Below are 72089 nucleotides of genomic sequence, written 5' to 3'. Positions count from 1 at the left end.
CCACACTCTCCTGCTAATGTCCCTCAGCCTTCATTCTTTGTGATGAACCCTATACCATCAAATAGAGAGGATACCATTCCTTAGACTATTTAATTTATTTAACAAAATTCAGTAGAGTATTGTGTGGGCTACAATATTTCAAAAGCTGAATTACAATATTAATGCAAAGAATATAATTCTATAATGGTTTCTTTAAGCTGTTTAAAGAAATTTCCATACAACCCTATTGGTTTTATTTCACTTAAGATCTATAGGAGTTTTCACAAAGCCATTCCTGTAATGGAAATGAATTGGTAAAGTTTTGAAATCACTCAAGCTTAAAACATGAAAATTAAATTCTCATAAATTTTTCAGACATCCCTGTTATACCATCCTACAACATTAGCACTTAATAATCATAAAAGACCTAATTTCGGCAATTTTGTATTCAGTGTTGGTGTTTAAGGACCAAAACGTTACGAACTGTATCACATATGAAGGAAGGTATGGGCTAGGACAGAGAGGTCAAATATAGGGCCCGCAGGTAATCTCTATAAGTAGTTCAGTTTTCTGTAAGTACATTTTAGACAAGTTGTCTATCACAACATCTACACAAGATAATCAGCCATGTTCTTCTAAGGCAAGAGGCTGTATAAGTATTCAGTCCTTTTTCCAACACTTGTCCTAGTTGACTGGGAACAAGAACCTTTGCCGTACTCTAGCACTTAAAGACAATAGCTTGGCTTCCACCCTCTGTCCAGTTACTAACTGGTAAGACTTGATCCCTGTAGAGACAATTTATGTTTTCTAGTTAAAGGGGAGATCTTGTTATCTGCAACTTGGGAGCCTAACAAAACCCTAGCAAAATCTTTGCTTTTGTTATTAAAGTAAGCAATCCAAGCTTGGGTTCATCTGTGCTTATATAGCTTACTTGGGCGAATATTATCGTTACGTTCGTATCATAAGTTACTACATGCTAGACCTCTAGAATTGCCAATCCTCCAGCTATCTTTACATGGTCAATTAAATCAGACTTTTATTCAAAGTTGAACTGATTTAGGGTGGATTTTGGGGTCTCTTAGAAAACAGCTTCCCTGGATGCACAAGCAAGAGCACACCTTGGAGTTAACAACATCCCAAATCATGGTCAGTTTCTCTTCAGGTGTCCCAAATGCTAAGGAAAGGGCATTCTTGTCTACAATTCTTAGTAATCTATTTAGCACAAATGCATTTCCCCACCCACAATACTTTTGAGTATTGTCTCTCTTTCCTTAAGGCAGACCTTTCACCTTAGTCCTGCTCAGGGTAGAACCCTGCAAAGCACTTCTCTGGCCTCTGATTGGCAAGAGGGTCTTTTTCCATCTTCTCTTTGTCTTCATTCACCTGTATATTCATAGAAGAGCAGTGCACTTTGCTTCTAGAAGATTACCACCTCCTTAGCCATCCTTTCTCCTCTTTGCACTTGTTCCTTTTGAAAGAAGGCATTTAAGCCTTTCTATAGCTTTTTATCCTACTCAGCATCAGGACCTTAGTTTCTGCTTGCTTGTAGGTAGACTCTGGAGTTTGATCAGCTCTACCTAACTATTTATGATAATTTATGGTTCAGCTGAGCAGCACACAGGATTTTAAAGGTCCTGGGGCATGGGGGATTCTGGAATTGGGCTGCTGCAGCAAGGTTCTCATGTGCCAGGACCTCTAAATATCCCAGCTGGGGTTCTGACAATTATCTGATTGTCAGCTGGTGCCTGGGAATTGACCCGGCTGGTTTCAGGTCCAGGTTTGGTCCCCCAGCTCTAATTGACAATCAACTGATTGTCAGCACCTGGGTTTCAACTTGCTGGTGCAGGGGGAGCTTTGGATTGTGATTCTGGGCTCCCCTTGCACTGACAAGTAAACCATGATTGGGATCTAATCCCTGACCCCAACATTTTGTCTTTCCATACACAAGTGGTATGGCAGGAGGTGCGTTGTTGGGATCATGGCTTAGATTCATCGCACCTTAAACTGAATGTCAGAGACCTTAAGCTTCTTCAAGGCAAAAGTGCAAGTAACTGCAAGTCATCTACAGGTAGCAGAACAATGAGCAGGTTCCCTGACTGCTACTACTTGACTTACTACAAGTAAAGATATTTTTTCCTTCACTCTGCTTTTCAAAAACAAGGTGCATATCTTATTCTGGGGCATGTGGTATGTGAGAAAATATGGTATTTATCTAACTGAGACACTTTCAGTTACTGGTCAGATTTAGGATAAGGAAATTTGCTGGTAAATTCTTTAAATGTGGTATATTCATATTATTTAAATTACAGTACACTAATACAGTAATTAAGTATTATTTAAGAGTACAGGTGAATAATAAAAGTAGATGCATAGCAGCTGCACAATTCCCACTGGTGAGATGGCTAACATTTTATTATAACATGAAATTCTTGATGGGAAAATAAAAGGGAATCCAAAAGATGTTGGTAAAATTATGATTTTTGAAAATTAAACAGAGTTTCCTACCAAAAAACCGAAACTATTTTTTAGGTTTAATTATTTTTTGGTTTAAAAAATGATCTTCAAGAAATATAGATATGAACTAAAACAATGTTTTTCCAAGACTTCTGAAAAAGAATTGGTATTCCTCCACCAACTCTGGTCATTATGGTGCATGTTACAGCTTCTTGTCATTTCATGATGGCAGGTAGAGGCATAACAAAGAGTTTCAGTATCCCAGGCAGCAGCTGAACAATAGTGGCAGTGGCAATGGCTACCATTCTTGCATTCTTGAAGACCCACAAAAAACCACCACCGGAAGCAGGCAGTTACATTACTGGCGACAGTAACATAGACACCTAGACACTGAACCAAAGGAGAATCTCCATTGGCTGAAAGCAGTACACAGTACATAATAGAACAGAGGGCAATAGAACATATAGCTAATATTAAATATGCTGACTAGGCTGTATCTTCATAAGGAATGGAAATAGATATGTTACTGCTGTTGCAGAATCAGTTTTTGATGTGCCATATATATTTCATTTCCATTATGTGTCACACTTTACTTCAATGGTGTGTGATGCTTTGTATGCTTACGACATTCAAGTTTATTTACTGCTCAATTCTGGATTCAAGACACTTTTTATTATGGTTTTTTACTATTTGCAGGAAGCTTAACGGTGATGTTGATCTGTCATTTCCTTCTTTGTAAATTGATCTGTTAAGACTCTTCCAAAGCTTCAGACTTTTTTTAGAAGGTAGTGCTATTCCTCATCAAGCTTACACTGCAGAATATCTTGCTTGATTGTAATTTACAACACAAAACACAGATTAATCTTGCTGCCAAAATGGCATTTTATCACTTAAATAGTATTGCTCACCTCTAAACCATTTATTTTTCTGATGAGTTTGCTCAATGATTTTCTAAACTTTATTATTGCAATTCCCCTGACACTGCTTTCTCTCCAACTTTTAATTACAAAACTATAGCACAATCAAAATGCTGCTGGTCAGCTCCTTGCTGGTTACATTTTCAGAAACTGCATTTTCCTTCCTCTTCATCCAAATCTGTATCTTATTGATTATTTGTATCTGACATTTACATGCCTTCAGGGTCCCACTGCTCTGCTTTAAGCTGAACTCTTATTCCCCCTGTTGCTCACCAATTACTTTAGTTTTATCTTGGCTAACTTGATTAGGTTCTTATGCCTTTGGGAGCTTATTTTAGACTAGTGCTTTTAACAGTATGCTTGTTTTTTAACAATATTGACCAGAAAGTATAATGCACAGATGGGGTCAGACTGTTTGATCCTGTGTTTCACACATCATATATTTCCTGGACCTTACTGGGCCATTACACCCATTAAGAATAAATTGAAACAATCAAGTAATTATGCAGATGGCACAAACTAAAAGCTATGATTGGATGAGGTAAGGATACTGTCCTTCTGAATGTCCTTGTCAGGGTAGACCACTACAGGAGATTGGCTAATACACTACAGGACATTAACTGAGGACCAGTATCACTCCAGATAAAGACAGGGGAAAGGAGATTGGCTGTGGGGCAGTCACTGGAGTGGCCCTGGTCTAATCAGATGGCCCTGTAGAAGATGCTGCACCAGCATGGAGGTTGGTTTGTGGGCTGAAAGAAAGCATGGTTAGAGTGACTTGGAAGCCAAAGCAGAAGGGTCTGACCTAGAAAAAACTGGATGAAGCCAAGAGCTTTGCTAGATGGGCTTAATCCAGCCAATACCTGAACAGAACTAGTAGGTCAAAGTTTACGGGGATCCAGACAACAGGAATAGGAGCACAGCCCTCAGTAAGTTTGCAGTGTACAGTCATCAACAAAAGACCATTTCTTACTTTGCAGGTAACAGGGTTCAAGCAAAGGCTGTCTGAACTATTTGTTGGCGCAAAAAACATCAATGTGTATATTTAGGTGCTGAGAATGCTGTATTAATGCTGGTGAGTACACCGGGCTAGCTCCCCTCTCTTCCTGCTGGTGCAGTCCAGCCTGGCTCCATAGAGTCCCTGCCAGCCTGGGTGCCATACTCCTGCTACCCCGCCGGCCCTGACCCCAGAGCCTGCTGCCACTCGCCACCACCATTTCCCTGCTTTCCTGCCCACTGCCGCTGCTTTTTCCCACCCCCTGTCCACCTGCCCGCCGGCTGGCCACTCCAGCACCACATGGTTGCCAGCTACATTGCCAGGCCCGCAGGATGCAGCAGGAGCCAGCCCAGCCCCAAGGACAGGTGATTGCCAAAGGTCCTCCTCTCCCCCCTGTTCTTAGTTGAGTTCCATTCCCGGAGGGAGGGAGAGTGGGGGAGCAGCCCCAGGGGCACCCCCTAGTTGGGGGCTGGGTGGGCCTCATTGCTGTGGTTGCTGGGTCCTGCCACCCCTAGGTTCTGCTGCCAGCTCTCCCTGGGTCCTGCTGCCACTGGCACCTTGTCATCTTTGACAGGCAGGCAGGGGCAGATAGTAATTACTTTTCTGAATTTTTTAGGAGCCTGTGGGCTGAATAGAATGGCCTGGCAGGCCAGATACAGCCCACGAACCGTATTTTGCCTGCCCCTGGCCTGGAGCGTCTCATGTATCAGCATTCCTGCACTTCAAAATGGCAGCAGGGGAGCTTTATCTAAATCTTGTTGAAAGAGATTTAGTTGAAGCATCTCTGCTGCCATTTTGAAGCAGGGGGACACTGATACATGAGATGCTAGAGTGCACTAATTAGCACACACCAGCACACTCAATTAATTGAGTCTGTTCTGATGTGCTGTAATTACAGAGCATCAGAGCAGCCTCCCAGCATTTGTACAGGCACTCTCAAAACTAAGGTTTCTACTACAGGTTGGCGTCATTCAGTATCTGAGATCTAAATGACCAGCCCTGCTTAAAAGGAATATCTGTGTAAGATAACAAGCCATTTAAAAACCTCTGGTCTGAGTTATTCAGAAGGCACTTTTCTGTATATCTTCCTTTCCCAAACACAGCAGGGACAATAATTTTTGTTTTTGTAATGTTAATTAAATAATATGCAATTTCAAATACTTATAATCAATCTATGAACAGAACTATGGTAACTGTCAATGTTCAGTTAATTTGTGAGGTGCCTTGTGCTATCAGGTGGGCATGAGTGTCTTATCTTCAGCAGTGATTCCAACAAGCATAGTCCACATTTCGTCTGAGACTGGATAGTTTTTATTTTGAATTGGACTGAAATGTATAAATCCAGCTCTGGACTGTACTTCACTGCACTTCTGTCAGTGCTGTAGAGAACACATTTGAAACCACCAATTCTCTTCCAGGTTTGGATTCAAACACTTATATAGAGTGTTTGCAAGGTCTTTCTTGGCAATGGTCATAAATGCTTTATGTTTAACTTCAGCAAATACTGCTCTCCCACAAACAAAGACATAGGGCATGGCTCCATGAGCATGGAGGGGCATGTGTTTCCTGTGGGACAAACACCAGGAGCACATATCTGTGCCACTGCAATTTGGCCCTGGGCACACCCCTGCAAATGCACTTCAGTGGGGCAAAGGGACCAGGGTGGGTAGGGGAGGCTGGGGCCAGGAGCCATGAGGGCCTTCCGGGGCAGCAATGGCATCAAGCCAGCTGCTCAGAGCCTGGCTGGCAGCCAGAGTGTGGCTCTGGCTGGCCAGACTTTGGTTTCTGGAGGCATGTGCTGCTGCCATGTGCTCTGCACCGCTTTTTTTAGTGGCAGGGTTTTTTTGACATAGGGGTCTTCTGGTGTAAAAAAAAACCCTTTGTGCAGAAAATTAGCAGTGTGAAGCATGGGTGCACATGTGCCATGTGCGGTTTGCAATGCCTCAAACGACTTTGGGGCAAGACCCTCTAGTCAGGAATCTCCAGGTTTCAGCCCCAGCAGAGCACTGGCACAACCCAGTCAAAATCCTTAATACTACAAGAAAAGAGAACACTTAGAAAACAGCATACATGTTCCCACATTCTAAAGCCTGGCTTCCTAGCTCAGTCTTCAGTAACTTTTCACTCCTTCAGACTGCCATCCTGCAGTCAAACCTATTTAGACTGGTTTGCCTATGCCTCAGCTAGCCCACCATTCTAAATTCAAGATCCAGCTCAAAGCTATCTATTTAGATTTGACACTGGTCCTGTCTGCAGAGATGGCTACATGTTCATTGTATAGCTGCGTGCTAAGAGGTCTTCACGCCTGAGCGATTTTCACAGCATACGAAAAAATGTCATGATGTCAATCCATAAATCACACAAATCAACATTTAAAACGAACTCTTACCAGAAATCTGAATGGATTTTTACATGCATTGGTTTGTATAAAATAAAAAAAAAATCACTATTATTTGATGCAAACTTTAGTAAATCTTCTAAGAGAAATCTTAAAAATTTGGTAGAGTAGAAGATCTCTGCCAAAACTGTCTGGACAGCCTAGGAGATCCTTAAGAGGACAAAGACTATCACAACTTGACTGCTATTTGGTACAGAGCCAAACGGTAAAAAACTTTGCTTTTTTCAATTAACTCAGGTTTATTAAGCTATTGGGTAAAGTAGCTGTCAAAAAGTCAGTGCTTAGGCACCCTGGAGATTTGCCACATCCCATTAAATGAATTTGCCACATCTAATGAATAACTTAGCCATCACCACTATCATTTCAACAGGAGATTAAGGACTTCTGCATGCTGTTCATTCTGTCCCATCACTCACTAAAATTATTCCACAGTGCTTTGCTAGTACCAGGTAGCATCTCTAGTAGCACCAACAAGGGAATAAGATGAATGAAGGGAAAGGTGGTTACTTCACTTCTTCATATTCTTTCTATGTGAGTGGTGCTCACACTAGAATGCCCCTCTAAAATGATTGTCTTCCATGTGCAGACATTAATTTGTTCACCAATATTAAGCTTTATGCAACTGATAATGAGGAAGAAAAATATTTCTGTTACTCTTGGTGGGAACTGAATGGCTAACACAAAAAGTGCCTTCTGAAGAAGAACAGAGCTCCATCTGCTGGAGAACAAGGAGAAAACAGTCTCTGCTATACCTGACATCAAAATCTTCAAAACTTAGATTTATTCATGTGCTGCTTCCTGTAGCAGCACCATCACCATGATCTATGGGTTTTGGTAACTGTCTTTTTATTGTTTATGTGAACCCAGGGGTTCATGTATGTTCAGTTGTCACCAGTTGCACAGCTTTGGCCGCAGAAGAGATAATAACTGATCCTGCAGTTTAATGGATGACATTCATGATTTTATGCTAATTTCAAATAGGAATAAAACATAAACATTGGACATGGGAGGGCATTGTTAGGTCAGGATTCATCGGGTCAGGATTTCTCCTGTTTTTCAGAGGTTGAACTGAGCACACGGGTGAGCAGGTGGGTGCATCTCCACCCTGTTGTGCCATGCATGGGCGGGCAGATGCTTCCCCCTCTGTTGCAAGGTGAACATGGAGGGCTGCCCCCACATGGCATGCTGCAGCACTGCACCACACCTCACCTGTGGCTCTCCATGGTTTCCACCTTGGCACTGCACCACACAAGCACTTCGGGATGCTGGCTCCTCTGGCACCATGGTCTGTGTGATGCCACACCTCCCCACCCCATGTCAGGTGGCAGAAGACAGGGCAGGAAAAGGGAGCGCTAAGACCCTGGCTGTTGCTGCAGCCAGAGTGATAGGGGCAGCAATGGTTAGGTAGCAAAGATAGGAGCAGCAGCGGCCAGCATCTTAACCCCTTGCAGGTCCACATGTGACCCACAAGCTGTCAGATGGACAGCTGAGCAGTCCAGCACCAGACACTATATTGTGGCCCTCCACTGTAGCAAAGGGAGGGAGAGACAACCCCTCCCCTCTCCCCCCACACATCCTTACCTTTGTTCATCACTGTTGTAGTCCCTGTGCTTTCTGAAGTCTTATACAGAATATACTGGCAGGCCACAACTTCAAAGAAACTGGTAACAATGCCTCTTTAACCAGAGAGCGGACAAAAGGCTTCATTTACTTCCACTGTCCTAGAAAGAATCAGATACACCCCAGCTATACCCCAGGAGAGACAAGTGGTGATTGTGCCCATTCTTCCCCTTCAGCCATGCTAGCAGTGGAGGACTTACATTTACAGTCAGAGTTCCTGTACCCTATTTCCATACTTCTCCCCAGGCTCATGGTGCCCACTTCTGAGTTTGTGCTGGCTCTGGGCACCCTGGCAGTAATTCTACAAGTTCCTACTGTATGGATTCAAACTCTCTGAGCAGATTTTCCACTAACAGGGGTTCATAGATCTAAATTAGATGAGTTCAGTTTCTGCCAGTATATCCCAGGGCTCAGGCAAGGCTCCATAGATTTAAAGCTAGCTTGAAACATACTTCTAGCCAGATCTTGAATGGCAGTGTTTGACTAGTAACAAACATGGCTAAAACAACCAAGCCATCCTGGTAGCATGCCTCAGGCCATAGCAAATGCTTGGCTAGGATGCAGCTGAACTCAGCCTTGCAATTTTGTGTTAAGAAAACATGTGATACATTCTTAGAAGTGTGGAAAAACTGCAAAGGACATGTGGATCATAAATATTGGCCTGTCAAGAGAATTTTTTTATTACAAGAAGTCCTGTAATAGTCTAGCTGTTGCTGGTGAAGTGAAAATGTATTTGGTTCCTCTGATTTTTTCCCAGTTAGCTTCAGTACACTGATATAAAGCTCAGGTCACAGTCATGCTGTATGCATTAAACAATGTGCTTTTCCCCTGAGATTAATTACTACATGGTGCATGAGCTTTGTAAGCAGACCAAAAGCCAAACATCTTTAGCTACTTGGGAAGCCAAATCATGTCTTTGGCTGAAATGTGTTGCCTGATGCAATAATTCCCATTTAAAAGAGCTTTACTACAAAGATATAAGCAAGCAATTAATAGGGCTGTGCGAAGCGGCACTGTTCCATTTTGACTTGTGTTTCGACGTTTTGGTGGAACAGCGTTTCATTTTGAATTTCATTTCAACTCGAAACCGCTGGTCCGTTTCGTTTAGTCAAAACAGTTTTGCTGTTTCAACACTGTTTCGATGTTTTGCCCATAGGTTATAATGGGGAAGATTGAAACAGCCTATAAGTTTGTCATTTCTGGCCTGATTTAGATGAAACTTACAGGAATGTAGCCCCTTCTGAGGGCATGAAGCCTGCCAAGTTTTAAGGTGCTAGGTGCAGGGGTTTCAAAGAAAGCAAACTTTCAGTTTGAAAGCAAAACTCATGTCACGTGTAAGTGTTAAGCCACAACAGGGTCAAAACTGCAGGCATGCTAGCCCCTGCTGAGGCCACGAAGCCTGCCAGCTGTCAAGGAGATAGGTGCAGTGGGGTTCTGGGGCCCTGCATCTCTGGCTGCTAACAGGCAAAACTCACTAACTGACACCAAGGCAGAAAGCAGGGCAGTTCAAACAATGCTGCCTTTTATGCAGTTTTTCCATCCCTTCCTAGAGCACTGGGATCGGGAGGGACCTCAGGGAAGGATGACAGTCAATATAAGAGCCAGCTTCACAGTCAATATGAGAGCACTCCTTCCCCCATGTTCCCTGTCCCTCTCCTTACTTCAGTTTCTGTTTCTCTGCAGGCAAGCCCAGCTTAAGCTTCGAAACTTGAAATGTTTCAAAATTTTCAAAATGTTTTGACTTCCCTCATTTCATTTTGAAGCTGTTTCGGAGCTCTCTGTTTTGTTTCAATTTTGCTGTTTCAAACTTGAAATGAGTCGAAACAGCGTCGAAACAAAACTGTCGGTGAAATTTCACACAGCCCTAGCAGTTAACTCCTTTCAGTTCACCCTTTTGTATGGTGAAAGACTGCCTCAGCTTTCTGTATTAGTACTATTAGCTGGGCCATCTCTAAGATGGGATTCAGTACTGACAAGTACAAGGTACTGCACCTAGGGAGGAAGAGCCAGCAGCATACCTACAGGCTGGGGAACTCCCTTCTCATCAGTGCAGAGGCAGAAAAGGATCTTGGAGTCATTATAGACTCCAAGATGAACATGGGCCACCAATGTGGGGATGCGGTCAGGAAGGCTAACTGCACCTTGTCATGCATCCATAGATGCATCACGAGCAGGTCCAAGGAGGTGATCCTCCCCCTCTATGTGACATTGGTCAGGCGGCAGTTGGAGTACTGCGTCCAGTTTTGTGCGCTGCACTTCAGGAGGGATGTGGACAACATTGAGAGGGTCCAGAGGAGGGCCACTCGCATGGTCAGGGGGCAGCAGGGCAGGCCCTACGAGGAGAGGCTACGAGACCTGAACCTGTTCAGCCTTTACAAGAGAAGGCTGAGAGGGGATCTGGTGGCCGTCTACAAACTGGCCAAGGGAGACCAGCAGGCAATGGGAAGAGTCCCTGTTCCCCTGAACACTACCAGGAGTAACAAGGAATAATGGCCATAAGTTGGCAGAGGGTAGATTCAGACTAGACATCAGGAGGCACTACTTCACAGTCAGGGTGGCTAGGATCTGGAACCAACTTCCAAGGGAAGTGGTGCTTGCCCCTACCTTGGGGGTCTTCAAAAGGAGGCTAGATAATCACCTAGCCAGGGTTGTTTGACCCCAGCATTCTTTCCTGCCCAGAGCAGGGGGTCAGACCTGATGATCTACTTAGGTCCCTTCCGACCGTATCTACTATGAAAGTATAAAACTGCAAAGTCACTAAATAAAGGCACACCCTGCTCTGAGGAGATTATAAATTTTGAAGTACTGATGTATACAGTCTACGAGGCTACACTGCAGGCTTCTCCCCTCCTCCCCCCATGTTCTGCACTTAGTCCATTAGATAGATTTCAAGTGCTTAAGGAAGATTAATTCAATTCCAATATCCCTGCCAAATAATCAGAATATCCCACTTACATCTAGAGTACTAGATACCATTTTATAGTGATTTTTTTACCTGAGGAAAGTGATGTGTGATGACTAGAGATTTACAGAAATGTATATGGCAGGTTGCACACTAGGGATAATCTTTAAGTTTGTCAGGAGAAGCAAGTGGCCTTGCTGGAACTCCTATAAAAATAAACCAAGATCTGTAGATTTATGAGCTTTAGGAGCTTTAAAAGTATGGGCAAGATAATAAATCCTAATATTAAACAATACTATGGTGACAGACAGTAGTCATTTATATCCAGCTCACAAAGAGATGTTGGAGTTTGGGGCAGTCTATTCCTAGCTATGGGCACTCAGCATTGTTTATAAAGCATAAAGATGACTTATGGGGCGGGGGGAGGCAGCACATCCAGAGAATATTTCCAGTGCAGGGGTAGCACAATGACGGATATATGCTTATAGGCCAATGTTCATTGCAGGGCACCCTGGAATAGGGGCATGTTGAGGATGGGGCAGGGAGTGGCCAGTGCAGTCCATGCTTTGGCCACATATGCCACAAAGCAGCATGTTGGCAGCTGCCTGGAAGCTGGTGGAAATCAGAGCAGCTCCTATAAGTTGCTCTAATTTATGCTGGGGAACTCATTGCCAGTAACAATTGAGAATCTGGGACACATGAAGGTGGAATAAGTACAGACTGTGGTGCACAGTATTTAACCTGCCTGAGAGACAGTGGAGACATCAAGAGTGAGTTCCTCTTGGCATGAATCAGTACACATGGGTATTCCCTTTTTCTTCCTAAAACATTAGACTACTGCAAAAACTACAAGTCTAATTAACAGTTTTGTTATGGATGAGAAAAATCACTAAGAGAATGTGAATACTATAACTCCTGGGGGCCATTCAGGGAGGACAGTTGCTTTTCAAGGTATTTTTTCAGGCATGGGGTTGGACAAGATGACCACTCAAGGTCCCTTCCAGCCCTATTTCCTATTTATCTATGATCCTATGATTCATGACCTGGATCAGGGCTGTCACTATGACTAGATAGAATTTTGATAGTGACATGATAAAATAAAGGACAGCTTCTCCTTCTACTCCCCTTCCTCCCCCCCCCAAAACCCTCCAACCCACCCACCTCCCAAATAAAAAGAGAAAACTTGGAAATTAATATTAAGCAGCAGCACAAATGATTCTCTGGAAGGTTTAAACAGAGTAGTATCTGGAGCAGTTCACCAAAAACCCCAACCCTGAAACTAAGTTTTTGAAGCCCTGAATGCTGAAGGACAAAGGGTGTTTCATTATCAATAATTGACAATTCAGGCAACATTCAGAACTGTATGAATCTTGCCGAGGGACCTAATGGTGGGAGACTATCAACTCATCTCCGGTGTCTTGCCAAATTAGGTGCCTCCTAAAATCTGATCTACTTTGTGTCCAATTATCATATTGTAAGGAGATGTTACTACTTACTTTTTAAATCTGTTACTCTGATTTTACTTCACTCCTGCAACTGCTAGTGGAAGGGATAATTGGGCATTATGAAATGAAAAATCAAAAAGAGAATTCAGGATAAATTGCACTCTGCCAAGAAAGGAGAACAAACAGAATTGTTTTTACTTTAAGACAGTAGAGCAAATAAATGGGTCCAAATGGCTTAGTAGAATGTCTCTCAGAAGAATGGGCTATAGAGGATGCTAGAATAACATAGGCATTTATATAACATAAATCTTCTCTGTTAAGCCAGAAACCTTTTCATAATTCGCTTATGTAATGTTTTCCTGTATCATTGTTCTCTTTTATATTTTCAGCAAACACGTTCAGTTAAGGTACACAATGACCAACTCTAAACTTCTTATTTCTTTCACAATCAATGGGATTTTACCTGATGCTACAAAGCTCCCTGTGTACAGAAAAGACAAAAAGCCAATTGTTCACTTACTGCCCAGCTATTTAATTTCTGGACAGAATATCTTGCAAGTTTTACAAATCTGACTCCAGGAAAATGTTTGCATTTCTGACAGGACATTGGGGATTTGGCACTAATATTAATGGTATTTCTGGCAGCAGGAACTATGGTATGTTTGTGCTAAATCAAGAAATACTAGTTATTGTTTCCTGTACCAGCAAATCTTTATGCTGCATAGAAATGCTACGTGCTACATTGCTTCCATTGATTCAGTCAATGACTCCAAGCAGCAGGTAGCTCTTTCAGAGCACAGCGATCTTTCTGTATTGCCTGTAGTTCAAGACCTGAAACCTTTCTGAAACCAAGCTACGGTTACCACCTGTTGTTATATGCTTATCTGAACTCAGGAAAGTCAATAGGAAGTTCAGATGTAGTGCAGATATCACATTTGAAGATCTTGTTTCCTGAAGTCAATCCCCCCATGCCCTCCAACCACAGTCTCCCTGCCCAAACCCCCACATAAGCAAACCCTCTTGCCAATCCCAAGCCACCCTCCTGCAAGATTCCCCCTGAGCCCACGCCTGGTCTCCTACAAAGGGGTTGCGTCCGTCACCCTCCCAAACATACCTAACTCCTCTCCCTCCCTTAGGGGATGCTGTGGCATCTTCGCACCTCCGTTTTGACCATGTGGTAGGAGCAGAAGCTGGGAACTTTAAGTCCTCCGTTCCTTTTCCCTTTCCTATTCTTCCATTCCCCCATCCCTTGTCTGCCAGGGTTGCTGTCCTGGGGCAGCAGGAGCTCTTCTTCCACTCCTGTCAAGTTGCTTGGAAGCTCTTGTAGGAGAAGCAGGATAGTTGTAGGAGGAGCAAGAGAGTTGTCTGCCATATTAAGGGCAGGAACCAGTTTCAAGAAGAGGACTGGAGAGTGTTCTGGGTGTTGTCTAGGTCATGGCTATCCAACTGATGGCCTATAGGCTGCATGCAACCTATGAGGGGTTAATGTGCACCATCACCCTCAGGCTCTCACCAGGCTGCTGCACTCCCATTGCTCTGGCTACAATAGCAGCTAGGGTTTTCAAACTCACCCCTCCCTCCTCCAGCTGCTGATTCCTGCCTTCACCCCAGGGGCTGGGGCTGTGCAGCAGCATGGGGAACAGGGAATGAATCTGGGGCAACACTTTGGGGTGGGGGGTAAAAACACAGGGGTAGGGGTGTGCTCATGTGGTGCAGCAGTTGGGGAGGGGAGGGAACACCTGCTGCAGTCCCTATGGCATGCAGCTCCGTAGGTGTGGCTGTTAGAGGCTTTGAAGTTGAACAGGTCCTGGCCTTGGTCATGGTCTGGTGGTTCACACGTTTTGTTGAGAGGAATAGGTCCAAATCTGCTCTCTATTTGAGGGGACATAAAATTTGGATCTCTCACTTCCTGGGCCCTATTTGGCTAGGGGCACCCCACCTCTTCCAGCATCAGTCACTAGTAGTCATAGCTTTTCTGTGACTAGAGTTTAAGAGGCTTACATGGCTTTGTGCACAAACTCAGACTATTTTATTCCACCCCAGAGCCTATGCAGCCAAAGTAGAACCAAGTGTGGACAGGCTGAGCATCACTACACAGGTATAAACAGAATCCAAACTCTGCAGAAGTACCAAAATAGCACTTACGCATATATAGGAATGTTGTTCAGGTGCAACACGATGAAACAGGATTTAGCCCTACTTTTCTTGTTATTTCCTTGGATATATGTTACATGGTACAGATTACCACTGAGCCACTCCAGCTGAATACGCTCAAAATGAATGGAGTTAAAATATACCAGTACACCAAATGGGAAGCAGTACTGAACTCAAATGGGAAGCAGTACTGAACTGGCTACAGCAGGGACCATGGAATTAATAGATTTGAGCGTTTTTTTCTTGGTTCTGCCACGTTATTTGAGATATGAAGCATCTCACCATGAACAAGGACAGTGCCTACTACAATGTGGTCCCAAGGTGCTATTGTGTTTAGAAAAATGCTAAATCAATGAACCAGTTAAGTGCAGCAAGTAATTTAATGGATCCCCGAAAGAGTGAAGGCAAGAGTAGATTAAGGGAAAAGAACTGCAGATACATGTGACACATAATTGATGCATGGATATATAATTAATTATTGATTAAATGATTAATTTTCAATTAAGTCCTTAATATGTATATATGTGTGTGTGTGTATATATATGTATGTATGTATGTATGTATGTATGTATATTTTCATATACAGTATACATAATGGAGGTACCAGCCTGACAATGAAGAAGCTTAAGCCCTCTGCTTTATTTATGCAGAGGGAATTCTGCAAAGCAATTGCCAAGCATATTTATAGGCATACCAGGACCTCTGCCTGTCAACAGTTAATGACTCCTAACACACACATTATCTCTTTGAAAGCCTGTACAACAAATGCTTCTTATATTATTGAATCAGAGTCTTCATCCCATAATCTGCCTTCTCCATAAAGGCTGTCTCAGTCCAATGACCCTAGGGATTGATAAGCAGCTCTGAGAGAATGATGCTGAGTACATAATTAAAAAATATCTTAAATAGAAGACTGTCAGCATTAGCATCAGGAAATCTTTATGACTGCCATTAAATCTTTCATAGCCAGATTGTGTCATGTTGCTGATGTTTCCGATTTCAAGTGAAACTAATGCAAAAATAATAGCAGTACTAATATTTTATTTTACAGTATTTCTTAATCTACACACTGTAGATTTAATTTGTTGAATCTGTGAGCCTCAGGGTTCCCCATATCCATCCAAATATGGAACCATACATTACCTTACCAGAAATTAAGATGAAGGGCAGGTATTCCTTGCTAGTGAGCACATTTTGACATGATAGGGAAAAGGTTTAATACACTTGTACTAGATGATATTGACATTTATGCCTCCCTTGATGCAGCCATTGGCCAAGGCCTTCAAGTTTCCATACTTGAAAAATAATCCCTGTCACCTCCTTCTTTAGTGCCCAGTGTGGATGATTTTTGTTTACTCAAAGGCCTATAAAGAGAGGCAGAACTGGATGGTTTTGTACACTCGGCAGTACCCTATTTTTGTGCCGTCAACCCTCAAGTCAGTGCCCAGGGTTGGGTCCCTGCATCCCAACCCCTTTGCAATGCTATTGCCTGTAAATGTTTTAGCTCCAGTCTGCAAGAGACAGGGATTTCTTAAAGTGATATTTTTTTAATGCATCAACTATGTAGTTGGGATAAAGTTTGACAGCCTACACAACCTAACTCCAGTAGGCAGTCACTCATATGACTAGTGGTAGATTGATGTTTTAATGGATACTGTGACTGTGTTCTGAGGCTTCATTGATATGGGAAGTCTAGCTGCTGCCTCTTCAACAATCTGATAAAAAAGGTCTTTTGCCATATACCTAGAAAATTACCACCCAAGCTATTTCAGATTCAAGAGTGTGGTAAGCCCCAGAGTCCTCACAGATAGCTTCATCAGCTGCTTTCTGTCTTTTATTGCAAGGGGAAGCCTGCACTGCTGACTACAGTTGTAGCAGTGTGATATGGTGAGAGAGGAGATCTATCAGTGGGCTGGTCCTACATTAAAAGAGTTTTACAACTCATAATAAACACCACAAACTCCAGAGACCAATGAATAGCCAGCCAATACAGATCCTGGAGCACTGGTGTCAATGGTCCCAGTGAGATGTCCTACTCAATAAGCAAGCTACCATGTTCTGAATGGTTCAAGATATACAGACATATTAGACAAGTATCTCTCCTTGGACAGTGCCTGGTATATCATACTTTTTTGCTGCTTAGAAAACTATTTCTCTATTCCATTTAACTCCAAACTGAAAAACAGAAAGAGTTTGGCTTTATTTCAACCACTCCCCTTAGCTTAGATATGAGTATCTTCTGTGTAATACTATGATTTTTCTGGCTGGGATGCTGATAGGAAGCTAAAGCTCTCCTGGACTGATGCCCCAAAATGTCCTGTAATATCATGGGTCACTAATGCTTGTTCAGGCAAGATGCAAGCAAACACTTTTCAAGTCAAGAGGATGCTCTTGGTGGCTATTAATGAGCATAGTGCATCTGAATTAAGTGCTGATATGCTTATTTACACTAGCTGATGATCTTGCTAAATGATGGGTTTATCAGCTAGAGAAGGGGTATCATCCATCCTACAGGGCTTCTCATGGATTGGATGACTCACTTCTGCAGGCTGAATTCAGCCTTCAGGGACTATTATTGGAGCTATTAGAGCCACAGTGTCAGCATGGCTCCAAAGCTCAGGGGCTGATGCTACCAGTTTCCCTACCTGACCCACTGCTAAATTCAGTGTTCTTTGTCACCATTAGCAACTTAAAAAAAAACAAACCAAAAAAAAATACTGGCAGAGGACAAGTTGGAAGGGGCTGTAAGTGACAGCTCCATTAAAACTCTGGCTTCTGAAACCAAGCTGATAAAGCAGCTACAGCATCCATGGGGATTAACACCTCCACGCATGGGTCATCTAGCCCAGCCATTCTCAACTGTGGGTCTGTGAGCAGGTTTCAGCAGGTCCACCCTGCCCAGCCCATAGCAGGGAGAAGCCGCCTCAGCCCCCTGTGGATGAGGTGAGTCCCGGGGAAGTGGCAGGCAGGCCTGCCCTGCCCAGCCTCCATCTTGCGGGAGGCACTGCAGGCAGGTAGGTGAGGCTCTATGATGCTGCTGCTTAGGTGAGTGGGGCCCCAGGGCTCTCCACCGCTGAGCCTCACCTGCTGCACTTGGGGCCATATGGATGGGGCTGGAAAGCCAGGCAGTTGCTGTGGCACAGGTGGGCCATGGCATTTTTATAGCATATTAAGGGGCAGCCTCAGGAAGAAAAAGGTTGAGAACCCCTCCTCTAGCTCATGAGAAGCTCTGTGCTCCAGATCCAAACCATGGATCCAAATGTGTTCAACACTGCTGATCTAAAGCAAAATATCTTGGCCTATGCATGCATCTGGCCTATGGTGCCATACTAGTTAAGGTGTATACATACCCACATACCTGGGTCAATTTACAAGCTGAACCAAGCTCACATTTAGTCCAACTGTGTGCAGGTAAGCATGTCTTAAGCCTTCTTTATGCCACTCCTAATCTTGAGGTAGCCAAGATCTTGGATACAAATTAAAGCAGTTCTTTAACTGCTTTTTCTTTGCTGGGTACTGAAAGAGTGTATCAAACTCCAGTCTCTCCTCTGCTGCCAACCAGTTCCAACATGTCCACCAACCTTAGAGTGGGTTTGGATGTACAGTGTAGTCGAACAAGGTAGCTCACGTAGCAAGCATTTCCTGTGTCTTATGGCTTTGTTAGAAATTGTGAATTAAACTGTAGGGAGAAGAATATATGTTTATTATAATAGTAGATATAATAATATCCCTTCTTTCCATGAACTAACTTCTACTCTGTGAATCCAATAATAGCAACTATATGGTTATCAGTGCAGCACCACAGAGAACAATGTAAATCCATAAAATATGCTAACATAAGCACACCTGGAAGATATATGGATATGTATTCCAAGTTTTTCTCTTGTAGTATTAATACATTGTTATTTAATGAATCAGTAAACAACAGCTCATAAAATGGAAAAATATGTTTACTATGTAGTGAAAGGTGATTTCTGAATACAAAGGAGAAAAACCTCACTGCCTGCTGCTAACAAGATGACTTTTTGCAAAAAGACTAGAGGTAAAACTGTTTAGACAAACCAAAATTTCTGCTCTCTACCCCTCACTGAGATGAATTAGGAATTTATTGTACAAATTCAGTGAAAAACAGGTTTTCCTACTCTGTCATTTTTGAAGTCTTCATTTCATTATGTATTATGAAAAACACATTACTGACCTTGGGATCTGTAAGATTAGGTTGCAAAGGATACATGGAATACACCAATACAACTAGATAGGACTTTGTAAGTAATGTAGACAAATACCGATTCAAAACTTTATGCGCCCATGTCTGAACACCAGCAGTACTGAAACTTGAATGGTATGATAATTTTTCTGTTATAAGTTGTAGGTAGGTTCAGGTTTCAGTTATTAGACTATTTTAGCTGATTGTCAATTTTGCTTTCTCCAGCAAAGGTTTGTCATTTTAATTCATACCATTGTTTTAAAGGAAGTGTAGTATGAATCCTCCTTAGAAATAATATAGGAATCCTGTTGCTGATATCAGTTATCGTTATACCACAGCAAGTGATTAACAGATTGTTACACATGCAGACTGAAAAATCCTTGTTCATACCTGACTGAAGACAGTTAGGCACCATGAATTTAATGGGATCAGATCTGGCCCACAAAAATGTCTGTCTGTGTGTAAAGCAGCCTGATGCCCCAAGAAGTTGGCAATGCCTAACCTAGCCAATAAGGGAAATATTGGAAACAGGAGGGGATGAGGGGTCCCAAAATCCTATCCTTCTCTAGAGTTTATGCACCTCACTCAGGAAATGAGGCACATGCTACATGCACTCGGGATCCAGAGCCCCAAATACTGAATCTTTACTGTAGCCTGACAGAAAGTGCCTACATGCACCTTAAGTGCTGGAGGCCACAAGCAAGAGAAACGGCAGACAAAACCCTGGTCGTGCCCTGTTCACTCTTCTTTTTAGCATCCACTCTGCCACTGTGTGACAGGATATTGGGCAAGATGGGCCTACTGTCTGACCCAGTAAGTGACAGTTCTTATGCAGTGGTGTAAGCAGGAGTGGGCAAATAATTTAGAGGGGCTGCTAGCTTCTGCAGAGCCCCAACTGTTACAGTGACAGTCTGCACCACTGGAACAGCTGCAGCACCCTTGTGTGAGGTGGTAAGCACTAAGTAGTATTCCCTCCCTCCCTCCCAAACCATCCAGAGAACCATGTTCTAGCTACAGCTCTGTCTTATGTGGTTTTTTTCCAAAAAGGTTGGGGGAAGGGGTGGAGGGAAGGGGAAAGGGGTGATGCAGGGGCAGAAAACAGGTCAGAGCTAAAATGTTTTCTTTTAAAGTTGTGACCCAAGTAGAAAATGCTTCACACCTAGTATATACATGTAACATCTAGTAGCACAGGGGCTGTCAACCTATGGTCCACATGCCAGAGTATGGGACTCTTTGCCCATGCCACAGTCAGGCCACCAGGGAGATGCAGCAGTTAATAGCGGCAGCAGCAGTGGCTGGGTGCCAGTGCTGACCAATTGCAGCTGAGCTGGGTCATCCTGGTCCACCTCTAGAAGGAGTTGCTGACCTCTGGATTAGAGCATTTGCACAGGGAATAGGACCCAGTTCAGTGCCCTCTTCAGCCCAACTCTGAATTTAAAATTTAGTTAGGAAATTTAAGTGCAAACTATTACAACGGGTGGTACCTGGGTGAGCTACCTCAACTGGATGATATAGAAGGCAAGAGAAGTGTTCAGGAACCAACGGCAGAGCACACCTCTGTCTCCTCCCCACAGCAGAAAGGCTGGGCAGAATCCAGTTTTGACTGCTCAGGTGGAAATGGATTTGGCAATGAAGTATGAATATCTTGCAAGTTATTCAAGTCGCATCCTATTGGCTTCAGTGAGACTGGACTAGTGTGATGTGGGGGGAAAACTGAACCTGGGCTATTTTAAAGTTTAATGTACTAAGTGCTCTTAACTCTTCAGTTAGTTCGGAAGTGGAAAGAGGGGAAAGGGGGAAAGAGGAAGGGGCGGCAGCGGGGGACAGGGTTAGGAAATAATTTGTGCAATTGACATGTAAAGAGATAAATTGTAACATTCGAAGGGAATTAAAATGGAAGTGAAAGGGGAAAAATGCTTAGACAGGAATGTTGGAGGGAATGTGCCAGTCCCCAGTAAAACAATGCCTTGGATTCCCCCTTCCCTCCTTCCCCACAGGACACAATGAGAGGTATTTTTTGCTAAATATTAGGGACTGAGAACCAGTTCCCTTCCTTCCCCCTCTCCCCCCACCCTCAGGAGATAATCTGCATCTATTGTATACATTCTATCTAGTGGAGGGTGCCATGGATTCTTGGTAAATATCAAGAATTAAGTAACATTTATGTCTAAGGAAAATAAAATCCAGTTTGCATTCAGACCTACCAGCTCCTGTGCCAAAGTATTTTATGTACAGGAAACACTTGCTATTTGTGGATTTAGCATTCGTGGCAGGCTCCCGCCACCACCAGCGCAGCCATGCCCCCCCAGACGACATTCATGAGTGCAGTGCAGTATTTGCGGATTTCCCCATTCGCGGGGATCTCTAGAATATATCCCCCCCGAATGGTGAGGGTCTCCTGTATTAGCCATCTGTACTAAACAAGTCTCATCAATGGGCCTCAAGAGCCAAGTGCTTTTGTATTTTTTTTTTAATTCTCACTATAAATCCACTGATGAAATATCATTAAAAAGCTACCTATTTGTGGAATCACTTAGTCCAAGTCAGACTAGTTGCTTAACACTATTACAGCTTATTCACACATGTCTGTATCACTTATCATACATCTTTGGCTGCCCTGAACATGATTAGCTATTTAACATTTGAACTGTTAATATTCTGGTGCAGACATTGGTGTGCCTGGGCATAAGGACTAGGGACAGACATTTAAAAAGCCTGAACCTGAATTGATTCCATTTTTGCAAGTTAGTCTAACCTGGCTAGGCTAAACTGGTTTGTAACTGGACAGACATTCTCTCTTCAATGAGGAAATGCAGGCATATGCCTGCAGTGGCTCAGGCTAGAAGTTTGGGGGTGCTACAGCAGCCCTTTTTTCCCTTCCAGAGTGCTGAGCTGGGGGAGAGGGACAGGGGGAGGAGACTGTGGTCAGGCTCTGGCAGGATGCTCTGATTAGGGAGGGGTGTAAACCCCCACCCTGCCTGTATCATCCCATGATTTTCCCTGGTTTTTGCCCAAGGGGCAGGAGTGTTGCCAGACCTCAGCCAGCACTCTGAGCCAATCTGGGTGAGGGGTGTCCAGTGCATGCATCTGTTGATGATACGGAGCTTATCAATCTCTTTCTCCCTGCTTCTTTATACTGTCTGCAGCAAACTGACAGCTGAGTACACTAGCAGGGAGCTGATAAGTGTTTATCACGTCATCAGAAAAACAACAGCCTCTCTCCATTAGTTCACACTTTTCTTAAACAGCTTACAGCTGACCTGCTGATTAGCTCCAAAAAAGCCCTAAGTAGCCACTGTTTTGTCTGCCTGTCCCAGTGAAATTGGAGAGATACACACACAGACACCTCTCAGCATTAGCTAGCATAGCACATACCTAAGGTCCATGGGGCTGGGGTCCATGCTGTGGCAGATGGGAGGGAGGAAAGGGGCAATTACTGCTTGAGCAGTGAGCAGCAAGGTGGAGGGTAGGGCAGGGGAAAGCCAGGCAGACCCTGCTGTGCCTGCAGTCTCTGCCAGAGCTCTGGCCAGGAAGCAGGGGGGGGGTAGTCCTGTTGTGGAGCAGAGAGCCTTGCCCAGCTCAAGAGCACGTTGCGATGCTGGGGGAGTCTGGTTTAACTTAAACCAGCAAGAGGTCTGGGACAGACATTACATAAATCGGCTTGAGCCAAATCAATTAAGTCTGATACTACATTCCACCAGATTTATCTCCACCTGGTTTCAGCCAGTGTCAAGCTGGCTTATGTACACTAAGCATCTGTTCTATTACAAGTTTAAATCAGTTTCTGATCACTTAAACCAGTTTATGTGTAATGTCTGTCCCTAGCCAAGAGCTTCATACTAAGGTGAGATTTGCCTCTTACAGGAAAATTGCAGAGATTTTCTATACTGCTGTTGGTTTGCTAAGACAGGAAGTCATTCCTGTGCACAAAGCCTATGAAAATGAGTCCTACTTATAGAGGGCATAATGGAGACTTGAAGGATTTGCATGCCTTGTTCTGAATTTCACCCTAATGCCTGAATCCTATGTAAAAACTTTGCACTGGCATAATTCCAGTGTAGGTTCAGTTCTGATTCTCACTACTTAGCACTTTTACTTGATTGGCATTTAGGGGTTTGAGTCACTTGAGTAGGTGCTAGTCAGTGAAACTGTGGGTTGAAAAAAGCTCAGGACTGCTCTCTTCAAGGAAGTTACTGTCAATTTATCCTGCTATCATGGAGAGCTCATAGTGCTGAGCAGCCTCAGTTCTCAGTGACTTAAACAGAACTATGCAGGGCTGGCCCTAGTTATTTAGCCAACAGATGGCATAAATGCTAATAAGTGAAATACTACACTTACCTGTATAGTGTTTGTCTTTGTCTTTATGTAGTACAGTAACTTTTGAATTTAGGAACCGATTAATGGGGCAATTTCAATGAATGTTCTAGACATTGGTGGGCAGAGCCCAGCCCATGCTGGCAAAAGAGAAAAGCCTGATTTAGTGGAAAATTAGGCCTACAGAGGGTTAGTGCAGCAGGCAGAGTTATTGCTCTGCTGCCCCCTGCTGCTGGCTACTCATATCACAGAGGCAGCAGCCTTGTTGCATGGGAAGCTTGTAGTTTGGACTCTTATTAATTTTCACTCTTAACAAGGCTTCATCAGATGTGAAATGCTCTCTTGTATATTACGATTAGGTTAGATGCCTTGATCACAAAAATATGGACATGTACAATATAATTCTGATCCCTGCGTGAAGCTCCTAGATGCTGTTGAAAGATGAAGAATAAAGAAGAATAAAAACTCCTTCCTTGCCTTATAGCCATGCTGAAAAATCTCATATCTCATTCTTTCATAGACAAGCTGTACTTCCCAGATTTCAAACAGCACTTGTTTTATTAGTAATAATCTTTTTTCCTTCTTAAAAAGCTTTATAAAAAATAAATGTAAATCACCACTACTTCTTTAACTATTTGCAAACATTAGATAATTATTAATTAATATTCCTTTAAATGTTATTTCACTGCTCTGTGTCCATTCCTTTAAATATATACAAAAAACTAGAACTCTTGGTTCCAAAATGCTATCTTCTATTAGACAAACTGGGAAATTGCAAGAAAAATGCCCTTTTCTGCAAGCTTTCGGGATCAAAGTCCCTTTGTCAGGCTCTGGGGAGATGGTTCAAGATGGTCAAAAGTCTGCATAGGTAGGAAATAAATTTCATTTTTGCACAGAGGGAGCTGAAAATGGAAGACTGTCCCTCTGGGTCCATGAGAGTGTCTTTGTGAGCTGTGCTGAGTATCTCTTTGATGTGTAGATCAGGTAGAATTCTTTCCCTGGAGGTGTCAGATGGCAAGCAGGGAGGTAAAAAATCTTGCTGTTCTGCAATTAAGTTTAAAATCCAAAATCGGTTAAATTCGTCATCTTCCATTTTGCAGGGGTGTAAATGTTATTTCACTCTGTGTGTGTGTGTGTGTGTGTGTGTGTGTGTGTGTGTGTGTGTGTGAGAGAGAGAGAGAGAGAGAGAGAGAGAGACAGAGAGAAGCAATACACTGCTTAAAAATACATTTCTATTTCAATACATATTTGCTGAGAAAAAAAAAAGCACAGCATTACATACAAGCACAAAGACATCAATAATAAGCAAAATCAGAAGCTCCAGAAAGGAAGGAATTCCCTGTTCCCTTCATTGATGAAGAGAAGGAAGAAGTACCATGGACTGCACTCCCCCGCCCTTCCCCATGACACTGTTAGGGACACTTGGCTTACCATAACTCGAAATTGAATAATGGTGCGTAAATGGGCTCAGGCAACAAACTGCAACATTAAGGCAAACAGTTAATTTCCAAGTAACTAGAACTTTGGTTAAGGGCAAACTACTCTTGCCTCTCTACCCATAAGTATTGTGCCATGAGAAATAACAGAGACAAGAGCACTTTGGGGCAAGAAGTAGAATCTACTGAAGTCCTTGATTACTCAGTACCTTAACAAAAACTAAGCAAAAAACAAAGTTAATTAAAATTAAAACAGTTCCCATTTGGGTGAAGATAGATGTGCAAAGAGATACTTTGATTGCTGTTTCTCATAGATGCAAACAGCAAGTAGATGCCAGAAACAGTCCATATAGCTCTCAGGAAATTCAAAGGGAGCTAGAGACTACTGCTATGCTACTGGAACGGAGTGGAAAGAGGAAGGATATACAGTTGTACATCTGTTTTGTTACAGGGTTTTCTCCAATTTCCCAATGCCCCCTCCCCCAACCACCCTTGTTTGTAGGTAGTTTCAGAGAACTTATAGAGAAGGTCTGTATACTTGTAGTAGCCTTTAAAAAAATGGACCCACCTGAACAGAATGGGAAGGGCTGCCTGGCAGAGAGACAGCGTTTGTCCCAGTGGGGACACTGTAGGCTCTGAGAGCAAGTGAAGCTGTTTTGGAAGCAGCCCTGTTGGAAGTGGGAGTGATGTAACCCCAGCAAAGTTTTGAAATAGAGCCGTTAGCAAAACCCTGGGAAGGGCCCTGAGCTGGGATTGGCTGAGAGGCTTGGATAAAAGGGGGAGCAGTTTTCCCTGGTGGGAGGAACAAGAGAGAGAGGGAGAGGGGCTGAGGGACAGGCTGGAGAGTCAGGCGGATTCAGAGTCTCAGCGCAGTGGTCCCTCGGACAGCCCGAGAGAGGCCTGCGAAAACAGCAGCAGAAGCTGCAAGGGGAGTGACACAGTATCCAGTGTGATACAGTATCCAGTTGTTCTCTCCTGGGAGGCTGCCTTGGCAGGATCAGGCAAGGACTGCTTGTGTGGAGAATCCAAGCCTGGGGAGACCTGACTGCAGCCTGTGCAGCTGGGTGAGCACAGCAGAGTTTGGGGGGGGGGGGGGGGACTGCCAGAGTCTGCCCTAGTTTCCCTGAGGGGTGAGGGGCCCCAGGGGCAGGCAAAGCCCAGAGAGGGGCTGCATTTACTGGGGCTGTGAGGCTGTGTGGGACAGGAGGGTTGCTACAGCCTGCAGCCCAGACACTGTTCACAGCAGAGCTGGGAAAGGGGGTCAAAGGCAGGGGGAGGCTGCCTTGCAGGAACTGCAGAAGAGGAGCCTCCGCCTGCTGCTCAGAGACCCTCGCTGCCTGGAGACTCCAGGAGCACGGAGGCAGACACCAGCTCCAGGGAGCATCCACAGACCACATGCGGGGATACAGACAGTCCCGCTCCCTGAGATACCCTGCCAGGGGCAGTGCACACGGGATCCCCAGAACACCGTGTGCAAGTGAGAGTCTGTGTAAATAAGTTCTTGTGGGTTTATTAGTCGGTATATCCATGTGCTTATTTAATGATTATTTGTTATGTGTAAATAATTAAATCTTGTAAATAGTTTGAGAATTGTCTGTGAGGGTGATTGATTGTAAGGGGAGGCTCTCTGCTCGGGGGCACTGCAGCAGCTTCCCAGGGGACTGGGCAGGGCTACCGGGTACCCCAGGATCCCATTATTCAGGTGAGGGTGCATGTAGTGTCGCGCCCAGGGTTACATACTAAAGGAACCCCTGCAGGGCTCTTCAGGATCCATGCGCTTGCCCCACATTCGGTTCATACACCAGGTACAAATCAAGTAGAAGTAGAACGTGGATGTTTACGTTTCAGGAACTTGCATAAATCTCCAAGTTGCTTGTTTGGGCAGAGCCCCAGGCCCTGCACGGCACATACCACTCTCTAAAGGGACACTCTTCTCTCTCAGTCTTTCCTTTGTTCCATCGCTTGATCTGACCTCTTTCAGCAATTGCCAGGTCTCTTCCAGTTGAACTGCATTTAGCAAGTCCTCAAGCTCTCCAGCTGCTTCCAGTATTTCTGGAGCCCCTCACCGCTTTCTGCTCAGGGCTGCCTAGTCATTACAATATTCCTTCAACCTCCCTCTAGTTCATTCTCATGCTATTTTAAGATTCTCTCAGAAGTCTCTTTGTTCCTTTCTCAGCTATCTGAAATCAAGTGGGGCATATTCTTTGGGCTTGAACTTCTGATATTGTTAATGTTACAGGCTAGCTGGCAGTGACCTAGCCCAGGGGTTTTGAAAGGGCAAAAGATGATTGGAGGACTTGGGATTCCCTTTCCTCACCAATCAGGCCCCAGAGATTCACCCCTCATATCCCCTGATTGGCCCCTGGGGTCACCTGGAGGGGGATAAAAGGGGCAGCACAGATGACTCAGGGGGAGACCAGTGAGAGACTATGAGGAAGGAGCTTTGAAGAGCTGAGCCAGCGGGGTGGAAGCAGTTGCCCCAGAAGAGTCTGAAGGAGCAGGACCTGCAGGCAGCAATTGGACCCTCAGCAGCACGGCGTGTGGCTGGCAGGAGAGGCTCCCTACTGGGCTCCAGGATCCCCTACAAGAGGCTGTGGCCAGCAGGAGGATCTGAGCAGCAACCTGAACGGTTCCCAGCTCAGCTTCCAGCTCCTCCAATTGGAGAACAGGCAGTTTGACATGAGGCTGGGGCTCTAGGAAGGTTAAGACCCCTAGCAGCTTGGAGTAGTACCAGCACTGGTGGCTGTGTGGTAGTGTTCTTGCCTACCATGTGGGAAAGCTGAGTTCAAGTTCTGGCTTTGGTGACTTGGGGTAAGTGAGCTAACAAGGAGACAATTCTCTTGCAGTAGAAAGGAGCCATTGTGTTTTCCACCTTTCTCCCCCTCCAGGTACCTAGGCCCTATATTTCTTTGTCCTTTGACATTTTGTATTTTGTGCCTTTTTATATTTCCCCAACCAGTATTGTTTGCTCTGTTGTTTGTGTTTTATATTTTGTTAACCCTGTCTTTTGCCAATGATTGTAAGTGTCTAACCTTTGTTGAATCCTGCCCCTTGGGGCATTGTGGTGTCCACTATACCCCCTGGTTATGCCTGTTATGTCCCCAGTATTGTTCCCTCATTAAAAAGTATATGGTTAAGTCCCCAGTGGTGGTCTGGCTCTGTTCTATAGGGGGAGGAGAGTCCCTACACCTCTCACAGTGCTTGTGCACCTGCTTGGATTCCTTCAATTGGAGAGAGGGTACCTTTTGGAGTACCACCTGGGTTACATTAACTTGGTTTTTCCACATTTTTTCTGGTTGCTAGATACTTTCTTTCACACCTTCATGCCCCTTTGCCCTCCCAAGCAAGCACTTACACACTCAGTTTAAGAACACTAAGGGCTTGTCCTTACCATGGTGATCTCAGCAGGAGAGCTAGGCAAGGGGAGCTCCAACAGTGCATGGATGGCTGTTGAAGATATTCTACAGCTCCAAAGAGCATTCTTCATCAAATGGGAAACTCTTCCCTCAACAACAAACTTCATGGCATTTGTGTCCCACGCCCCCTGCCTCTCACTCCTCTGCTACCCAGCTGTTCTGTGCTGGGTCATAGCACAAAATCATTAACTCACATTTAGGGCTGTGGCAATTCCTCTGGCATTCATGGACTTGGCACACATAGGAATCAATGCATCCATTGCACAAACTCTTTTCTTTCCAAGCAGGTGAAGATTATTTGTTTTCCATCTCATCAGGTATAAGACACTAGATTCTCTCTGGCTAGTTTAGCCCAGTGTGTAGAATGCATCCTTTCCCCCTGGAACTGATACGGAGCTGTATGGAGCTTGTCTATGTTTTCCACTGGACAGAACACAGTACTACTGGCCTTTAGATTTCTAGGCAAGCTGGTTTCCCCAGCCAGCAGATAAAGACTCATTCACACTGAAAACCAGCTTCACCAATTCCTTATTTCAGATTAAACTGTCTATGGCTCTGGGTATATTAATTCTACAATTAGTGGGATCTGTGTAGGGCTGCAACACTGAGCACTTCATGGGAGGTGCCAAGAACCCAGTTACCACTGGCAGGAATGGAAGGGTGGAGCACTTTCTACAATCAGACCTACAGAGATTTGTATAGATTTGTTTATCAGCTTTTCTGTTTGCACACTGTTGCAGAATAATTCAGAAAGCCATTCAGCGAACAGCAATCACTGTACATGTCCTGCCAAATGGCTTGTAAATAATATAAATAAAATGGTTCTTTTAATTAAACTCTGCTTACAGGCATAGTGGAGTGTCTTTCTGTGGATGACAGAAAGAAAGAAAAATAGAGAAGTGGATGGATGTTCACAAAGATAATTGTCCCTTTTCAAATCCCCAGCATATTCTGTATGTTGCAGGGTTTGAATGCCAAAACCATTCCTCCTCTCAGTGTGGAGATTTCAATGATCTGATGTTTCCTAGAAGAAAAACTATTTCACCTGGGCATCACCCCTGAAGATCTGTGTCATCACATTTTATAGTGGTAGACAGGAGATTGGGGTGAATGAAGCACTGGAATTTGGGAGTCACAAAACATGGCTTCTCTTTGTAGCTCTTATTGATTTATTTGGTTACCTCAGATGTCACTTTTTGGTATTTTTCTCTTCTGTAGGATAGGAACAATAATGTTAGCATGCTTTAAAGATTATCGAAAGCTCTGGATGAAAGTGCTAGACAGTGCTAGGCATTGTTACTAATGATGACTTCTACACAGTGGATTCTATTCCAGAAGAGAAGAAAAAGAAAACCTTGTTTTCCTATCTGAAGTCAAATGCAGTTATGGCCTTGCCCAACTGTCTGTCCTTTGAGTCAATGGTAAAATTCCCCATAGTGAATATACATGGTGACTGGAACATCCTGGCTGCCAGAACAGTCCAAAGAGAAGGGTGTCAAATGGAGATAGACCATGGCAACCTTTGGGCTGCATCACCTCCATTAGGGGCTAGCCTGTGCTGTGGCAGCCTCAGCATTGCTGAGGCATAAAGGTGCACTCAGGGCAGTGAGCAGTTATATCACCAATGCAAGAATGATGCACGTCCTGTATTTCAAATGCCTGGCAAGCACTAAGAGCAACAGCAAATATACTCACTAATGTTCACAGTATCAAACATCAATTTACTGACAACATGAATCTGCAAAGAACTGAGCCTCTACAATTTGATGCTGAGCAGTTGTAAAGAAGTCAAAGATACAAAGCACTATGTCAGACTGGGCAAAAAAAGTTACTACTGTTAAATAAACTGATCTTATTCTATAGCTCAGTGTCATGGCGGGGTCCTTTAGGAGGGCCGTGATCTCCTTGAGGTCCCTTGCTCCGTGTCAAGGCCGGCCCAAGGCACCCTCTTACTCTCGCCCGCCACGTCTTTGATGTTATATGTTGGGAGGCTGCCTATGACTCCCTGGGCACGGCTACTCGGGACCTCTGTCCCAGTGTGTTCTTGGACCCCCTGGGGTCTCCCGGTGTAATGGGTGTTCCCCAGGCACCCTAGCTTTATGGGCTACACGTGGCTCCTACTACCTCTAATACCACGCCCCAAGCCTCACTGATGTGAAAGACGTTGGTGTGTCTGCACGCCTGCTTCCCGGGCTCTCTCTAACACAATACGCTAGTCCCCTCTGGGACGTCCCCTCGAGCCGCCGGTCTTTTAGGCCCACTGCACCACTACCCTCTCTAGTATGGGCTCACTGCGCTGCTACTCCCCGTCCTCTCGGGGGCAACCGCAGCACCTTGCCCTTCTCTGGGTTTTCCGCGGTGCTAGCCTGTTACCGGGCTCCTCAATATTGCCCCTCTCGGGCTCCTCCGTACCGCCCTGCTCTAGGGGTCCTCCGTATGGCCCCTCTCGGGCTCCTCCGTATGGCCCCTCCCTGGGGCTGGGGTCTATGCACCCCTCAAGTGATGCCCTTGCTGGCATCTGCTGCGCCCGTCCTGGGCTTCCTAATATGGCACTCCCCCTCTTTGGGGCTCGCCGTGCCCACCTTGGGCTTCCCAAGGAAATCACCCCTCTCTCTGGGGCTGGGGTCTACATACCCCACACACAACCCGGGGTCTGTGTCCCCCGCCTGCAACCCACTGGTTGCGCTCCTCGCCGCCAGTTGCACCTTCACTGGCGCACAAGCCGCACCTTCTCTGGCGCTGGGGTCCCCATACCACTGGGGTATCTATGAAAATAATGTGCCCTCTTGGCGCTAGGGCACCCCTCCCCTATGGGGTCCCTATGAGGCCTCCCCCAACCCCTACAGCCTCACCCAAGCCTCCAGCTGTAATACAAACACTAACCCAAACAAAACACAAGCCTCCTGGCTGTAACTTAACTTAAGGCCACCTGGCTGCAACAACATAGCTCTTGCGCCGCAGAGCCACCATCCTTCGGCCTGCTCGAGCAGTACTTGTATCTTAGCCCCATGAGCTCCTGCCTCTCTGGGTGCTGGCAGGAAACTGCTAGCCTAGCCTTAGCCCTGGACTCTGTAAGGGCCAGGCCCTGCCCCCTACAGGCAGCTGGCTCCCCTTAGTTGCTCCGGCAACCCGCAGCTGCGCTTGTTACCCTGGCAACCCGCAGCTGTGCTCATTAGGCTCTGCCAGGGCTCTCTCCCTGGCAGTTTCTCCTCTCTAGGAGCAGGCACTGAGGTGCCCTGCGACACTCAGCTTTGAAATGGAATATAGGAGATGCACTTACATTACGCTAAATATTATATATTGTCCATCTGTGGTTGAATATATATGTATTCATACACACATATACATATATGTATTCAACTACAGATGAACAATATGTAATGTTTTGTCCAATGTAAGTGCATAGATATATATTCCACAGAGCCAAATGTCGGTAATAGCAATGTTCAAAGCATTGGTGCATTAAAAATTTTCCATGAATGTTCTGTGTAATTAGCTGCCAGATATAGAGTGCTGGCCTTTTATTGGGGATGGCCAAGAACTAAAAATAGCATAAATGATGCTTCTGACAGTTGACTTTTCTGTTCCAGGTTTTTAAGTGCACTTGAACAAGAAAGAAGGCTGGCCATATCTGTGCTCATGGAGGGCCCATCCCTGTGCCCAGAGAACAAAATGGGAAAACTACCATTAACTTGAATGGGACAGAAAACAGACCTTGAAAATGCAGACAGGTTGAAATGTCTTAATTTTGCCACAGCACTGATTAGCATGGGGATATGCAGGGCTATGTGCCCATTCTTAAAGGGAGAATTTTAAATATGGCTGTTTCTAATTACATAGGGCTAGACAACAGTATTGCCATAAACCTTCTTCTCTTGTGGCTCATTGGTTGTTTTTCTCTTGCTTCATGGAGACAGCAGATAAACTTACACCATAGATGTCCAACTCATGTGGCCCCACAGGCTGGATTGGGACCACAGGGTTCACTGTGGGCTACATCTGGGCTGCAGGGCTTTTGGCCACAGCTGTTGTGTCAATACCACCAGCCAAGGAGATAATGCTACTGCTGCTTAGCCCCCAGAGCTACAGTGTCAGCACAGCCAGCACCCTGCAGGTGAATGCCACCAATTTCAGTTGCCATCAGTGATCAAAATCCACTAAATTCTGCAGAGGCAGTAGATGGTCACCTCTGGTAAGCAGTGGCATTAACTCCTTGGCTGCTGGGAACTACAGTGGAAAGAAAGCTTTGTGGACCAGATGACTTCCCTCTACAGGCTGGGTGGGTTACACCTCTGCTGCATACTGCACCATGTAATGCACTGTAGAAATACCTGAGATAACTTTAATGACCTATCTTAGTTTCTAGAAGCAGTAAAACTGCATGCATGCAGCATTCTACCACAAGCCAATTTCCTACTCAACTGGGGAAATGATCCCACACAGCACACTCATGCTTTTGGTACTCATCTAGCCCACGTGTCTCTGCTGGGCACTGCATTGTTCAGCAGAAACATACACTGTCATTTGCTACTGCTTCATATCAATTGGAAAATGCTTCCTGTCTCACTGTGCACTAGGTCAGCTATCAGTAGCTAAGTACATGCCATCCTCTTCCCCTGGCCACCTGCTCAGGAAGGTAGAAGGAATGGCACACAGCCTAGGCCACAGTCTGCCAAAGTGTAAGACAGACCCTGTATTTAGCAGCTCCAGGAAGGTCAGCAGAGCTTGCTTTCTCCATAGGACAATAGAGAAAGATGGTCCAAAAATTCAAGATATCAGTCTAACCAACTATAACAAGAATCTTGATGTTGGGACAGGAGGGACCCAGGAACACTACAGCATATTCTTGTGTGCGCAAGAACGCAGGACTGGATGGATACTTTGAGTGATACAGCCCCCAGCACAGCAGCCCAACCCTTCTGCACAGCAAACTCCCAGCCTGCTTCCTTTCCCCTTGCAAACTGCTCCCTCATAGTTTGCTACCTAGCTATACTCTCCTCTGGGGTTTTATGCTCCCTCATTCCAAACGTTCCACAGCTGAACCTGGTTCATAGAACTCCAGCAACCACAGGGATCAGGAACAGACAAGCTCTAGACTGAAGTCAGTCAGGGGCTCATGAGCAGGCAGGTCAGGAGGTTGGTGTCTGAAAGACATAAGCAGTTACCCTAGGTAAAGTCATGGGGGTGGTGGTGTATGTGTATAGAAGCACGGAGAGAGGTGTGTGTGTGTGTGTGTGTGTGTGTGTGTGTAGGTGGGTGCATAGAGTCATGGGGTGGGGGCATGGAGGGGCGGTGCATCAGGAACAGGAAGCAGGAATCCAGACCAGAGTAACTAGCTTGGTGGTCCAGAACAGGCTGCTCCAACTGTGAGGGACTAGGATGTGATCAGTCACCAAACTAAAGTCCTAAAGCAGTAGATAGTTATCAGAAGATGGGGGCTGGGACTAGAGTCAGGAAGGGCAGGGGTCTGGAGCCAGCAAGTCTGAAGCAAAGGAAGAAATAGGCAGGAACAAGGATGAAACCAGGATCCAGTAGCCAGAAGTCCAAGGTTAGAAAGACATCTGTTCTGTTGAGCAACCTCATGGGCACCTGAAACAACTGCTGCTTATAAGCAGGCAGTCACCTCCATGCAAGTAACTGTGCCAGCTGGAAGTAGTTAGGTTGCTGGCAGCCAGGCCCTCTCAAGTAACCTACTTGGTTGGCTGGGAATAATTACACCCGTCTGCTGCTCTGGCTCCTGACACACCACTCCGGGTGACACCAAAGAAGTGCTTGGGCTGCTCTGTGGTAGGGTCTTGGAGTCTTGGACAAACAGTATTTGAAGCAGAGTTTTGTTGGATGAGGGCTCTGATCTGGAGATAACTATGGTAATGTGGATACCTGTCTAATGAGGTTGCATAGTGCTTGAGTTCAGGTGTAGTGCACTCTGATATACCCATCAGATACAGGCTACATACTCATCACATCAGTGGACTCATCTGCAACCCTTTACTTGACCTGTGGGAGTGACCATTCTTGACCACAAGGGATCGCTGCTGCTGACACCATGGCTATCTCTTAGTTTAACCTCATGCATTTTTACTTGGAAAAATCTCCTGTCCCTTCATCTTTGGGTGGAGAGGACCAAAATGGCTTAGTCATCTATAACCAAAAAGCTAATGTGCACCTTGTGTCTAAGTAATAAAAGCCTCTACCCTTGACACACAAGGCTTTGGAAAGAATATCAGAAAGTGAATTTGTTCATTTTAGGTAGAATCTCATGGCTACCTTCTTCAGAAAGAGGGGTGAGTCCTTACTGGTACCTTGTTGGTATGGAAAACAGAGTAGGGAGGATCCACCATCTGTGCCAACATTTCCTCACCTGTCTCCCTGAGAAAATAATGAACGGGAATGCCATCAGTTTAAGAGCCATTAGGGAGGCTGATGCTGATGACACTGGCAGAAGAATGGAAGTGGATACCAGCATCAGTTGCAATTCAATTGTAGTTTACGTAAGTTCACAAGTTCTGTGAATCTGAGTGGTATGTTTGGTTGTTTCAGTACTTGTGAGTGGGATGGAGGTAACAACTCTCTCTGAACCTGCCCTGATGTTGTGGGTTGTTGGCTCTGGATTTAGGACCCAGAGACCTTGTTTGGGGGGGCCACCTTCAGACCGACCACAATCTCTCCATTCGATAATGGGCAAATTTACTGATACACAGTGATAACAGAAAAGAAGCAGGACAAAGAAACAATTCTATATATCTACTAAATCCTAGGACTGTCAACAGAGTCAAAGTACACCTGGCCAGGACACAGGCTCCACTGAGGCGTTCTCTTGGGTGTTATCATGTCAGCATTCTGGAGGTGGGCTGCTGAGGGGTGTCTGAGATGGGCTGGTCGTATGTTCTCCTTTCCTCATGATGACTCCTGATGACTCTTTGTCCATCGCTATCTCTGGTTGGTTGTCTCTCTGTGGTCACACTTCCACGTAGCCTTTCAGGACTTCTCCTAATTTGATCAGTTCCCCCAAAACTGGGATCCCTCCCCACCCTGCTCTGGGGCCTTGTCAGCTGGTGTCACTTTATCTTGTGTTATGGGGAGCGTAATGCATACTCCCTCAATTCTCAGGCTGTGTCCTAGTTCTGTTAGACAGCCTGTCTGCCTCCAAGGCTGTGATATTGTGTGATTGCGAGACCCAGGCTTTTTAGAAATCAATTAACCCCTGCAGCCCATCCTGACCCATTATAATGAATATATATCTATACGTATAGGCCAATTCCCAAAACGCAAACCTTTAAATACCATTACTAAGCCAACACGGATGGAACTATGATTGTGTCAGGTGCTGGGAGCTATAGATGTGATGATACTAAGGGTGTCTCAACAGAGGTCAGTGCTGCTCTACTGGGGACTTCTGGGGTCAGACCCAGACTGCTCCTGTGGACTGGTTAAGTTTTTTCCTGAGTCCTTGGTGGCCCTGTGACATACTCAAAGTTAATCAAAAACAGCTGGGGCTGTGAAGTCTTGGTAGGAGACCAGCAAGGGGCTGGAAATCTATTGGGGATCCCTTAATCAAGGGAACTGCCCCTGAAATTCCCTTTGCCTCATCTGACAATTTTCTTGTCCAAATGAAAAGATCTTTTAGGGTTGGAATCTTCAGTGGTGCTCATCATCTCCATGGTGCAGGTGTGGGCAAAATGCGGCCTGTGGGCCAGATGCGGCCCTCCTGGCCATTCTACCCAGCCTGTGGGGCCCCTAAAAAATTTAGAAAATTAATATTTATCTGCCCCTGGCTGCCTGTCATATGACCCTTGATGGCTTACCGAAACTCAGTAAGTGGGCCTCCGCCCCAAATAATTGCCCACCTCTGCCTTGGTGGGATGTACAAGGGGGCCTGAGTTCCCTTGGAGTTTCCCATGGGGTAAGTAAATCTGTAGTCTTACCTTAGAACAATATTTAGAGCCAAGGGATCTTGGGTATGCCATTCTGGATCCAAAGAATGTGCTTTCTATCCTCTGATACAGTATTAATAATTAGTATTCTTTAATTAAGGTAGGGACTCCCTTTGGGCAGAGGAACCGAACAACTAACAGGAGCTAGCTAAACGTTCAGGTAGTTTGCTGCAGTCTGAAGCAGTCAGCAAGATGGCAAAACCTGACATTTTGTTCAATACAGAGTACCAAGGGCAACGACAAGACAACACAAGAGGTTTTTTCTGTGAGAGTAAAACCTTTGGGCATCTATACACATGGTCTAGGGTGGTGGGATGGGTGCTTTAATTAGAGTGGCTCCAAGAGCCGCTCTAATTAAAAAGTGCCTGCAGCATCACATGTATTCCATGTCCCACGCTTCAGGATGGTGGTGGGGGCATTGAACTAAAACTTGTTTGACGAGCTTTAGTTCAAGCGACCCTGCTGCTGTTCTGAAGCATGGGGATGCTGCATAGATGTGATACGGAGGCTGCTGGAGCATATTAATTAACATGCTCCAGTAGACTCGATTAATTGAGTCTGCCCTGATGCATGCTCATTAGCACGTCAGAGCAGATGTCCAGAATGTCCCATAGCTTCTAACACATGGCATCAGGAAAAACAGTCCCTGTGCTGATTAAACAGCTGCAACTCCAGCTGCACAAAGGAGTTTTTTCTTAAACTGATTGTGAATTAGGCCAATGGCATTTCCTGACTTTTGTGGTCAATCACAGGTTTCTGATCTTTTTAGACAATTTTAAACAGTGTAGGAACTCCCCACTGGAATTTAAGACCACAGTACTTCGGCTGTAAATATATTCAGTGTAACCTGTTAGTTTCTGCCTGCTGTAGTGCATGCAGTCAGCAGAATGTGCACAAATATAATGAAGCCAGGCAGTCACACCTACCAGGAATACTCATATGTGTGCTGATTTCAGATGAAAATTACAGAGAGCAGCTGGTCAGCAGGCCAAATGAAAAAGCAGCTTCAAGGAGGTTCATGTTTAAGAACCAGATTCTGTACTCTTTATACTAGGTATGAAAATCAGAATAAAGCCCCAAACCTGTCATTGGCTTTTTATTATTTTAAAATTGTATACCATATTATCTGCCATCAACCAAGTCAGATATGCAAGCTGGAATGGGATACTGTTTCCAAAACTTAGGTTTAACACTTATCCTAAAGTTTCATTAGTTGTCATGTGGTAAGGATGGGTCATTTGGTTATGAAAGAGTACACATTAAAGATATTCAGAATAATGTTTATTTTCAGTGCTATTTTTCATTAAATACTGGCATCACATATCCATGTTTGAGGTAATATAAATTAAAAATATATTTAAGATTTCAGTCCCATACTTGTGCTGTATATTTTGTTCTACCATTATGCAGAATTTTGAAGCAAACACACAAAAGTCCATAATTTTGAATGCAGCTGTAATTATTTCAAGTTACTTTTATTTCACTATAATTTTGCTGAGAATGGTTATTGCATGATACATTTTTAGTTGATGTTTTAATTACCCTAGAGTTTTCTAATAAAAATCACACATGTAAAAGTTATAGGAAGATGGGCATGAGGATGTGCTTTCAGCCAAGATAGGCAGAATTTGAATCACAAGGAGAGCATATACTGCAGGATTACTGTCTGCATACATTAGGATCCAGGCCCAGCAGACACACTTAGGCATACGTTTAAGTTTAAATATGTGAATAGTCTCAGTGACTGTCAGCGGAATTACTCATTTGCCAAGAGCTAAGCACATACTTAAGTGTTTTGCTGGATTGGCCTCTGGAGATACTGCAGACTTAAATTCATAGTTCTCCTTAACTGTGCATTGTTTGACAAAATTGCTGGTTTAATATTTTATCAGCTCAGTAAGATTTTTCATATCAATAAAGCACCCATGAAAGTTTTTAACCTGGTTTACAGAAATACTATGAAAAAATAAGCAGCTATAATGACCCTCTTCTACCCATTTTGTTAAATTAACACCTGATTTGAAAAGCTACAAAGTAATTTTTATGGTAAAATATATTTAAAAAAATAAACTCTTCATTTTATCATCTTCCATCAAACATATAAGCTTGTTAAAGGGCATGGAATTTCTCATTCAGGCATACAAGAAATTGAAGAATTTCAATTTCTTTTGCACTAACCACTGGTGTTAATAGGCCCCTCAACCTAAATTTCCATCAAGCCCAGCATTAGTGAGCCAAAAAAACAAAAATGAAGAAAAGCTTGTCTGCAGATTGTTCCTGTTTCTTGAGAAACATTCCCCTGACATTTTCCTCTTATTAGTTGATACTCTCAACTCCTGCCATTAAAATGGAATATACACCTTACCTTTGTTTGTTTAACTTGAATTCGCGATTGTCAGCTACAGGGGATATAAGCACTCTATAAAAAATTGCTGCGATGTGTCACTGAATGAATATTTCAGAAGTTGTCTGGACCATGTGGAGCTCAGGAGGCTACAATTTTGTGTCACATGGCAGTGGGGAGGGGGTTGACAGTAAAGGTGTATTTCCATCTGGATTTATTATTCTTCTGTTTTGTACGCTACTGACAGTGTGATGATGTGACCCTGGAAAACATCTGAAGTATTACCAAAGCTTATAGTTTGTATTAAAACTCTCCATGCTCATGCAGTAAATTGCATTGTTGTGGATAGCAAGGTCTAACTTACAGTGGTGCTAGACCTAACCATCAGGGTACAGCTGTGCCGTGCAGTCTCTTTAGTACTCCACAGAGCTCACTATTGCCATTGGTTCATCAAACGTTGCTATCATTCTCTGTTTTGGGGTTGGTATGGATAGTATTTCCCTGGGTTCAGTTGGTGAGTGAATACCATTGTCTATAAGGTTTGAAACCTCTTCCTCATGATCTTCATACAGTGTATTGATGTGCAGCAGAGGGTGAGCAGCATTACAGTTTAGTGCAGGTGTTGGCTCTGATTTGGCCTGGCTCAGAGTTACATTTGTTGCAGCAGCACTTGTTGCTATATGTTTGTGGTTACAAGTGAGAAACACCCCTGCAGCAGGTACAGTTCTGCATGTCTCAGATGAGTACAGAGCATCTTTTTCAGGATGTGGGTCTGAAAGAAAAGAGAAGAATTACCATAAAAGGGTTGTCTAGCCTTCCCCTCCTAACTAACCATTGTACAGCAACATCCTAATCTGACAGAAGTCAATGGGACTGATTTCAACCAGAGCAGGAGTCTTTCTGTAAACTGAGTTTTAATTAGAGTCTGAGAAACCCATGATGACTTATTCATGAGAGCACTGACTTTGAGGTTCTAAGCCTGAAAGTTCATTGTCATGAATAACAACAAACCTACTTTCTTATGCATGTCTATGCTCATTTATGGGAAAACATTTATATAAAACAAAGAAAAAAACTATGTAAAGATTATGATTAAACAAACATCTACAATGGCTATAGGATGGAATATAAAAAATACTGATTATGTTTTAATGGAAAACACAGTAATCATATACTGTAAGACAATATTCTGAATGAAGAAAAGCAAAAATGTATAGTTAATTGGTGTCTAGTATTGGAAAGAACTAGTGTAAAGAATGGATCGTAGTCTTCTTTACTTAACTCAGAAGTGGAGTTGTGGTGTTTTTTGAATGAGAGGTAAAAAGAGCAGCTGTGGTTCAAACCTACCATAACTTCTTGTGTGTTTGTAATGTAAATGGTAACTAAGGCTATAAAATAATATTGGCTTTTGGAGCTGGAATTGGAGCATGGTACTGGATAAAGGAGACTGCACGATGTCTCATATACACAATGGGGAGTTTGAGAGCTCTAAGAAGAGTAGGAATTTGGAAATGACAAAAACTTTTATACCTCAAATCACTTATTTGCTAGGCAGGGGAAAATAGTAGCTATCAGTCTGTCAACACCCAGAGGGAGAAGGTTTTAGCTGGAAATAAGATGAGACACATTGCTTTATGCACACATCAAGTTTTATGTAATTGAAATGGCATATTTCTTCTTTTATATGGCAGTAATTGACAGAAATAAACAAGATCTCTATCAATGCATGTGCATGCTCCCCTAGCACAGTAGTGCCTCACACCCTGTGTAGTAGAGAAGGGTTTCTATCCCCAATGCACAGGTGGGGAATCAAGGCACACCAGGTCACGGTGCCTTGCTATAAACTTCCTGAAATCTCTTGATTTCCATGCCAGCACCTATACTACAGACCATCCTTCCTTAAGGCCAAGTAGGATAAAGGGAAATTTAACTGAATATTAAGGATTAAGAACAGTAACAATAACCTGAAATGGAAAATATCTAGCTTCAGGGCATGTGTCAACTCTCAGAAATGGAGATCTGAAAGAAATATTTGTGAGCAGCTAACTGCCACCTGCAAAATCACTAATCCCTTCCTCAGATGTAGCTGATACTGGCCAAGGCCAGACCTAGAATACTGGTACTCAGAGTTCACTGCTTCAATCTACTATGGCAGGCAAGGTTGTTTGGGTAATCTTTTATTAGACCAGCTGAGTAGTTGGAAAAAAGTTCTTAGCAAGCTTTTGGGTGTAATCACCATTCTTCAGACATAGGGAGTCTCTGCTGTTTTGAGACTCCAAGGAATAAGAGGTGCTATGGCATTCCTGTTTTCTTGTTACTCTAAAATGGGTGACATACCTACAGTGTGGTACAACTGAGAGAGGAGGATGACATTCTTTGGAGTCACTCTCTCCTACACTTGGCAGAAGTGATATTTTGCATGAGGCCAGATTCATAATTTGTGAACATTTCTTAAGACTTAAAAAATACTGTAGAAAGGAAGGATATTTTGTGCAGCTCTACCTGTACTAGATCCTAATGCATATATTGATACAAACTGGTACATACAGCAAGTGAGAGAAAGCATAGTTATCTCCTTTAAGAGGCTTCCCTGCTTTTATATTTTGGGCTATTTAGAAATCTAGTAAGAGAGAACAAACAGATCTGATCATCATGGAGTTCAACCTTTTACAACAACTTAAGGCCTGTTGGGTTTGTCACTACTGAAATGGTACCAGAACAGCATACTGTACCTTTGAGAGAAGAGGTGACATGTACTATGACATTTTCTTCTTGGTTTAAAAATCCACCCTCTTGACTATTGGATGTAGGCATTGAGGCAATGGCTTGAATCTCTGGTTTGGGTTTTTTACTACTAAGTATATATGGATGGACGTCCAGGGAAAAGTGGCGGGTATGCTTTTTTTCATTATTTGCACCAGAGATGGTATTTGGCTCAGTTTTCTGAGATGATGATTGCTGTGAGGATTTTGCTGTGGACTCTAGCAGAGGAGCTATAAGACTGTCAGTTGCTGTTTTTCTGCGCACTGGCTTAGGCTTTTCAGGCTTGTGGTTTTCAACCTTCATAATGGCTAACTGCTCCTTGAATGGCTGAGGGAGTGGATTGCTACTTGGAATCCATTTCATTTTCTTTCTAGGTCTCTTAATGATGAGCTGTTCATTGGCATCAATGTCTGCTGGATCAATACTGGGGTCTATTGTTTGAATCCCTGAATCACGCATCGTTGGTGTAGCATCATGGTTCGACTGAGCCAAGGCTGCAAGCAACTGGCGTACCACATTGTCATACATCAGATCACTTTCATTTGTAATAAAATCCAGGCGGTTCAGTGATTTTATATGGTCCCGATTTTCATTGCAAAACATAGCTAGAATATTGATATCACAAAATTGAGACTTCTGCCACTGTTTTTTGGTCTTTATCCCCACCTTGTTCAATTTATCAAATATGAAGTTGGACTTGCGGAATATGAAGAGGTGAATTAAGTTGATAAGAATGATCAAGTTCATAAAGCAGAGGAGGACAATGTCCACTCCAGCAATTATACGCTGGAGCTGGACCGATGGCAGTTTACAGTTCACTCGGATGTGCAATTTGGAGTTGCTTGTTTTGTCCGGAGGTTCCCCTAGTGCACACGTAAACTCATTTTGCTTCTGGGTAGCATAGTAGGTGGATAAATATGTGATGGGTATAATGCTTAAAAATATTATAAATAAATGTCTTGCAAGATAAAGTTTAGCTAAAAAGTTACTTCTCCCTCTTCTTTCCAGGTATTTTTCAAACAAGTTCTGCTCTGGGCTTTTTTCCTTCTCTGCATTCTCAATGATCTCTCTCTTCTCTCTCTCTGTGATTCCTGGGCCTTTGGATTGAATTTGTTTCTCTATTTTTGGTGCACGCCCTTCTGCTGCACGGTGGTAGCAGTTATCAATCTCCTGAAGCAAAAAATTAAGCTCTGAAGTCAGTCTGGTGGAGGCCAGAAACTCCCAGCCAAGAGCTGGAATGTACATTATACCAGCAAAAGCTAGCAGTGCATAAGGAAGGAACTTATGCTCAAACAAGGAGGGCCAATGGTTGGCATCAACTCCTGGCAAGGCATCTTTTAGTTCTGTCCAACAATATCCTCTGGCATACAAGGCTTGGTCGCGGGTGAAGTTGTGTGGTGTGTAACAGTATATTGGCTCCTCTGTATAACAGAGAGAAAAGTCACTGCTGTGCATTTAACCTACAAAAGGAACTCTGGAAAATAAGTATTTCAAATTATATCAATTTTCCTTTACTGTAGCTCTACATGATACTCATGTTCACAATACCTTAGATAGCTACAATCTGCATTGCTCATGCGTATATGCCCCCAGGAAAAACTATCTGCCTGAAGAGGGTAGAATGAAGCTAAAAATTTTAATCTGTCTGTAAAAATTAGAAAAATTGATTTGGATACTACTTGGAATGCACTAAACTTTGAAAAGCTAAATGATAGGCTTACCTACTGTACAGAAGCCACAATTATTATATTGGAATGACAAGGCTTCCCTCAACAAACAAATACAATATATGACCTGTCTAGGTGAATTCTTCCCCCTTCCCATAAATAAAACCAAATTAGCTGCAGCTGAAGGCAATGGGCCAAAGCCTGTAAAATTTTGTTAATAAATTCAATGTTGGACACAGCAGAGAGGTTAAACTTAAGGTTGTATTAAGTTAAATTGAACCAAATAACTTCTGGTTTAAGTGGAAACAAACAAATGGAACATCTTGCCTATTAACAGTGTACTTAATACTGTGAATATTTACGAGTAAAGATTTTGCAGCATTGACATTACAATATTTTATACAGTCTAGTGGAGTTTTGTCAACAGCAGACTTCACCTAGACATGGTCTTAGAAGAGACAAGTTATGTTTTATCTATGTCAGTTTTTGTGTGTGGAAAATAGAGCAAATGGAGTATTTTTTTTTAGTTCTGACAGGCACTCTGAAAAGAAGTCTCTAAAATAAGACCCTCATTAAGTATGTAATTTCCTTTGTTGAATTTAGTGCCCCAGAACACCAAGCTTGTTTCCATTATGAACACACTGTCTGCACTCAAACTGGAGCCAGCAGGCATTGGGGGAAATTTTGATGGGTGTGGAATTGTTCAAAACCAGTAAATTCCTTGACGTTTGTTTCACTTGATTTTAGTGAAGAAGGATTCCATCTAAGGAGTTGAAAAGCACAAGCTGCACATGGAAAAAATGCTCTAATCTGGAGGTGACCAACCTGCAGCACAAGTGCCTGAACTGGCACAAGCAGCCTCTGGATATGGCATGCAGCAGATTTGGTGGGAAGGGGAGCAGGAGGACAGGCAGCAAAGTGCCAGATAAGGCAGGGAACAGAAAGAAGAGCAGCAGATCAGGCAAGGAGCATGGGGCATGAGGCAGAAAGCAGAACAGCGGGCTGGTAAGGGAGCAGAAAACAGAGCAGCAGATCAGGTACAGGAAGGGGATTGGACTGGTGCTCAGGGAAGGTATAAGACTAATTTGTAGTGCTCCTGAGAAAGTGCTTGGCTCTCACTGATCTAACCCTTTCTACACTAGCACCCACACAACTTGCCCAACATACTTTGCTATACAAAGAAAACCAAGGTTTGCATGTGCTTTGGTAGGATCTGGATGTACATGCATATACTCCTTTTTGGTAACATGATGACCTTGTAAGGGTTTTTTTCCTTGAGTAACACATTGAAATATGGAACAAAGTGGTGGGGAGAAATTCCAATAAATGTTACTTACTCACATAAAACAAAGTACAATAATATTATAATTAATTCTGAGATCTTCACTTGAAAAGAATACTTCAAAATTAATCATTTGGAAGCTTTCTATACTGGGAGTTTTGCCATTGACTTTAATGGGGGCCATGATTTCATGGTCTATCATAGTATATTATCATCAAGGAACAAGCTATGTGTTCAGCCCACTAAATATAAAGTTTTTGTAAATATGTTTTCTGAAACATTTGTGTAGAAATCCCCTTTAGTGCAATGCCATTAGTTTTAGTGAAGCAATTTTAGGGATGAGTTTGACTCAATCTACTTTCCAGACTTAGAACATCAGGGCTGATGGACCATGTGTCACCAAGACAGACATACGTAATCATGTCATGACAGCAGAGGCAACAAATGGACCTGATTCTCCTCTCTGTGACATGTGCTCATTAGGAAAAATCAAGATCTTATAAATGAGAATTATGAAAGGTAACAATAGTATGCATCTGGATTAAAGAATGATAATACAATGAAGACAGCTGGAATGAATTTTTATTTTCAGGCACCTACAGCTATCATTTAAGCCAAAAATTAATATGTCATAATGGAGAGGGAACAGGCTGCTTGGTGAAATTGCTCAGGTTCAATTTTCAAGAGGCACAGAAATACATATTTTGTTTTAAAAAGTTCTGTTGAGAGGGAAGAAACATAATTCCTACAAAAAAGGCAATGAGAATGTTATAATGGCAGCTTCAGCACTGGGCTGACCACTGCATGTAATGCAGTAACCTGGGCTTATAGCTTTATGTATCAGCCTTAACATTTTCAAAGCACTTCAAAAACTTTTTTTTTCAAGTAATTACTCCGGCCACCAGGACATGCAGTCCTCTCTGTGGTGAAAAACGTCAACTGAATAATTGCATGAAGCACCATGTTCCTACATATCCATTTAGGAACATGCATTTAAAAGAACACTGGATGAAGGGGGGATTTTAAAATATTGCTTTTTTGGGGTGACTGAGGTGACTCTCCCTATGTATTGACTGATCCTGCTAAGGTCATGTAGATAAGCAGCAGATTTGTCTAGGCATGGATAATGTGCAGATACCATGATCCCTCTGTGCTTTTTCCTGGCTGCACTCATGTGTAAGAAGAGTGGTAGAAATTCACCATCTTAAAACAGAATGAACAGCAAGGTTATCAACTGTCAAAAGATCTCTTGCCAATTCCCAGTAAGTGACATGAAAAATATGTATATTTGCATCTAATACCCACGTACCTGCCACTTCAATTCACTAGCTTATGCAGTGGATTATATAGCCAGCAGCTAAAGCTTTTTGCATTTAATTTAAATAGCCCACAACAAGCTCTTACACCGTACATATTTAGTATAAAATCTCATTAAGAGATGTATAAGTCTGCTCTCAGTTCTATCTATACAATCCCACCAACTGCATGCCAGCAAACAATGCTAAACACAATTGTTTTAATAGAAAACTACTTTTAATACCTAGGAACAAATTCTGCCTTTGATTTTATCTATACAACCCACTGCCACAGAGGGTAGTGTTCCTTCAAAATAGGTAACTGTGCAAATGCCATTGTGTGGGACCTCCCTGCAATTCCTTATTATATGATATTGCACAGTCTAGCTGCTAAGTTTCAGTAGCTGTTTCCATTGACACTTCTTGCAGAAATATGAATAATTTGAAACACTGCTGGTCTTGACCACCTTGCACTTGACCTTTTCACCTGAAGTAAGATGGGTCAAAGCCTGATCATTTTACTCATAAATTACTGTAGAAGTCCTGAAATTATGCAAATAAACAAAGTAAGAAAGAATTGGGCAGATACCATCGAATGTTTCTGGTCATACATCAGCAAAGTTAAATTGGCAAATAATTTTGTATTCCTGTATGTATACAAGTAGCATTGTTCCACTAAATCACTTTAAAAAAATCTTTTACAGCTGTGTTTGTCAGGCTAAAAGTACACAAAAATAGTATATCTTTTAAAAATAAATTCTGCTACTTTAATCTTGGTGGCGCTCACTGCACTGTACAAACTCTAGGTTATATCCTATACTCATCCCAAATGTGCAACTCCTATTTATGGCCTCCCAACTATACAGGGCTCACTTCATCCACTGCTGAATGAAACCTTTTCTAGAAGGTAACAAAGTGGCCATTTTGCATTAGCAACACAGCTAATAATAAGAGAGGAAGAAAAAAGTCTTGAGTACTTTGTTTACAGGTCTAATGAGAAGGCAATCACCCAGTAGCATTTCACAGTAGGAACTATTGCAAACCTTTACCATGAGGTGGCAGGAAAGAATGACACAGCTTGCTTAAGACAGTGGTTCTGAACCTTTTCAGACTCAAGACATTGCTTGGAAACTGTCACCTCTAGTTTTTGTTCATTTTTTGACTATAGAAAAGTAGCAGCGCAATTTTCTGTACAAAGAACTCAGAAAGATTACAATACCACAAAAGTTTTTAAACACTACAGATTCCTATTTGAAGTTTCTGGGTTTATCTTGTGAATCACATTTGCACATCTAACATTGTATGGCACCCCGTAACACCCTTGGAAGGATATCAAGGCAGACCAGCGTGCCATAGCACCCTGGTTGAGAATCAGTGGCTTATGAGAAAATGGCTACTCCTGGATAGCTATGGATGCATTCCACTTACATGGGTACAATTCTACTCATTTTCCTCTACACCAGATTCAAGGAACTTATGTTGGCATGCGTCTGTTCTCTGTTTATACCAACATAAAGGGTGATTTTACATCAGGACAAAGCTTGTTTAAGCCCAGTTCTCTGCCTATATTAAAAAAGTATAGGATGATAAGCCCAATCCTTCTTCCATTGTTCTTGTATCCACTCTCAAAATGCATATAGTTTTACAAATGTTTCTTCAAAACAATACATTTTGCTTAAAATAAACACAGCATTTCTTTGTTTCACCAAAAAATAATAATAAACATCAATTTTTTAATAATCAGCACTGGAATTAGGTTCTGCTTCTGGAATGACTGAAGCATGGGGCTGACTTTGTATGCTTGGTAGTCCCTTTGAAGCCAATGGGATTACCTACAGTGCATGAAGTTAAACACTTACATTACTCTTTGAAGGACTGCAGCCTTAGGTGTTTCAATTTCAAACTTCTAAAATATTATTACAAGCAAGAATCAGAAATAATTTACATATTTAAAGTACATTAACTGTACTATTTTGGAGATCTTGAAAAGTATTAATATATTTCTTTTCACTTACCACTGTCTGCATAAGACAAAGAACCTCTTCTACTTACTTGACATACACCTCCAAAATAGTGCATTCAATAGAAGTATACTAGAAACCTTATTAATGAAAAAGGTATACCTTGTATAAATTCATTTTTTTCAGAACCCTGAGAAACAATCATCCATCATAATTTTTCAATTAAACTTGCAAGAATTCAGCATTCTTCAACAAAGACTCAATAATAGAGGAAGGGATCAAACAAACACAGTTGTAACAAAAAGATAGGAGGAACAAAGAAAGTAGGAATAAATAATTTAAAAGTAAGTAAAAGTAAGATACATATTCTTGTCCTAGCTAGTACTAAGCTAAAGTTAGTGTTGCTTGTACAGATAGTTGTTTTAAGGCCCATTCAACAAGTTGAGCTATTTCTACACTGCAAACTTACTACATTGGCAATCCATGAACCCATTGTACTGGACATGCTATCCCCTAACTAGACAAAGTGTAGCCAACTCTCTCTGCTGTTGACATGATTACACAGCTTGCACTGGGAGACTAGCAAGCAAGGAGAAGCATGGGGCATTTCAGGGTGCTGCTACTGGGCACAGTGAGTTTGAGGTCTAGACAAGGGCAAACAACTACAGATTCATGAAACCAATGGAATCATTCATGTACATACAATTAGTGTGTGCGTGTGTGTGTGTGTGTAAAAAATGATTCAAGGCTGTGTGTTGAATGAAGAGGCTGCACACAGAAGTGAAGGAACACAGCACCTCCACGTTGTTCAGAATCTTTCAGGGTCAAACCCATCCTACATAAATGTATTCCACAATGCGAATCCCTTAGACTTTAAGAAATACTGCGAAGAACCAGGGTTTTAAAGACAGTGTTCATTACACATATGCATTAGGTAATATTGAAAAGTAGGAGTTTTGGTTCTTGAAACACAGGTTTCTAATAGGTAAGCCAGACTCTAGGAATTTAGCTACTAGAGCCCATTGTTGTATACTGATGGGTCTATCTAAAATAGAATCCCAAGGAGGACACAGAGAATAACCCACAATACTTCACAGCACGGACATATCTGTAAGCAAACAGACGCGTGTCCTGTACACCCTGCATACATAACTCATGAAGAAAAGCACAAGAATGTGTGTAACAAGAATATTTTATTTTTAAGAAACAAGCTAATTTATTTGGGGGCTTTTAAATAACTTTCAAAGGAAAAAGAGAAAAAGGCTCTGGATCCTCTTCTCTCTGGAAAAAAAATATTTATGTTACTCAAGTTAAAAAAATTTAGTCTAAAGAAAAGATATACTACTTAACCGGTCATCAGATCTTTCATGCCTATCAGTAATATACAGAGAAATTATACACACTACTATTATTTAAGATAACATTTACACAAATTCTGGGTGTAATCTAGGTTCCACTGATGTTAATGAAAAACTTCCATTGACTTCACTGATCTCAAGATTTCAATCAGTATACTGGAAGAACAGCTGTAAAATAAGTGCTGTATAATGGCCTATTCCTTAGCATTACTTACATAGGTAGACTTATTTAATTCAATGGGTCTACTTACGTAAGTAAAATTAAACATGTGTAAGTGTTGGTAGGATCAAGCTTTGAGCTCTGTAAGTATTAAATATTATTATCACTAACATTCTTTTATTATTAATAAAGAAAAAAATTACCTCTACTGAAGAATATTTTCTACAGTTTGAATAAGGACTTCATGCCTGATGGTTCAGTTTGTCTTTCTGAGGCACAATATCCCCACGATGAGCAAGGCTAAGTACAGACCTCTAGTTTCCTTTCTCTGGATCCAGTTTGCCTGTTTAAAAAGAATCTGTTAAATAAAACCAAGAAAAGGGACTACCTGATTGTTAATAATGCCCCTAATTCTACACACCTTACCCAAGATAGGTAGGATGTGCATAGGTAGCCCTCATGATTACTAGCTATTAGACTACCCATGTGTGTAACTGCAAAATAAAGGCTTCAGAAAGAGGCCCCATATTTATAAATATGGAAGCTTTCCCTTGCTATACTGCTGCTGTATTTGCATCTATTTCCAATCTACACAAAATAACATTATATTACATGCAATTATAAATTAAAGCCTCCCAAACAGATTTGTATATTTGCACAAAAATATTAACCATATATCACAGGCATCACTTTTTTTTCCCTGAAATTAACTATACAGTGCTTGCTAAAATTCACTTACCAGTGGGCTAAGGCTGAAAGGCCTCAATAGTGCCTTTTAAGACCTCCCCCAGTGTAGTCACTTAACTCAGGGAAGAGAAATACCTATATGTGGGTCCTCATTGAAAAATAGAAGGTCTGGTTGATAGGGTTAGTTCAGAATGACAGCTTGCTGTAGGGAGTGCCAGAAATACTTAGGCTGCTTAATGGGGAGACATTTTCTCAATAATGAGCTATCATGCAATGTGATGTCCAGGTTGCATGGTGATAACGTAATTGTACATAGATGTTCCATGGTGATGTACTACTTAATCTCACTTCAGTCATTTCCTCCTCTGCTATATAGAACTCACGGAGGAAAAAGAGACCGCTGGGCAGAAGAGACACTGGTTACATTCATTCCCACATGTACATTTCTTCATATAATGTTGCTTTCCATGATATTAAAATTAAAGGGATAATTTCAATTAGTTTAGAACCAGAGCTGATATTTTGGAAGAAAAGCAATACTCAAAATTTAACAGGAGAAATCCACCCACAAAAAGACCCAAGGAAGAGACTAGTGAAGTATCTACTTCCTAGTTGAGCCGTCATCTGAGGGCTTCAGCAGGACACAGGCCTTTTGCAGGGTGTGAATTTCACTTAACAAGGAAAAAATGATTTCCTGAAATTGAGAAAAATGAAATCAATGAAAATAAATCTTTGCCAATTAAAATTTTTCTTCAATGATGGAAACCCCAAAGCAACCACATGCCTGCCACAGGAATGCCTATGAATAAATTGGGCTTGTGCAGGAACCTATGACACAGAAAGTACAACTTGTTATATGCAGGCCATGCTGGCTTCACAGTCCAAGCAGAATCAAGTGTGAAAAAGTATGTAAAACATGAGATTTAATTGTACTGCATTATTTGTTGTCATTTATGGAGAATGTAAGTATAAAAGTTGGGCTTTTGTCTCAGCATAACTCAAGAATACTTTCCATTTAGAAAAAGAAATATGACATATAATTAGGGATCTACTTAAAGTGTGCAGAGGGGAAGTAAAAAAAAATCACAGGTTGCTTGCAGTGCCCAGCACCATTTTCGCAGTCTTTTCACAGCAAGCCTCCACCCACTGCTGGCTGGTAGAGAGGACTGTCCTTCATGTGGCCCTGCCCCTCACTGTTGATTGGTGGAGAGGGGCAGGACCATGCAAAATGTAGGCCTCTCAGCCAATCAGCGGCTGGGGGGTGGGGGTGGCACAGCTGTCATCTTGGCTACTCCCCGCCTGTCAGCGGTTTCCCGCCAAGCAGGCTGTGAGGTTGGGTCGCAGCAGCTGCTGGCTCCCACTGGGAAGCCAGTATTTTATATTTAATAAGGATTTTTTTCCCTGATCCTGATTCTACACAAAACTGTGGGGAACGCCAGTTTTCATGGTGACTGTGGAAACTGCCTTTTTGCTGGTTTCTGTGAAAATTGTGAAATTGAGACTCAAGTAGATCCCTACATACAATAAGCTCCTAAGGTGGGCAAATTATTTTAATCCTTTCTAGTAGGTTTTTGTTTTCTCATCATTGTTGGAAAGAACACCTAGAGATGTCCAGACTACTGACTTCCACAAAACTAGCCACTGCATATGTACAGAGACTGCTTTTGCAACACACCAAAGCTGTGCTATGAGCACAGCATAAGCACAAGAAACAGATGCACTGAGGGCATCACAGTTCCACTGGGGATAGCTTTTTATCCTCCTGATCTGTTCTGCTCACTGCTTCCACTCTATGCTTTAGGAAAAGGCTGTGGTATCCCTTCCAAACTGGTATCTTCATGTCCCCGGATCCTGCAAGGCATGTCAACCCCCTAAATGGCTTGGAAATATTTATTTACACATGCACTTAAATGGCTCTGCACTTGATGTGCCCCAGGATAGCGACTGTACCATATGACAAGTACATAACAAGAGCCTGGCTGCAGTGCTGCTTTCACAGTTTACCAATGTAGGTTGTCTGTGAGAAAGAAGGCTGCTGCTACAGTTCTAAGTGGGGCACTACACTTCCAAATTCAAATGCTAGCACTAGTATGGGCCAGATCCAAAGTCCATTAAGACAACAGAAATATTTCCTCTGATTTTAGTGACATATGTGAAATAAAAAAAATCTCAGAAGGAATCACACTGGTCTACTGAGAAATAATATACCTTCTACAATAAAACATATATGTAATTAGCTGATGCAGCATACTGATTGTACTACTGAGAAACCTGGGAAATTCAATGGCCAGACTGATAATTACTGAAATCTTTTTAAAGCTTTAAACCCATTTAAAGTTGGGTTTTATTAGGGTCTATGGCTACAGTGGCCAAACCACAGCTCGTGAGCCGCATGCAGCTTGCTGGCACAGTACTTGCGGATCTTCAGGAATTGGAAGGCCCTGCCCACTTTTCCCTGAGGCAGCTCCGGAGGACAGTGCAGCCCAGCACCTCCCACCGCTCTGGCTTTCCCCAGGGAGTGTGCCCCGAGCCTGCCCTCCTCCCTCTTTCTCTCCCTCTGGGACTGCCGGCTCAGGTGCTGGGCTGGGGGTTGTAGCCATATCACTTACCCTGGGGTGTGCTCCCCATGGGGAAAACTGAAGTGTCTCAGTAGTGCAGGGGTTGGGGGGGAGGAGACACGGACGGGGTGTCATCTGCACTCCAGGTTGCTCAGCACCCTTTCTTCCCCACCCCCCACCCCGGCTCTTGAACTTCAGTGGAGGATCAGATGTGGTTCCCAGGGTAATTAACTCTGGCCACCCTTGGTCTATGGATATAGATGCCCAATTCCAACTAAAGCTAATAGGAAAAAGGTATCAACCCTCCTCGGGTTGCTTTAAAAAAATGCAACCACTTTCTTAGCACTTACATCCTAAATGTAACAGTACTTAAACCCCAGTTTTCCTTTTGATTAAAGAAGAATCTAGCACTGAGATAGATGAATAATGTAAGTCATCCATGAGAATTCTTTCAGCTGGCTCTAGGTGTGTGTTCAGCTAAACCTCACTCACCTCTGGTCTTCATTGTGTGCAAGACCTTTGAAAGGATGAAGTTGTGAATTACACAGCGAGAGATCTCAAGACAAGAAGACAGGATGAATTTTCTGAAATATGGAACCAAGGGTAGATGTGTACAGAGCCTCTAGAAATTGCACTAGGATGGTTACAGAATATAAGTTTCAATCAGTTCACAGAATCATAGAAGTAGGGTCGGAAGGGACCTTGTAGATCTTCAAGTCCGACCCCCTGCCTGGGCAGGAGGAAAACTGGGCTCAAGTGACCCCAGCCAGGTAGGCATCAAGCCGCTTCTTAAAGACCCCCAAGGTAGGAGCCAGCACCACTTCCCTTGGAAGTTGGTTCCAGATCCTAGCCGCCCTGACTGTGAAGTAGTTCCTACAGATGTCTAATCTAAACCTACTCTCCAACAACTTGTGGCCATTATTCCTTGTTACCCCGGGGGGCGCTAGGGGAAACAAGGTCTCCCCCAAACCCTTCTGGTCCCCCCTAGTGAGTTTATAGACGGTCACCAGGTCCCCTCTCAGCCTTCTCTTGTGAAGGCTGAACAGGTTCAGGTCCCGTAGCCTCTCACTGTAGGGTCTGCACTGCTGTCTCTGGATCATGCGTGTGGCCCTCCTCTGGACCCTCTCAATGTTGTCCACATCCCTCTCGAAGTGCGGCGCCCAGAACTGGACACAGTACTCCAGCTGTGGCCTGACCAGTGTTGCATAGAGGGGAAGGATCACCTCCTTGGACCTACTTGAGATGCACCTGTGGATGCAGGATAAGGTCCGGTTAGCCCTGCTGACCATGACCTCGCATTGTTGTCCCATGTTCATCTTGGAGTCAATGATGACTCCAAGATCCCTTTCTGCCTCCGTGCCCTCAAGAAGGGAGTTTCCCATCTTATAAGTGTGCTGCTGGTTACTACTGCCCAAGTGCAGCACCCTGCACTTGTCAGTGTTGAAACTCATCCTGTTTTTGTTAGCCCACCCCTGAAACCGATCCAGGTTCTTCTGCAGTCTTTCCCTCCCTACTAGCATGCACACCTCACCCCAAATTTTGGTATCATCAGCAAATTTGAACAGGTTGCTTTTCACCCTGTCATCCAAATCGCTGATAAAGAAATTGAACAGTTCCTTGGATTTAGTTTTAATTTAATGAAGAATTCAGCTACAGAATTATGTACTTCTTGCTGAATAAAGCTGTCTTGCATCTGTCTATAAGTCAAAAATTATTTTTAGGTCTTAGATAAAAATTCCACACTCATCCTTCCAAACCAGAGGAGTAAAAGCAGCCTCGTACAGGCTTTCACCATCTACATTCTCCATAATGGTCTTATTCTACAAAGCACTTAAGTATATGCTTAAATCCATTATTCTTCATTTCATCCTGTTTGTAGAATAAGGGTCCAGTCTAATAACAGTAAGGCCTTAAATAGTGCTGAAGTGCTTATACAATTCTTTTGTATGAGAGTAAATGTTAGCCTAGGTGCCAATTTCCACCCCTAAGTTATGCCTTCATGTAACCATGACAGAATCTGGCACAGCATTCTTAACAATACATTATAAAAAAAAAAAATGTCTTCCACTTTACTGTTAGATGCTGCTCCAAGTGCAGTCAGAGAGAAATTCTGAAAATAAATACTTCTTGAAAGCCACTCTATGCATAACTGTGTGGGTGTAACATACGCTGCCCACATCAGGAAGCAAAAACATGAGTAGGAAAAGTTGATCAGAGATACCAAATAAAACTCCATTATTTATTAAATAAATCCTCAACATACACTACTTAAAACATATTGTAGATAATGAGATGCATAAAGAGACACTGAACTCATGCATATACTGCACTACACAGTAAAATAAGCATAATTTATGCAGAAATGATTACAAATCAGGAATTAACACATAAAACTTGAACTGACTCATTGGTCATTTAACTTACTGTCTCCTTCCATTATTTCCTCATGAGAACTGTGTAGCAGAAGGGTAGTAGAGGGCTGAGCTACGTAACTGCTAAGAGACATAGAAATACAGTATTTGTGAGCAATTTTTGATATATTGAAGGCACTGCTTTTTAATTTAATTAAAAAAAACCCCCAATACTTGGCTTTTTGACTAAAATGTAAATCAAGTGACTGCCAACTTTCTGCTTTATTAAAAGTACTTTACAGCTTTTGAGGGGGAAAATTGATATTTAACAGTTCCCTGCAACATGAAAACAATCATTCACTGTGATGAAAAAGCACTGGGCATTATGTTTTATGAAAGCTGATGTGACTTGGCAGCACATGAAAATTGACCTCATCCATCCTAAAGATTTCTTGAAAGACTGGAAATGAAATATTTCAATGCCTTGACAATCAAAGTGGAGTATAACAAACTAGAAAGCATTCCATTTTGAGGCCTGCTCTTCCCTCAATCAGCAAATCTCTCATGGACACAAATGAGAATGTTGACGCTGGGCCTGACCCACACAGTGGAATATTTCTTAATATTTAAACCACCTTGCAAAAATAAAATGATACAAGTCAACCATGGGCATTTTACACATTTTTGGTCCCGTGATGTGCCGGAGATCTGCCACTTTGGAGCAGACTATTAATCCGCGCTGCGCTGCATCATGTGCAGTTGTATAAGTGGTGAAATGTGAGCCAGTGCACAGAAAATGGCAGCAGTGTGCTTTTAAACTAAAGCACCTTCTATGTGTTTTAGTTCAAAAGTGCACCACCACCACTTTCTCAGAGCTGACACACATTTCGCTGCTTATATAATCACAAGTGTCACAGTGCTGGGCACTTTTCAAAGTGCCCAGTGCTACAGTGCTTGCACGTATACAAATGCCCTAAGACTAGGGCTGTGCAAAACAGCACCGTTCCACTTTGACTTCCGTTTCGACATTTCAACAGAACAGCATTTCATTTAGAGTTCCATTTAGTTTCAAAAGCACTGTTCTGTTCTGTTTTGTTCTGTCAACACTGTTTCGCTGTTTCAACATTTCACCCATAGGCTATAATGGGGAATCATGAAAATGGCTAAATCTTTACCATTTCTTGCCTGATTCAGATGAAGCTTGCAGGGATGGTATCCACTTCTTCAGGCATAAAGTTTGGCAAGTTTCAAGGAGATAGGTGCAGAGGTTTCTGGGAAACTGCACCTCAAGGTGTTGACAAGCAAAAGTGGGAAGACTGCAGGCCCCCAATCTGCCTGCCAGATCACAGGAGGCTGCTGCTGCAGGGTGGGACCTGTGGTGGGTGCAGCCCGCACCCAGTGCCGGGAAGATTGGTGCTGCTGCTGGCCCCAGCTGGCAGCAGCAGCCTCCAGTCATCCAGCAGGCAGATCAGGGACCCACCCACACCCCCAGGAGGGCTGCAGGGACTCTGCTGGACTCCTCCCAGGGATGCGGGTCCCTGATCTGCCTGCCGGATGACAGATGGCTGCTGCTGCTGGCTAGGACTGGCACTGGGCTCAGCCCATGCCGAGCGCCAGGAAGACTGGTGCTGCCACTGGCCCCAGCCAGCAGCAACAGCATGCTGTTATCTGGCACAGAGATCCGGGGGCTTAAACCCCCAGGAGGCTGGGGGTGTGCCAGAATCTTCCCAGGGAGGGGAGGGGGGGAGCGCAGCCTCCAGATCTGCACCAGATGCCAGCTGAGATCAGCGCTGAAGCCAAATAAGCCCGGCTTCAAAACTTGAAATATTTAGAAACTTTCAAAATGTTTTGATTGCCCTTGTTTCATTTTGAATTTGCTGTTTTGAGCTCAAAACATCTTCAAAATAAAACACATGGTGAAATTTTGCACAGCCCTACCTAAGACTGTAACAGAGGATGACATTTCTACATTTCTCTTCATTTAAAAGTGGGCTAGCAGCATCTGGAAGTATTAGGCATTTCTGGGCATGTCTACATGAAACATTTACTGGGGAGTAGACTAACCAGCTTTGCAGTAAATGTGGGACATCTACACGTGCATCCCTATTAGGCTGGAGTAAACTAATTGAATACAAGAACTAAATACAAGTACTATCCTGCTTTGGAGTGTTTTACTCCACAGCAGCAAACGTGTAAATGCTGCCCCTGTCAGTTAGCCCCACATTGGAACACCCTTGTGCCCTAGCCAGCCCCTCCATAGCATACTGAACTGGGGGCGAACAGCCTTGGGCTTGCAGACTGACCCCCCAGGGTCCCTGCCAGCCAGGACTGATCCCGCCTGGCTTAATACACTGTGATCCTGGGCACATGTTCAAATGGCATATCCTGGAGCAATAAACTCTGGAGCAACAAGTTCTAGAATTTATTGCTTCACATTAATCGCATGTGTAGGCGTGCCCACTGTAAGTAGCTTTATTCAAAAGCAATTTTGTAGCCCTCTCTTTTAACACTGAAGTTGGTCACAAAGCAAACAACTGACCTAAGGATAAAGTATTGTGTAGAAATTGTCCTTTGGGCATGTAACTGTTTACTAAGCATATCCTACTTGGGGTTGAGGTATGGGTCAGTTGGTTCCATGGCTAAATTAAAAAATGGATGGAAGGATGAAAAAATTATCAGATGCAAGATATATTTCTAGGGGTGCACTGATAAAGACTTTTTGGGCTGATACCAATTATGAACAAGCCATATTGGCCGGTATCAATCCGATTGCCAATATACAGCCTGGCAGCTTGGAAAGCAGCATCTGGCTGATAAGTCTGTTGGTGGGAAGGGAGGTAGGGGGGAGGGCAGACTGAGGCCCCCACAGTGAGGGAGGAGGGGGCTGGGGCAGGCATTGTGCAGCCAGGGCGGGGGATGGTGCCATGAGCAGCTCATCTGGGGAGCGTGAGGGGGAGTGGAGAGCAGCTCCCGCTGCTGCACTCACCCTTAGGGGAGCCATGGGGGCATGTGCCCCCCCCGGATCTGTGTGTGGGATGAGGGCAGGCTGGAGGCAGTGCCGGGCTCTTCCCGGCAGGAGTGGGGAGGGGGAGGTTGGGCTGGGGCTGTGCTCAGGCCGGGTGGCAGCAGCACTCAGGAGCCCCCCAAACAGCCCACGGCTCTGTCACGTGCTCTACCCCGGCTGGGCAGCACCTACCCCTGCTCCAGTCCCACTCGCTCCCTCACTGCAGAATGCTTTGCAATTTTAGAAGACAAATCTTCAAAATAATAGGTCCAGTCATATGCCCACTGAAGTCAAAGGAAGGTGCCTACTCACTTGTATGGGGCAAAGTCAGATTCTATGTGAAATCTAATCTTTTCATATGCTTGGAATGGGAAGGATAAGTTTCATAGAAGGAGGAGAGGGCTCAAATGGTTCTCACTTCTCTCTTGAGCTTCCAAAAAGTTTTGTACTTTAAGAGCTATCTTTCTTGGAGGCCTTTGTATTATCACTACAGTGATCTTGTGCCAAATATATATCCATTTTACTCACATTCCAGGGAGATTGATTTCTAGGAATCATTATAATTTGTTTGGGGAAAAAAATTAAATACTTGAGAAGGTCATCAACTAAAATGTAAATGAGACCAGATATGATCAAAAGGCTCTGCATGTCTCTCCTGAAAGATGCCCTGAGGAACATAAACAAAGGATGAATTTCACTCCACTCCAGAAAACCAGTACAGGAGCTATACCTCACTGAACTCACAACCTTAACATTTTGAGTAAAATTCTGGCCTCAGTGAAATTGACAGCAAAATTCCCAGAAACTTCAACAGGGCCAGAATGTAATTCGCAAGAGCGTATAGAAAAGGTACATAGGTATTGTTCTGCCTCTCTGCACAGAGGTGACTTTCATCTCAAATGCCCTGCCATCTAGCACTAAAGCTTGGGGAAATTATTATTTTAGCCTTCAGAAGCCTTGCTTTCATTACAGCTTTTTGCATCTGCAAAAATCAAACCAAGATGGCAGTCTCTGCCTGATACAAAGTCACAGTTCACAGAGTGACAATATAGATACTTCTTTAAAAATAAAAATACTACTTCATACTGAAATCTGTTTATGACGTATGAAGCTTACCTACATTTTGTTTTGGTAAGGTAATTAGCATACAATTTGAGTCAGTGCCTGCTAAACTACTGCATCTTTCTTTATATGCTAATACAATGATTAAAATGGTAAATAGTATTCTAATTTCTCAATGATGTAAAGATGAAAGCACTCAGATATTAGTACAAGTGAAAAATAAACTATGTAAATAGCTAGCAAAAATGCTAACCTAAAGCTATTATTTAGCTCATAAAATGAAAACAGTAATATTAAATATAGAAGAATTTTCTCTACCCTTAAAAGAACTACAGTTCACAATAAATTATGCTATGGCTCACACAATTTTTAAGATTGCCAAGAGATTATTTCCTTTTAATCTTCATTATCATCAACACTGTCATGACATTTTATTTGTCTTTTAATATAACATAGACCTGTGATTCTCTGTATTTATTCCCTATACCAAAATTAACAGTAGTGTACTGAGAAACCTAGGTTTTATTCCTATATTCCTTTTTGCAGATCACTTCTACTGCATGAGCCAGCTGCCCAGTCAAATAGTTGTTTTGGTGCATTGTTATCACTGGGTTGCATAAAGGCTTTGACTCCTATTTACTGCATGTTTGGTCATGAATATAGGAATAAAGGGGAGGTGAAGGGATCTATGGGGCTCAGATTCACTCTCCATACTAGACACACAAACCCTTCCTACACTAAACAGTTAAACGTTACAAGAAACTACTGTGGTTGGCTCACAACACGGTTATATCTTCTTGATTGCAAGCACGGCTTTGTTCCAAATGTTCTACAAGTATTTGTTGCATAAGATGAGGCTGACTGGAGAGACCCGTCTCACTGGGTCCTTTCCATTTAGTCAGATGCCACTGGCTTGCTATGGAAGTCATTACAGGAAGCACAATTCATAGGAAGCATTAGTTCTCTCTTCTTATTCTACAATAGTATCAAGATGCATGCAAGGGAACAATGCAGAATTTGGGAACCTGCAGACCCTTTGTAACAAAGAAGCAGCTATGGCAGAGGAAAAAAAAAAAATCACCCAGCATAGACTTTCCACATCTACTATCTAATTTTCAAGGAAGTAAAGAGAAGCACCCAAAGCAAAGAACATAACTAGATTTAGAAACTGTCAGTGAAAGAAAAAAAAGCGATACCTGATACCAGCATGAGCAATGCATTAATACATGTCACTTCGCAGCAAGGCATGCATTCAGTAGGACTAACATAATTAGTAAAGGCAAAACAACATACAGTCTCTCTGGACACACCTAATTTTGCAATGAAGTCTGAGTAAATACATCCTTGGTAACAGATACCAGGGTATGATCCAGCTTCCATTAAAAATAATGGGAGCTTTGCTCATTACTTCAATGGGAGCAGGATTGAGTCCCCACAGGATGAGGCAGATCCTGACTTGGCACCCAACAAAAATGCTATTTAATTACGTCAACTCCACAAGGAGCATGTATTGAAATTTATTTTTACTCTCTTCTTTTTCACCTGCAGCATCATTTAGTTTTCTTTTTCATTCTATAGTTTTGAGTCTCAGAAACCCCAGATAAAAACGTGGCTCTGTATTTTCCCACAATGATACAAGGATGTTCTTTGTAGTTAAGATCTATACTTTCATCATAAGCTACTGCTTTGTAATCAAAGATGAATTTAGCGCACACAGTCTGATTTGGCTCCAATGATTTTGTTTTTGGCATACAAAAAAGTCAGTTGGCTCTTCTAGGACCATCCCACACACAAACCATCCAGAGGGCAAAATAACTTCAAACTGCAGAGTTAAGGGCAGATTTTCTTCTCAAGGGAGAAAAAATTTGAGCCAGGAAGGAAAACGGAAGCATGGGGTGGTTGAAATCAGCAGTTTAGTTAGACTCACAAGAACACAGTATCGTTGCTGAAGGCCATCCACTGTGGACCTGAGCCTCCCTCTGCCTTAGCCACATGGCTCTCCAAGAGGATTTGGAGGCAAGGAGGTGGCTTGCTGCTATTTGCATGTGAGTAGAGCGCTGATAGAAGAACAGCAGCTCATGTTACCCCACTTTTACCCCTTTCTCCCCCAGAGATTGCCTCCACACCCACAAGACCCAAGACCTGCAGATCTCTCACAGAACTGCAAGTTGGGCTCCTCTCTTCTTCAGGGTCGGGTTTTTTTCCTTCCCCTCTAGCCTTCAAACTGCAGAGAGATTTTCAAAAGGTACTAGTGATACTGGCTTCTGAAACCCAGTCACTGTGAAGGGCCTACTTGTCAGAGGATGCTCTGAGGTCCTCCGAAGGGGTCTTAAGTTGGACACCCAAAATATTATACCGCTTCAATGCAGGAACAATCACTAATCATGTCTGCAAATCCAGAGTTTATAAGTAGGAAGAATACAGAAGTAACTGGAAGACATTACGGCTTATACAATTATCTTCCAATAAAAAAAACATAATTCTGCAAGTGCCTCGCCCTTCACACCTGGCTTTGCACTCTCTCATCAGGGGAAAAAAAAAATCAATAAAACTCACAGGAGGATAAGGGGTGGCTCCTACTCCCCAAACAAAATGCTCATTGAAGTCAATGGCTCTGGTGCCTTCTGCCCCTTCCTTTTTAGAACAGCAGCTTCATCTAGATTGGAAGCTGGCAGTCCCCCTATTCATGCGGGGCCTATTAATTAACGGGGTTTTAGCGTCCTTTGCAAGGTCACTACTCCAGGGAGGGAGAAGGGGCACTCGCGACTCTAAAGGAGCCATCAGCAGCGGCAGGGGGCTGATCATTTTGGCCGAGGGGCTCGGCAGGGCGCGGTCCCGGGCGGCAGAGCTGCGGGGCTAATAAGCCAAGCTGTCCAGGGGGCCGCGGGCGTGGGGCCGGGGCGGGGAGGGAGGGCTCATCCCCGCGCTGCGGTGCGGCAGGGATGGAGCCGCGCTGGAGCCCGGGGCCGCCGGGTACCCCCCTCCCCCGGGCCGGGCCGGGCCGCGCCGCGCTTACCGGCGAAGTTCTTGGTGAAGACGAGCGTGACGAGCAGGATGGGGACGAGCACGGTGCCGATGGTGACCACGCGGTCGAAGGGCAGCTCCAGCTTGAGCTGTAGCAGCAGCGCGGCCAGCGCGCCCGCCCGCTCATCCTGCTGCCCGGGCAGGATCAGCTCCTTCAGCTTCTCGCCCGCCAGCAGCGCCGTGGCCATGTCGGGGTGGTTCTCGATGATGTGTTGCATAAGCGGCGGCGGCCGGACTCCCCCGGCCGGGCCGGGCGCGGCTCAGCCTGGGCACGGGGGGCTCCGCTGCACCCGCCCTCCCGGGGGGGGATCACCTGGCACCGCGGGCCCCGCCGGGACTCGACCGCTCAGATCCGCTCCGCTCTGCTCGCTGCAGCGCCCGCGCCTCACGGGGCCGCCGGGGGGAGGCGCCCGCTGCGCCGGGGCCGCGCGGGGGGAGGCGGCGGCGCCTGCATGGCGATGGCGATGTGGGGGGGTCGCAGGTCCTTTAAGGCTTGACACGCAGCATGAGGAGGGCGGCTGAGGCCGCCCCCGTGCAACTTGGGGGGCAGGCAGCGGGCCGGGCCGGGCCGGGCATGCTCATTGCCGGCTCCCGACGGCGCCGCCGGGCGGGGCTGCAGATGCTGAGGGGCTGCGGCACTAGAGCATCCCGGGACACAGCGGGGTGCTCAACGCCGTCTGGGGCACTCCCCAGCCTTTTATGGCCGCCTCACGCTTCTTGTGGGGATAAAAGGAGGTGTGCGCAGGGTCCCGCACTTCACACGTTGACCCCTGAAATGCGGCGTTGCGCCCTGGCGAAATCTCCTCCTTGGCCGCTGCTCGTGGTCTGCGGGTGGAGGAGCGGCGCCGCCCCGCGCCCTCTGCCGGGGTCCCCGCTCGCGCCGCGCTTCGCGTGTCTGCAGGCGCAGTCCTGCCTTGTCTGATGCAGCGCAAGTTTAACCTTCAGCATCCGCCATCCTTGGAGAGCCGGCCAGGCAAAGCCTTGGTTGGGATGATCTAGCTGGGGCTGGTCCTGCTTGGAGCAGGGCGTTGGACTAGATGTGATCTCCTGAGGTCTCTTCCAACCCTCGTTTTCTAGGATCCTGTGGTTTTCAAGGCTGTTTCTGTGGGTTGCCATCATGACTGGTTTCCCTGCTCTTGGAGTCGGTCACCCATGGGGCATGCCTTTCTTGAGCTATTTCACCTCTCTTCCCAACCTATTTGTGCTTTATATATGTCACTGCTTCCCTGTCAAATTTATTGCCAAACTTGTTAATCAGACTATTTTACGTGAAGAATTGGCTCCCAAAGGCAAATTTCTACTGAATTAAAAAAAAAAAAAGGCATTTTGCTGCCTAGATGTAGGACAGCAAACATCAGTGAGACTCATATTCAATTAGTTTAAGCTCTTGGTTAATATATTTAAGTTGTATAGAAGGCCTTAGTTTACCACTTACTACAGCAAAGAATGCATTTTCTTTTTTTTACATTTCTACCAGATTATCCTTTTATCTACAATCTCAACATTACCTATTGCATTAAATATTTATTTGGCTTTCTGGTAATATGTTATCTATTCCCCTTATTTAAAAAAAAATCACTGAACTAGCTGATTGTGTGCACACTTAAGTGTATCCTCAGATCACAGTCTCAAAGAAAATCGCTTCTCCTTGAGGATGTCTGGTGCCAGCATCTTGCCCTCAGCTTTGGGCACTAGGTACTCTAGATGGATATCATATTCATGGATATACCTCTGAATCTATGTGATCTGTGAACCTGAAAGGTGACTACTTTAGTAATAAAATTCTGTCATCCTTTAATAAAGGGATTCCCAATATAATTTGACAATGAACAATAAATAATGTGACAATGGAAGGATATGCAATCTTTTTAATGTTTATTATACAGGATACTGGATTTATAGTCATTGCAATTTTCTTTTTTTCATATTAGCTAGGGTCAGGAGGGACCTGCACAGATCATCTAGCCTGACCCCCTGCCACAGGCAGGAATGAATGCTGGGTTCACAAGACCCCAGACAGGTGATCATCTAACCTCCTCTTGAATTTACCCAAGGTAGGGGCGAAGACCACTTCCCTAGGAAGCTGGTTCCAGATTTTGGCCACCCTAACAGTAAAATATTGCCTTCTGATCTCTAACCCAAACCTGTTCTCCATCCGCTTATTACCACTGTTCCTTGTCACCCCAGGTGCTGCTGGGGAGAATAGGGCTCTTCCTATTTGCTGATGATCTCCCCTGATGAGTTTGTAGGCAGCCACCAGGTCCCCCCTCAGCCTCCTCTTGCTGAGGCTGAACAGGTTCAGGTCCCTCAGTCTCTCCCCGTAGGGCCTGTCCTGCTGCCCTCTCTCCAAGCGGGTGGCCCTCCTCTGAACCCTTTCCAGGCTGGCCACATCCCTCTTGAAGTGTGGTGCCCAGTACTGGACGCAGTACTCCAACTGTGGCCTGACCAAAGTTGCATAGAGGGGGAGTATCACCTCTTTGGTTCTTGAGATGCACCTTTAGATGCATGACAAGGTATGGCTGGCCTTGCTGGCTGCGGTCTGGCATTGGCGGCTCATGTTCATCTTGGAGTCAGTAATGACCCCAAGATCCCTTTCTGCCTCTGTGCTTTCAAGAAGGGAACTCCCCAGCCTTTATGTATGCTGTGGATTCCTTCTCCCAAGGTGCAGCACCCTGCATTTGTCTACGTTGAACCCCATCCTATTCTCGTCTGCCCACTTTTGTAGGCTGTCTAGTTGCAGCCTCTCTCTCCCTTCAAGTGTGTCCACCTCGCCCCACATCTTAGTGTCATCAGCAAACTTGGACAGCGTGCTTTCCACCCCCTTGTCCAAGTCGCTGATGAAGATGTTAAACAGTGCGGGCCCGAGGACTGAGCCCTGGGGTACCCCACTGCTCACATCTCGCCAGGTTGAGTACGACCTGTCCACCACTACTCTCTGGGTGTGCCCCATCAGCCAATTTTTTACCCATCCAACTGTGTAGGCATCAATGCCACAGTCGCCTAATTTATTGATGAGAATGGGGTGAGAAACAGTGTCAAAGGCCTTCTTAAAGTCTAGAAAGACTATGTCCACAGCGACACCATCATCCAAGGATTTAGTTACTTGGTCATAAAAGGCAATCAGGCAGGACCTGCCTTTGATGAACCCATGCTGATTGCCCCTGAGCATGATCTCCCCTGCAGGCCCCCCACAGATGTGCTCCTTGACGATTCTCTCCAAGATCTTCCCGAGCACTGAGGTGAGGCTTATGGACCTATAGTTACTTGGGTCCTCCTTCCTCCCTTTATTAAAAATTGGGACCACATTAGCTAGTTTCCAATCCTTTGGCAGCTGGCCAGATGACCACGAATGCTCACACAGCCGGGCCAAGGGCTCCGCGATGACCCCTGCCAGCTCCCTCAACACCCTTGGGTGGAGGGCATCTGGACCTGTAGATTTTAAAATGTCTAGCCCTTCCAGAAGATCCCTAACTACATCTGCACTGATCCAAGGCCTGACAGAGCTATCCCCGAGATTGTCCCTACCTCTGGTAGGAGGGATGTCCCAGTCCCTGTTCAAGAAAACAGAGGCAAAGAAATTGTTAAAAATATCAACTTTCTCATCTGGCATAGCCACAAGATTACCATTTGAGTCTTGCAGGGGCCCTACATTGCCTGGTGCCCTCTTCTTGCTCCTAATGTACTTGAAAAAGGACTTTTTGTTGTCCTTAATCCTGGATGCTAGCCTGAGTTCCATCTTTGCCTTGGCCTTCCTAACAGCCCTCCTACACTCACGGGTGGATGAGGAGTACTCCTCCTTGGTAAAAGCCTCTCCCTTCCACTGGTTGTACGCCACCCTTTTAGTCCTCAGGCATTCCTGAATGCTCTTGCTGAGCATTTTATAATATTATTTTATAATAACGTGAGATTTAATTGAAGTATTATTTGGAACACATTGTTCTATATTAGCATTTAAAGTGTATGTTTTTTCAAAGATAACCATTCTTCTGGAGATGTGTCCTGCCTCCTGAGGGAAGTAATGAAAAGACAGTATAAACTAGGAGTGTTCCACTTACCAGTCCCTACAGACCAGATGAATAGTGTGGGGCTGGTCTGCTGGTTAGATGAGTGGTGTGGGGCCAGACTAGACCCACAGACCAGCCTTGTGTGCCTGATCCAGTATGTGGGGCCAGTCCAGCCTGGGGGACTGGTCCTGTGTGTATGTGGTGTTTGGGCCTGGTCTGAGACCCATCAGTAGCACTTTAGGTCAGATGACAGGGCTGTGCAGGGAGGGTCTGTCCCGTAGGCTGTATCTTCGACACCCCTGTGATAAACCAATAAGGAAAAAAGGGTACAACTGCATGCAGGGTAGGGGGTTATGACATTTATATGGTAATGTGACATATACGTGAATAATTTGGACTTATTGTTTAATCAGTATTTGTCAAGATAAAGATTTTGAAATGATGCAATTGAAATACACATTGATATTTATATACTTTTTATTTTAATGTACATGAAATTAAAAAATACAACATATTTAGTAATTATTTTGTAAATTTTGCATATGTATTTTTTAAATCTCTTAAAATATACATTAATATATATTGTATTTATACCTTGTATTTGGATATTTATCCAAACAGGTCAAACATGATTTTTTATTTATTTGCATATTTTAACGTCTGATTTTACATCTCTGAATTTAAGAACAATGGCTGCATCCAGATGAGCGTGGACATTTGGTTCCCCAGGGATAAGTAATAGCGATGCACCCTGAGCTGCTCCTACTTGTCCCTGGGGAACGACCATGCCTGTGCTTGTCCCTGGGGAATGCCCATGGCATGTGGCAAGTTACACTGGGTGGGATAGGGGAGGTTGTGGCCAGCACTAGGCTGGCCCCAGAAGCCTTACCTGGGGTCCTGGGGCCTCCTGGGGTTGCAGCAGGGGTGATTCTACTGTGCAGAGCCTGGCTGGCAGCCACAGTGCAGCTCCGGGTGGTCCAGCTGCACTTTTGAGTGGTGCGCACTGCCTGTGAGTGCGCTGCTCCACCTTTTTTTTTTCTGTGTGGTTTTTTTGACCTCTGGATGTCCTGCATTTAGATGGGTATCCAGGGATCAAAAAAAACTGTCGGAAAAAAAGCAGAGCAGCGTACACACAGGCAGCATTCCCTTGCAGCGCAGAGAACACCTAAATGTGTGGTATGTGGCACTGCAGACGTGTTTGCAGCAACACATACAGCATGGCCGCGCTCATCTGGACATGGCCATTGAGTGCAAGTGAGAAGTGAACTCTGAAACGGAGACTCACCAGTCTCTGGAATTTGCCTATTAAAAAGAGGACATGATCTGAACCACCCTCAGCCATCTTCCCTAAGGCACTTGCCTGATGCTGCTTCTGATGCATGCTCTTTGCAGTCCTTGCAACATCAGCAGTATCCTTGCCTTTGTCTCTGCTTGCTTATGTTGCTCAGATTCTGCTTATAATGGTTATCATTGTAAATACAAAGGCTAAAGAGGGACAAGAGTACTGGCAATGGAATGTGATGGTGAAGTTACTGGCAGTAAGTCTGCTGCTGATATTATGTATGGTTACATTGCACTCAAGGTGAGACTACAGCAGCAATGCAGAGATGTGGCCAGGTGCCTTGGGCACAGAGCCAGTGAGGACTTTTGGTTGCTGCCATGATTATGATTATAATTGTACGGCTGCCAACAGCAGCTGCTTTTTTTTTCACCCTCTCTCCCTGCATTTTGGCACCTGGGATGGTTGCCACATTTGCCATACCCTAATGATGTCAGAGATTAACACTGCCCAAATGTTTAGCTGGGGTCTGGGAGGCCTTGCAGCCCATGTTACTATGGCTACATGGTTTTTGGTGCCTAGGCTAGCTAGACATAAGTGAGCTAGCTGTATGCTATATAAGCTGCAGCCACACTTTTGACTTAAGTATAGACATACTGAGAGAGATAAGGCTGTGTAACTGTTGGCAATAGGAAGTGGCCATTGGCAGCAAAATATGGCTGTTGGTAGTAAGATGAAGTTCTGTGCCAACTGGCAATGAGATGTTACCGTGGCTCTTGGCCATGAGATGAAACTTTTGGCAGTAAGATGAGGCTCTGTGCCTACTGGCAAAGAAAAGTGACTTTTAACAATGAGATGTGACTTGCTGCTGGCAGTGAGATGTGGCTATTGTGGCATCTACAAGCTGAATGGAGGGGACTGAATTTGTAGCAACACATCTTGCTCCTGATACTTCCAAGCTCAAACTGATGGAATCTAATAGATGCATCATCCCACCCTGGTCTTGACAGCGCCAAGTTCACTTGCTCTTTCCTGGTTACTCTTCTCTGTCCTCTATTTGTTACTTTTCAACAAGAAACGAAATATCTAAAAACAAATTCAGCCTCATAACCTTTTGATGGAGTAGCAAGTAGGAATCATACTATCATCTATATCTGCATTAAGCATTTACAGAAAGAGTATCTCTTTCAGTTCCCTTTTAACATTTTTTAATTTAATTTTTAAAATGTTTTTAATTGATTTTGTACAAGCCACAGAAACAAACAGGATCATTCACATTCCTGGCAGGGGACATCAGAGTGCTGAGATGATTGTCTTGGCCCCTTTTGCTTCTTTTCCATTTTACTGGGTGCATCTACATGTGCCCCTGACTGCACAGTTGGTACTATACAGTCCTGGTGGTGCATGGGTCATTCTTGACCCTACCGTGCAAAGGCTTGCAGGGAAAGTGAGAGCCTCCTTGATGTCTCCCTGTAATGACAGTGAGTTGGACAGATGCTTCTGTGTTCTCTGCTCTGCCTGCTAGTAGGAGGGGACACCACTTGCATGTGGGTTGGGGACTAGGAAAGATAACTGACACAATACTTATTTGAACTTAAAATATGCAGTTTCCCAAAGATGAAATAGTAGCCTATCAGCAGTCATGAAATTTGAAATAGTAGCAACTGCACTACACAGTCTGTGCTGTTTTACTATATGCAACATGTGTTTAGAATCTTGCAGCAAAACTTCTGCTGGCAATGATGGAAATATCATTGCTGACAGGGTGCAGACATTTTTATTGCGGTGTCTTCACAGAGTTATTCAACACATTGTAACCTAAGCATGCTAATGCTTCCACTGGTGCTAGTCAAAATGGTACATAATATCCAAATGTGGCTTTACTATGAGGGCCTAGTCTTACATCTGAAGCCAGTGGGATGAGACATTGAAATGTTTCCATGATTGGAAGTAGGTACCTAGACAGACAGGCAGACTAGTTATGGTTGTAACTAATTGCAGAATTAGAATGTCTAGGAAAATTTATGCATGCTATTATATGAGACCTGGAAGATAAACTTTCGGCACAGAATTGAAATAGTCTGTATTTAGAACACTGTCAAATACATTGTAACACTGAAAAAATAGAGAAAAAAAACATACTTTCTTTGATTTTTTTCAGTTTGGCAATTCACATGGTTACTTGATACAATAGTAAACAAACAAATTTAAAAAGTAATTTTATGTATGGATTACTTCTCACTTTTGTCAGAGAGATAGTTGGTATTTATTCCATCTTATTTTAATATTCCAATTTCTGATTATTGGAAATTAATGCTCATGCCTTATTGCTTTTCTGAGTAGGAATGGGTTTATTCATACATATCAGTGCTTTGTTGAACAGGGTCAATAAATCCTTCCAATCTTCAAATGACAGTTTGCAAAATAAAGGTGCCATCTACCCTGGCACTGAACACCTCAAATCAGGACATGAACTGCTTTCTGAAGGACATTCATCATTTCACAGTGTGGGGCAGAAAGGGATGATTTAAGTGCTAAATAATGTTATCCAAAAGAACAATTTACCAAAAAATGTATAGTCTAAAGAAGCAAGAGAGGGAGTCAAATCTTACTGTCTGTCAATGCTGATCCAAGGACATGGCTTCCCTCCTCTCTGTTAGTTACATGAGGCTATATCACACCTTGGGGAACACCAGGATTACAGACAAACAGAATATGCATAATTATTTGCTATGGCTATAATTAAAGGGAATAACCCTCCCTCCAAAAAAAACTAACCACAAACAAGCAACAAACAGTGGCTAATTTAGACACCGTCTCTTCTATTTATTTCTCTCTGGAGAGCTTTCAAGAGAGATTAAGAATGGGGCTGTCTTGGTGAGGTCTTTCTTTTTTAAGCAGTGTTCACCACACTAGTAAAGAGTCTTGCTTTACTGTGTTATGGATACTAGCCTATAGATAGGCAAGAAAGTTTCATTTAAGAAGTTGGTGAATCTTGTTTGCTTTATCATGAAGAAGTAAGCAGTGTGTATATCGGCAGAGGCATGAGGCATGCGATCTTAAAACTAAATCCTATGATACTGAAGAAAATATTTAATGTAGTTATTGAAAGCAGCCAGTCAAGCATTGCTCAATGGAAACAGTAATATTTCTTATAAAACCACCTACTCAACTACCTACTCGCTTTAAAGAGTTGTGTTTAGATAAGCAAATTAACACTTCCCCGCAACATCTTAAAGTCAAATTAAACTTAACTTTTTCTTTGTTTACCAGGGTTAATTCATCTCTCTCCTCCAAGAGCAGCTGATCTAAACAAACCAGTGTATAAGAACAATTGTTAATACCTGAAATCACAACAGCACTGCTAAAAGGTGACAATTTACATCTATTTACCTTGTCATTGGATGGGAAAGCTGCTTGATGCTCTGTTGTGGCTTCTTTATGTACCCTCACTGCTGGTAGCCTGATTGAAAGAAATCAAATGAGAGTGATTTTGGTATTTCAGGTCAGAAAGGTTTATATCTTTCCCTTTCCAGAGTCTTACTGAAGGTGGTAGACATGCTACCTTCAAGAGCCTGGCAAGATCCAAATACCACCTGCTCTTGCTAGTATCTTCAATCTTGAATATGCAGCAGACTAATGCATAAGTAGTAGAATTATAAATATTAATTTTTTTATGGTCATAATGCCTTTGGCTTTATGGCAGGAGATTCTAAAACATCTTTAAATGTATGGTTTAAATTCTTGAATCATTTCATTGATAATATCCCAGCATTCTATCAAGATTTAACTAATGTTGAAATTCTTTCAAATGACTTCAGCTCTTTAAAATAGCTTTTAAAATAGTCCTTTTGAAATTAAACAGCTTTATGAGAAATATTTTAAGCTTACATGACTATCAAATGAGGTATCATCTTACTTTCTTAATAATCTTTAGAAAAAATCTTTTTTTTTCTTCCTGATTAGGTTGAAGAAGTTGCTGAATTACTGACACTTTCTTTTACTCTGGGAGGAGGGGAGACAGGGATAGAAGGGGTAATATTAACAAGGTATTGTATTGGCTTAGCTTTTGTGGTCTTGACAAACTAGGTGCTACACATCAGTTATCTTTGAGATCCTAGAAGCATATATGCATATTTCTTAGGCAGAGGGAGGTATCAGAAGACACACAGGTTAGGATACATCTTTACTGCAATCAGACATATGACTTCATTGTAATGAAAAAATGTTTAAAGTTAGCTATAAAAATATACTGGGTGTTGATAGCAGTCTAGCCATGGCACCAGAGAGCTTACTGCAGGCTGCCAAGTCTGCCAGAGAAGCAGGGTAAATTTACCCATGCTAGCCTGTGCTGAGCTCCATGATGCAACAACTTGGTTGCTACCAGTATTCAGACTAGTATGCTTAAATGGAGCTGGCAACAGTGTAGGTAGTTTCTTGTCTTTTAACCAAACAGTTCCAAAATTACAATATTGCAGTAACTTCATTAAAAAATTAGACTCTGAAAAAACCCCACTTCAAGCAAACCAAAAGTAAAGTAGCTAACATAAGATCTCTTTCTAATGTAATTATAAAAGAAGAATATATAATGTTAAAACAGAAGTTATAAAACTACACTCCCAAGACTACACAGTGAGACCTGATGGGGATTAATACAGATTTATGGCCAGTCAGGAGGCATTCTCCTCAGTGTCTTTTGTGTCAGTCTTTAATTGGCAGAGCGCACAGAATTCCTAGGAGTTTATTTAATTAGTGCAAACATCATTTTATTTATATAAGCAATCAAGCATATGGGTTATTATTCTCCCAAAATTGCATATAATAAATAGTTTCATCTCCTGAATTTCTGTGAAGGCAAATTTGTATTATCCAAGGACAACAACAGTGTTATTAATAAATATTATTGAGGTTTATCACCCACAAAAAAATTAGCCCCTAATGCCCCATGCTAACTCCTATTAAAGTCAATAGCAAAATGCAGGCCGTAGTATCAATTGCTACTAGTAGGCTTTGTAAATCTTAGCAACTTTATTTCTAGGTTTGGAATATATGCTCTAGTATACCAATTTGAAAAAAACAAAAAAAGCACAGACCAAAGCAAATGCACTATGAAACTG

The 72089-nt window shown here is 43.4% G+C and overlaps 1 protein-coding gene and 1 long non-coding RNA gene across 4 annotated transcripts; both read right to left on the bottom strand.

Annotated features, from left to right (window-relative positions):
- Positions 1 to 23926: 23926 nt before the first annotated feature.
- On the bottom strand, positions 23927 to 25676 carry LOC132249981 (uncharacterized). Its single transcript, XR_009461544.1, has 2 exons — positions 25392 to 25676; positions 23927 to 24431 (listed from the first exon to the last, which is right to left on the bottom strand). It is a non-coding gene; the product is annotated as an uncharacterized LOC132249981 (long non-coding RNA).
- An 11761-nt stretch (positions 25677 to 37437) lies between these two features.
- On the bottom strand, positions 37438 to 62562 carry PANX2 (pannexin 2). 3 transcript variants are annotated; one of them, XM_019491630.2, is made up of 4 exons: positions 54673 to 61660; positions 49207 to 49346; positions 41250 to 48766; positions 37438 to 39289 (listed from the first exon to the last, which is right to left on the bottom strand). In XM_019491630.2, exons 3-4 carry the CDS (start codon positions 42733 to 42735, stop codon positions 38931 to 38933), a joined length of 1845 nt encoding a protein of 614 aa, XP_019347175.1. In that variant the 5' UTR covers positions 42736 to 48766; positions 49207 to 49346; positions 54673 to 61660; the 3' UTR covers positions 37438 to 38930. The 3 variants fall into 3 exon arrangements, 2 of the variants coding, with proteins under 2 accessions (XP_019347175.1, XP_006266274.1); XM_006266212.4 differs by lacking the exons at positions 49207 to 49346; positions 54673 to 61660 and adding an exon at positions 61682 to 62562 and having other exon boundaries at positions 41250 to 42701; XR_002091542.2 differs by lacking the exon at positions 37438 to 39289 and having other exon boundaries at positions 42638 to 42701; positions 54673 to 61671.
- Between the last annotated feature and the right edge of the window lie 9527 nt (positions 62563 to 72089).

The sequence above is a fragment of the Alligator mississippiensis genome, chromosome 4 (genome assembly GCF_030867095.1).
Source record: "Alligator mississippiensis isolate rAllMis1 chromosome 4, rAllMis1, whole genome shotgun sequence".
Taxonomy (NCBI): Eukaryota; Metazoa; Chordata; order Crocodylia; family Alligatoridae; genus Alligator; species Alligator mississippiensis.
Note: the sequence above shows the minus strand (reverse complement) of the source record. Positions and strands in the feature narration are given on the sequence as shown.

What these genes read in the sequence shown, in the direction of transcription:
- PANX2 (XM_006266212.4), bottom strand. Translation starts at nt 61,907, where the DNA reads ATGCAACACATCATCGAGAACCACCCCGACATGGCCACGGCGCTGCTG. An exon ending in CTTCACCAAGAACTTCGCCG is followed by an intron (nt 42,702 to 61,681) that starts GTAAGCGCGGCG and finishes TCTGTTATACAG; the next exon opens with AGGAGCCAATATACTGTTAC. An exon ending in TGTCACCTCTTCTCTCAAAG is followed by an intron (nt 39,290 to 41,249) that starts GTACAGTATGCT and finishes CTTTTCTTTCAG; the next exon opens with ACCCACATCCTGAAAAAGAT.